Below are 62015 nucleotides of genomic sequence, written 5' to 3' on the forward strand. Positions count from 1 at the left end.
CTGGGGTCACTGATGCTGTCTACCAGATGTAAATCTTTAACTAGCGCCTTAGCTGAGTAAAAGATAATAGATATAATCCTGGAATGGTTTCAAATGTCTTTGTCAACAAGGTGTCCTAGGGTGGCCCAAGTGCTAACACACAATGTTTCACATCACGAAAAAACGAAAGGGTTAGTTTGCTTCATATAAATTGCGCTATTCATAAACTGTTAAACCACTTCGACCTTACAGGTGCCTCCTTTAAACAAGGAATTTTCACTTGTAAATATGTTTAGTTTTCAAAAAACGATACAAGATGACGCTGCTTTGCAATCAATATTTTTTTCAATTCCCAAATTACAAAATAACCACTTTAGGACTAACTAGGAATAAGGACTTAACTAGGTTTTGGCAAATTTAGATTTTACATGAATCCTTATACCAATATGATTATATATTATGATTTTTAACACGATGTCCATTCTTTAGTAAATGACTGGGCCAATAAATAAAATTCTAAAAACTTCTTGTAAAAATCAAATTGTTTCCTCTATGATCGCTGATCAAATACAGTTAAAAGTGCAGCCCGCACGTCACCCTACCTTTAAATATAATTAAATAAGTTTCGCCTGGTAAAATACTTGTACTTCAGCAACTCACAAACACTTAACGCAGTTTCAAACAGTGTTAAATAAAGATAAAACAAAAACTTCAAATTTTTATCTAATTTGTATTTCCTAACCAACGGCTTAAAAGGTAAGGAATTCTAATAAACACGATGTCAGCTTGGTTTCTTCTCTACTAATTAGATTTGGTCAAATATTTTTAATAACAATTTCAATTCGACGTATAATTCCTGCTTTCATTACATAAAAAAACAATTTATGACTAGTGGTTATATACACTATTCGGTTTATTTATGTATTTGATAAATATAAATATGGACTCATGACGCTGACATCATCTAAGATATTTATCATTTATATCAAATGTTAAACACTCACTTTGTTTTATAATGTACTAGAATAGATAAGCTTAATTTTAGATCCAGTAATTACTACATAGAAAATAAAATAACAACACTGTATTATAGAAAACTATTTATTAAAAATACACAGCAAAGACTTATACAATATACATGATAGTTTCTTAATTTCTCACGACTTTCAAACTTTTGGCAAAAAACAAATTGTGCTAATGATTGCAACAGTTAAGCGGAAGATCTTAAATTATGTAGTTTAAATAAATGTATGTAGAACGATAGGACAATGTAGTGGGCGCAGCCCTGCAGTCTTGTGGCTTATTGTATTTTGTACACTCTGGTGCAGGTGACATCCTTGGCAGTCATAACCTGAAGACAAATTCGATTTTTATTAAATATAGTATTAGCAAAATAAGCGGTGGCTGTAAACATGTTTAGATTAATCCCCATTTAGGTTATGATGTGAAATTTTGCTGTTATTTATTCAATTCATATATAGATTACTAAAAACACTATCGCGATTGTATTTTTTTAGCTACCTATGTCAAGTTTCTAGGAAAGCCCTTACAAACACTGTTTGATGGCGTTCGAAGAATACTGAACAATTTTAATAAACACATTCAGCACAGCAACCTTTCCAAGAAGGTCAACTAAAATCAATGGTCATACAGTTCTAAGCCAACTTACAGCTTTCATTTCTTCGGGCCCGAATTCCCTAAGGTAAGTGATCTCCACGCCATCTGCCGACTTCTGCACCTGTTTCAGGGTGTTGCCTTCGAAAGTACATGTTGTCTTAACCTGTAATAAAAGTTAAAAATAATGCGCCATCTTGTGGACCCGTAAAGAATTAGTTTAATTACAAAAACGAATTAAAAGATGACGCTGACGCGTTGAGAACATTCTCATTTTGAATTCAGATACAGGATTAGTAGTTGTAATACAACAATATAATATACAAAACCTGACGCACGTATTAATGTATGAATATGTAATAAGTTATCAAGAATTTTCCTTAGAAATCGAAACATAGGGTGTTTTCTCCGATTTGAATTTAATAATCCTACCTTTAGATCTAACTTAAGCGGCGTAACCAAGTATAAAGTATAGTTAGTTATAAGTCTAGATTATTTCCGAAAACTGATAACAATAGCGTATTTCGTAGTATTTACTTATACATGTTACGATTAGCTGTTACCAAGAATAGTTCGCGTCAACCTGTTACATTATATGACGAGAATTAGCGAAATTGTATGAACGACGGGCATATTGTGTACTAAATATTTTTCCTCACGAAATAAAAAAGATTTATGTTTTAACGACTGAATAAAACACGTCTACACATTGGTCTTGTCAATACGAGTAAGTCCATTCAAAGAGCATAACCAAACACCTAACAAAGCCATAAAGTTATGAAAACGCCTTTTAACATCGAACATTAAAAATCAATCGAATATGTCAATAAGTAAACATAAAAAGTAATTGACGACAAATAAAATATTAAGTTTAGTATAAAACGACGATAATAAGTACCTACATGAAGATAAACATATCTTTACAACGCGTCTATCATGAGGACAACAAATAAATGTCATTGAAGTGCAATATTAATTGAACGTCCAAAATTTTAAATGATATTAAAAGTAAATAAATCATTGTAGGTAATGCAATAAAAAGGTATATTATAAAAGTTTGTATGATGTAGCGTCGACTTACCAAATTTAAGAAGGTTCTACATTCTGAAGTTTATACATTGATTAAGTTCATATGGGAGATATGACGCATGCGTAGATGCGTCGCACCTAGGTGCCCCCAGACATCACCAGTTATTTAGTTTAATCTAAATACCTACCCACTTCAAATGACTTTGAAGTAATGCTTTCTAGCAACTATTACGGCGGTAAAAAAAGATTAATACAAGTTTTCTCATTGCAGTACTTTCATTACAAATATAACGAATTATATTGATAAGGGTTTCTGTACGGGTTGCATATTTTAATATAGCAATAGATATATTATGTGACTAACCCTTGTACTGTAAAAATGTTTTAATTGTATTTAAATAATATGAATAGAAAACGGATACCATGACTCACACGTCAATTACCTATTGTAACTTGCATTGTTAAAAAATGTGGTGTCCGTGAGAATTTAGCTTTAAGACACTGAATTTTATTTCAGCTTTACCGCTGTTATATACATTCCTGTAGTCTCGTTATTAAAAATCGCTCGACAAATAAATGATTTCCGCCGGACGCTGTAACTTACTATAATAGATGGAGATCTTTAATATTTGAAGGGTACAGGGAAAGAAGAAAGATAAATACACAGTCAGTATTTTTCCAAAACAGCGTTGACAATGCCATCTAGTAGTAAATTAAAAAGCTATCAAATGGTGAAATAAAAAAATAAATAAAAGAAATCACAGTCAAGGTGAGGCTGAAAGAAGTTTACTATGGATTTAGGAAGAAAAGACCACAACAACCACAGACACAATCACCTCTCTATTAAAAAATATCATTGTCGATGCAAATAAACAGAACGAAAAAGATGAGCTTTAAAAACTTAAGCTGCAATTAAAGCGACACCCGCATAAAGCAGATATGTTTTGTGAACAGAAGAGATCGGCTAGAATGAAAGCACAAAAATAACCCAACATTAATGAAAAAATAACAATGAAAAAATATGCAAATGAAGCCTATTATAAACGGCAGTTAGCTTTTTATTTATTCATTTTACACTAACTGTCCAAAATGTATGTCCATAATGAGACTAGAGAGAAAAAGATGTTGATGTTGCAGAACTTTATCAGACACTTTGTTTCTGATGAGGTAGAAGAAATAACATTTTTTATACAAATAACTCAATATTAAACCACGTTAAAATTCAAATACATAGTTCATTCCATACAGCATGAATAAAGTGGGGAAACTATGGCTGGTACACAAATATCACTTACAATAGTCTTTCAGAAATGTAAATGCTTTATTTCATCTGTCAATGTTTTAATCGCGAGAAATAAATTATTTAAGTACCTTAGCACCGTCAGCGCGCTCCTCATCGAATTCTTCCCCAGGTTTAAACTTCATCTCAGTGGTCTTAAATGTGGATGAGGTCACCAGGACAAAGTTGTCACCATCCTTCTTCAATTCCACTGTTGGGGTGACAGCGTTCGCCGCTTTACGGGTGATCAAACCAACACCTGTAACAAAATTTTGTAGTAAATTTACAATAACAGTATTATAACAATCACAACTGTGTAGAAAAATTTAAAGATATTTTGCTACTACATTCGTAGTTGCAACATTTTTGCAAAAGTCATACGATGAAAAATTTCTTAGATTTTCTCAACCTGATTAATTAAATAATAAATAATCCATTAGCGCTACAAGTCTAATGGATCTTAACAATAATATGTATTTACCTGTTTCTAAACTAGTCATGGATATAATACGTTTATTAGGTATGTTATTTTATGTGTAATACTTTGTTAACTTCTTTTTTCGAAGTAAGAAGATTTACGCACCAAGCCTTTTCATGAACTCGTCAAAGTTCTCAGATGAGGTAAGTTTATATTTCTTGCCCAAAGTTACTGTTAAACTTTTGTTTCCGTCTAACGAAACCATTTTAACGTGTCCAGGAAAGTAAATTAACATACAATACGCATAGGGATAATAATTTTAATTCTGGTTGTTAGGATTAGCTTTCCTGTCAAATAAGACAAGGTTATTGGCAGGAATTTTCGACAAGCTTAGACAGAATAAAGTACGAAACGAGTTTTTATACACATTTTACTTTCTAGGCAACGGACTTTAAAGTCAGTGGTTAGGTTGAATGAGATTTAACGTCCGTGACAAACCAAAAATAAATGTAATAATGTTGTAGGTTACATCATTGATCTGCAAATCCTTGTGTATTAAATAAAATATCGTCTATTTTACTTTTAAGTTGGAGCATAAGTTATAAAAATGTACAAGATAATTTTTTTTATTAATATCAAATTTACCATACAATTTAAAAATATGCCAAAATGGCTACAAGAATATGAATGTATTTATTCATTATAATGTCAAATGCAAATAATTTAAAGAATTTCCTGGATATCTCCAGGTTTCAACATCAGAGTGATATGATTGTTATGGTTCAATAACAAAAACCAAGTTGGTCCAGGTGTCTTCATTCAGAAAAGAAAAAAAAGTCAAATCATTTATTCCAATTAGACCAGCTAAAATGTTGCTTGTATTTTTGCACTTCTTGCCTATCGTATGTAATTTAATACTTTTTTTTCTTAACTCACCGTGGTTGCCTGGAAGAGATCGCTCGAAAGCGATAAGAACGCCAGTTGCCCTCCTATTGATTTAATTATGTTCATTTTTTATATATTGTCATGTAACGAAATGTTAATAAATAGCATAAATAAAATGGCACTTTAAGACTATTCTTGTTGCCCCATTCAAAAGGGTTTCGCGTAGAGAAGAATGGTTAAGAAACTTCACACTGAACTTAAATGTTCATAAATAAACCAATTCATCAATCATTTCACTATTATTAGTTCAAAGTAATATTCCTCCTACGTTCTACTAATATTGTAAAGTTCCGTTGGGACCAACTACCGCATTCCTTAGGATGCAGACCTTACTATGACGTCTCAAGAGATTAAATGAAGCATTTGTGGTGAATGTCTGAATGCGAATTGCTATACCGGTTCACAAACCGGTAGTCTCCCAAGTCCTGAGGGACCTAGTGATGTAGAAATAATATTGCGGTGGGCAATTAATTTTTTTTTTGTCAGTACTGGGTCTTGTTGGCGTCTTTATATTTCAGCTCAGTACAAATCTTGTTCATCGTTTATAGTTTAGTAGGTAACAACTCGTTATATTATTAATAGAATCTTTATTACTTTCATTAAATAAGACCATTTTGTTATACGAACTGTTTAATTATGTATTGCATTTTTTGTCGTAAAATCGAAAAATGTTACGGGTTATTTGCAAAAAAATATTTTATTACGTACAACGTTTGTAAAATTTATCGAAAATATCGTAATATGCTTTACTGAAATTTTGTATAAAAATATAATTAATTAGATTACATGTTTTGAACAAATTGCAACTGAAACTGGGATACTAAACATTCCGTGACGTAGTTTGTACAACCGCACTGATGTGTCCCATACCAGATGAATCAATATAAAAACGCGGCATCTGATTGGCTGAAATGTGGGCGCGGCGCGTTCCTATTGGTCAGACAGTCGTGGTGCCACTTCAAGGTCAATAACCTATGAATTGGTATAATTTTTCAATTGAAAGTCCATTACTATTGAAGTTTTGTTAGATAATAAATCTGTCTTTGAATATCTTGATATGACAGTTTCATAAAACACGCTTTTAATAAATTGAATAATGGCGGTTATTAGGGATTTTTATTACGATTGACTTGATGCGTATGCGGGATATGTGAATTGAACTTTATAAATGCATTGTGTATCAAGTGTATGCTTTATAAATATTTTTGTCGATATTCACAAGGCCGAAGAATATTCTATAATACGTGTATTGATCACAATCAGGTGCTTTAAATTATGGCGTGATAGTATTAAAAACTTAACATTTCAATCAGCGGTATTGGTCTATAGACTTATCCCTGAAGTCGTAGGTTCGAACCCCGTACACCAATAGTTTTTTTTCTAACTGCGCATTTAACACTGAAGCAAAATCGTGAATTTCAAGCGCCTTGAAAATAATTTGTCCTAAAATTACACGACGTTGCAGTTAGTGAAAACTATATTTTGGGTGATTTTATTAATAGATATTTAGTTATATTAACGGTTAAACTATAAACAAGTTGCAATTAGCAACAAAGTGTTATCTATAAATACATATTGGCCACGGTCGAGTGTGACACTGAATTGTGGACATTGATCGTCAATGAAATAAACATGAATACTGAATTTAATTTAATTATAGACACACATCATAAAGTTTTTGGTGAAAGTCCAGTGTTTCAATCGAACTTAAATAATAGCATTATTAAACTAAAACTAAACTACAAGATTTCTTTAAATAAAATATTCGTCGCTTTATAAACCGCCAATTAATATCAAAATTCGAATAAGAATCCCATTCATCTTCCAAACATAATTCTTGTTCGAATTTTGAATGACTCTCTTTGACATTTCGCCAAAAAAATAAACAAGATTTTTTTGAATTTGGAATTTACATGAAAACTTTGCATTCCTATATCGACCTTTGCACTTGCATAGTGAGTCAGAGTCGTAGGCAGACCGGACACACATACATCCTACATTCTCAACAAACCGTCTTATTGACTGAATTGATGCTGATTGGCGTCCATTTGCGGACAATTGTGAAGGGAACCAATGGGGCACCAGTGCGTTGGGATATTCTCATGCTATTCTAATTAAATGGTACCCGCTTCTTTGAGCTTTTGATTCTACCCGCTTGTCAAGTGATGACTGATGAATTGACCATTTAAAATGAAGAATATTGTATGGTACAATTGAAGATAAAATCTATAATTACGTGTTAAATTTGTGTTAAAAAGTCACTACCTTTTTTTAAGGAGTGCCTTTACAATCTTTGTTCAATTATACTTGTATTGAAATAACTTTCACACTGACACTTTCCAAAGAAAATGTTATTTATAGCACTAACCACCAACGATATCTAGGGCAAGTAATGATAATGACAATTTGTTAAAAATATTATTAATACTTATTTCAACCATGAGTTTTTGTTTGTCATCTAAAGATAAGCTTCAACGACTATGTTATAAATACGTCAACAGGTTCCAAAGATTTGATGCACTTAGACATGTGAGAATTCTTAAGTTATCAATCGTAAATCAACACGATATTGATTACGATTTGTTGATAACAAAATATTGACTGAACATTGCCTTTGGGACTGAAGTCCAAATTCTAAGTGTTCCAAATCAGATAGCAAAATCATATATATACAGATGCATTGGCAAACCGTGAATTTGTACATATAAAAATCGGAATTACGAGCTCTTATTTTTTGTCGCCTAAAAAGGCTATTTATATGCGCCGTTTTATCATTAAGCCGTCTAAGGATGTCCGTCCATCGTTTTTTAGGGTCCGTTTATCAAATCGGTTCTACGAAAATAATTTATGATTTGCATACCTGTCTAGAACTTTATTGGTTTTTGAATGTACGATAAAATCTAGATAAGCCCATCCGTTTTTTACAATCAGCTAATATATACTCCTCTTAATATATTAAGAGTAATAACTTTCTGTAAAAACAGATTTTCTAAAGGTACAACGTACGATAATGACGATATTAACGCATTTATCAGAAATAAATATAAACGAAAAGGTTACTACTTTTATTTTGCGTATATATTTAGCCATTCATAATAGAGTATGGTTGTGTTTCGATTTTTAATACTACTTTTGTTTTATTTTTTCAATCTAAGACTGTATCAGTCCCCTGTCCCCAATACATTACAACATGCAAACGAAGCCGGGTAAATATTGCAACTCCTTTGATTTTATTTCTCTGTAGTCTTAAATTTCTGACTTTAATTTACCATTAGGTAGTGATTTTTTTGCTATAGTGATTAAACGTCCTATAAAATAACAACTTCAAGGTTTATGTACTTATATAAAATGACGTAAGAAATATTTAAATTATTATTATTGAAATTGAGTCCGAAATATTCTATAGTCATTGCCAAATGGTCTAATATGTTTAAATTTCATTAAAGTAAATCGGTGGCAATCACTGCTCCTGTACGTTGTTTACTAAAGTACTCGCTCTCTTTTTATCGCAGTGTAAACATAATTCACAGAAACAGACAAAAGAGTACTTCAGACTGCTATACTTGTTATCAATATTAATAAAGCCCTTTTATATTATAGGAGTTGAAAGTATCTTCGTAGCATTATAAAGCATATTAGACCTACCCTAACGATTCGTCGAAGACGAAAGGTTTTTTTTTAATTCGACCTACATTCTACAAATTACAGTAAAAAACAATATCAATTTTACATTTAAAATGAAGAACTAATATAAATCGATATAGGTATCTTGCGGTATATTCAATGCAATCTTTTAGAACTACAACAGCATCGAATTTCCTAGACAGATCACATTTTGTTTCCATCAGAGTTGTTTTGCATCTACTGAGTCATCTCCTGAGGTATTTAACTCTTAGCAAGGTTAATGTAAGTCAAACGATTAATCTTATTATACATAATCAAAATTATAAGAATCAAGAGCGTAATAATTAATGTTCAGGGCGTATAACCAATAGTTCTGGAAAACCATCGATACAATATTTTAAATACATGCTGCACGCATAATATACATACAACATATATGTATGTTTATACTATGGCATAGCGCTAAAATTTAGGATTGGCACAAATTTATTATCTCAGTATTGAGAACATGTGAAAATATAATGTTTATTCGTTGATACGATTAGAAATAACTTTTAGGTGAGCAATATCAAAGCTGATAAGACTTGCAATTCTCAGAAATGCCATCAACATAAAGAAATAAAAGATTCTTTGATCTGCTATCTACATTAAAACAATGACGCAGTACAAGTTTTTATCGAGTTCTTATGAATGCACATTATTTACCATCATAAGTGCGTATGACTGTTATAAGATAACGATTTCATACTTTTTATAATCCTGTCCAGCCAAAGTCCAGGAACTGTTCAAAGGTAACATTTTATACAATCTAGGTTTATATACTTCTACCTGCGCCGTAGCTGCGTATTTTGTACCTGCGATGTAATCTAAAATCACCAACATATATAAAAAAGGGAAATGTACCGCGTTTCATGTCGTATTTTTAATTTATACCTACACTCATATTTTGCGAAATATTTTAAAAGTTACTTTTTGCTTTCGGAATTCAATTAATATCACCTATACGTAATGGCACCAGACGTCCCGTTTTCAGAAACCACGCGACAATTTGAGCAGAAGAATTTAAAAAAAACTAAATAAGAGCTTCATATTTGAAATCATCACTAGCTATATTAAAACAAATTTGTTCTTCTGATAAATATGAATACTACTAAAATGTTTGGATAGGACCTATATTTTGTCATAACTTTTAAGCCAACTAACTTTTTCTTTATAAATAACTTTCAAGTGTTTTTTTTTAAATTAACTACTTTTTATTGGCCCCTAAACCAATGTCCTGTTTTGAGTCAAAGAATAAATGGCCACTTTACCTATACATAACATATATTTATAACATAATTTCGAGTGAACATTAAAATTTCAGTACTTTTTTCTCCCTTACCTATATTTGTGTAGTTAAACTGAATTAAACAACAGAAAATCATTTTTATTATTGCACATTCTAGAACGTTTGTGCTTTGGATATACTGAGGTTGGAATTAAAAATGTAATAGGTCAGGCAAGTCCTACTTTTATTAAAAAAAAATATATGTACTATAAATATTGCAACTCCTTTGACTTTCAGTCAAGTAACTATCATTTTCCTTAACATTAATTGCCTGCTGACGTAATTATACCTACGAGGATATAATCTTGAAAAAAAAAAAACAATTTCGAAATGAGACTCATCAATTTTACAAAAAATTTATTCGATGTCTAATTTTGTAGATCAAATGATAAATTAGAATTTACCTCATATTCCAATTTATCAATTTTTCTATCTAATTTATAATATACCTATTTGAATTATTCCTGTTATATATTACCCATTAGAATAAACTACAATATAAATTACAGTTGCGTTCATTCAATTTAGTAATATCATTGTAGTATATATGAGCGAGCGGGTCAGAAATGAGAAAACTTTACGAATATAAAGACTATAGACTACCACCATAAAGTATACCCACTTAATTAAATCTTATTAGTAGACAAATTATATTACAATATTATAATAATGTTTTTAAGAAATTTAAAGTTAGTTTATTATTAAGGTAAAACAGGTAGGTACCTACACTTTCACTGCGAAAGCACGTTACCATTCCGTACCAGAAGTAACTCATATAACCATTTATATATATATAAGAAAAGACTTCTTATTTTACATTTGAGAATATTTTCTTACAAAATGAGCATAATATTGCTACTTTACATGAAAAGTTTACACTACTTCCGAAATAAAAACCAACAAAAAAACATCGCGTGTAATAACGGGTAAAAGCCGGCCGGCATCTATTTGAGATCAATTATTACAAAATAAACGTTAAAAAGGTGTCTAAATTACTCACCAATCGTCTTCAGGAAATCATCGAAGTTCTCTGAAGAGACCATTTTGTATTTCTTGTCTACAAACTCCATTTTAGATTTTAAGTTTAAAACTGTAGCTTTGATTATTTAGCAACCTACACCGACGCTCGTTGAAACGAGAATGAAGAATATCTGCGAGACGCGATGAAATAAATTGCTGGAGGCGGAGTTACGATTGATGGAATGAATTAGAATAAATCATGAACGAACGAATGAACTTTTCCTCTTGAACGAATCCGATTTCATTCAGTCAGTTCATAAAAATTCCCTAAATAATCTGAAAAATAATATGTTCATAATAATGCTATATAAAATAATGTTAGTTATAATTGGTTCTTAACGCCTTCGTCAGTCAGCTCATGGCTAAAATTAAACTATATTCACAAATAAAAGGAGGCCAACGTAATGATCAAATGACTCAAGCTGGTCAGTATTCATCTAAATAGCAAAATCTCGATTTTTATGTATTGCAGGCTAACCTCAGTTAAACACAATGGTTTCTAGTGTAGAAAAAAATAAGTTTTTAACTAATAAGTCAAGTATTATATCCTGTTTTGTTAGGGATTTGAGACAAAATCACTTTGCGACAGGCGTGACCCACTACCGCCAAACAAATATTATGTATGAAAATAGTCATGTGACATAGCGTCATCATCATTCTCATACAAGTTTGGTTAGCTTTTAAACTTCACAGCTTACTGCTTATGCCCTAAGCCTTAACACTACTGTTAGTAGAAGAATGACAGTGATAGATGCAAAGTAGAAATTGGCGGAAATTTGTAATTATTTATTTATTTTGTATTAGTGTTGCTTATAAAAGAAATATACTAACATTATGACAAAAACTTATTAATAGAAAATAAAGAAATATTGTATCCAATAATAACTTTGATATAATATTTAAAAATAAGAACCAATTATTATTTTTAAAATTACTTATGCTCGATTTTCTAAGTCAAGCCATTAAGAGACATGAGATTTATTGAATTTTTTCTAGGTAGGTCCGATGATGATTACACAACAAAATTTTCAGTGAAATACGTAATGCATGAAATGTATACAACTGTAAAAAGATGAATGACAGTGATATTGGTGAATATTTGCCATCGCTTCTAAACCCCCGTTCGATAAAGAAATCTTGTAATTTAAATCTTACTCAGGTTTGTATACATACATCTCGACACCTTCTTCTATAGTATTAATTATTTAAGAGTCTTGTAGACATTATATGGTAAGGTATAAATAGAACTTGCAAATTTGTTCAATAGTATAATGCTTATCATCACCAAGGCTTTAACCACTCCTTAAACAGTTTAGTTTGAAGTGATCTGACAAAATTTACTTGTCAAAACCTTCTACTTAATAATACTTTCATAATTTGGCTAAGTTTTGTAGGTACAGATACATAGTAACAACACAACCAACATTTTTTCTTTTCCATACTATTGGTATGTATAGCACTGTCTCTACACAAATATACATACACCTTCTTAAAAGGAATAAATGTGTTATCTAGAAACAATGTATTTCAGGATTCTTCGCTTAGTCGCTCTTCATTATCACTGAAAAGATGTAATGTTGTAACCAAACTTAAAGAAGACCGTAAGAAGGTATTATTATATATGTTTTATTTAGTGTTGTTGATTTGATTCCATCTATATTAAGCTTTCCTATTCAAGTTGTCTGATATTTTTTTTTCTTATATACCTTCTGTGACTTATAATAAAACAAAGCTGTCACATTACACAAATAATCTAGTCTATCCACTGAGCCTACTGTACAGTACTTTCTTAATAACATCTTTTTTACTTTATATTGTAGTTTGTTAAGATATAACAACACTTATTTCATCTTATGTTTTGCAGGACAAAGAAAATGTGATTTTTAAATGCAATAAAATAACTCAAAGTATAGCAAATAAAAAAAATCTTAGTTTTTCTATTATAGAAGATTTAAACTGTACTAAAGATTCAACTATATTATTATCTAACTTTTCAATAAGTATATCTGACAATAAATATTCGATTTTTTCACACTCTTCAGCAACAGAATTAAGTTGCGATGACACATTATATGATATAACAAATAATTTACACAAAATTGGTAAACGGAAGAATATCAATAATAATTATTCCAAAATGAGTACAAAAGACTTTGAAGTTTTTAAATGTGAAAAAGAGATGGCCACAGACAAATTAAAACAATTAAAAAGATCAGCAGTTTCTGTCAACATAGAAAAGAAAAAAGCAAAGTTGTCACCTCAAGCCATAGAAGAAAATAAAATTCTTTTTTTGAACACAAGTGATAGAAAAAAACTGTCAGATGTCATAGTTCAGCCAACAAATTATAAATTGATTAAAGAGAAAATTAAAGAGAGAAATAAACTTGTAGCTGCTACGAGGAACTCTCTTAAATCTTATGGACTGAGGAATGGGAATAATCTAAAACAACAGTGTATCAATTCATATTTTAGTTGTCGGTCAAAAGTCTCGGATGTGGCGTCAGATCAAAAGAATGGTGCAAATTTAACAAGGCAGAAAATTGCACATAATGCGCCGAATGACATGAGTAAGAATTTGTGTATCACTGCGACGAGACAAGATGTTGCCCAGCCGACTAAAAAGAAGAATGAAATTATCAAGACACCGAGGAAACTTTCACATAGGTCCATGTCTCCTCGAATGGAGACAAGAGAAGATCCTCAACCCCCTAAATTAAAGAATGAGAGAGTTGGGTCCTATTCACCGAGAAAAGTTGTTGAGTCCATACAGTTCAATTTACCAACAAAGTCAAGATCAAATAAAACATCAACTGTCTCCAAAGTTATACCACACTATAAAATTGTAGCAGGTGAAATATTTCAGTTTATACACATAAATCCATTTCCTTTATATTTAGGAACTTCTCTGCTTCCGTAGCTTAGTATTTAACGCATATAAATGAGTTCAATTCCATGTGAAACAATCATTTCGAATTGGTAGAAATGGTGGATTGTTACGGGTTTATGAAACTACCCTCTTAAACGCTTTTTAGCCTTGGCTCAGTCTTTGCCCTGTATTTGAAATCGTATCTAAAGACGATAGTCTAGTTGGGCAACAATATTTGAGATTGACGCCCTAGAATACCGATACTAGTTTAATTAGCACAAAGACTGAGAAAATAAAAAATACATACTAATAGAAATGCTATATTATATATTAAAACGGCATTAAAATGGCTATATTTTTATTTATGTAATTTGCAGGAACACATTTTGCAGTCGACGCATTTTGTTACGGCGAGATCGCGAATGTAAAACATTATTTTTTAACTCACTTTCATTCTGATCACTATTCGGGGCTAAAAAAAAGCTTTAACAAAATGCTATTTTGTTCGAAAATTACAGGTAAGTTTATTTGGTTTTAAATAATAATATCTTCGTAAAGTATCGAAAACATATTTTTTTTGGTATGGAAATCTTTAGGAGCGCTCCGTAGCCCAATCTGAATCGCAAAACTTGTTGCTAAGCGCAAAACTCGGACACAGCTGGACCAATTCGAATATTATTTTTGTTTATTCTTTTAACTCTTGAGGAAAGTTTTGTGGAGAGAAATTGTACGGGGAAACCTACAAAAACCAGTTTTCTTGTCGTAGGCTTTGTAAAAAAATAGGCTAAACTAAGTTCGTAGTAAATATAATTCGTAAATATAAAAAAAAACTATTTTGAATCAATTTAATAATGATTATAAGAAAACGTTTTTCCTTTGAATGTCTGTTATCTGTTATAACGACATCGCAAGAAGTACTTCGACGTCTCTCACCTCGTAACTCACGTCGACGTAAATGCTTTTGGCTGTATGTCCTTCAATATTGATTGTAAAAAAAATATTGTTGAATGTAATAAGTTTTCCGTCTGCGGTACTCGCCTGTCTCGCATTTAATATTACCATTAGTAGAAAATAAAATTACTCCCAAGTTGATTCGTCAGTCTCTAGTTGTAATTTATCATACTATGATTTTTAAAACAATTTATTTTTTTGAATTCAAGTACTGACTTGTGTAGAACAGATTTGATTATTGCGAATTTTAAAAAAGTTTAAATTAAATTTAATTTTTTAAACTACCCACTAAATTGTTTCGCGGGAAAAGTAGCCTATACTCGCCCATCTATAAGAAAATTCATCGTTATCAATTCAGCTACTTGGAACCCCCATTTTGAATTTATAAAAACTATATAATTTTATTCATAGATGTTTTTCCAGTATTCGACTTTAAGTCAAATTAATTAATAGAAGTAATGAAAATAATAATTAAATTCTAGCGGATTTATGCATATCACGATTAGGAGTTTCCGTGAAATGTATTCATATAATGAACCTTGATGAACCAATTAAAATTGATGGGGTCGAAATTACAGCCATTGATGCTAACCAGTGAGTTATTACTAAATACTTAAATAAGTTACTATTATATGTTCCTCGAATTAACCATAATTGACAATATTTCAAGATTTGTGAAAAGATTTTTTCATTCGTCATTTGGTATATTTGTCGGAAGAGTAATTATATTTCGTATAAAGAAAAATATACATAAACAATTATTTACCATTATTTATTGAGGCCTTAAAGGATTTAATGTTGTCAAATATGTTCTACTACTATTACTTCTGGACATAACTACTAACAAACTGTGTTATTCTTTACTCTAATTTAGATATCTATAGTAGAACTAGTACTGGCAAAATGTCAAAGTCGTTCGATTCGGAGTACAGATACCGGAAAACATTTTGAACAAATGTCCTTGTCTACGCAGAAGCGGTTTTTAGGTATCACTCGGCGGGAGAGTGACGTGTCGATCGCGTGATTGGTGAATCAGTTGACGTTTGTGTCCCGCGCTGTGTACGATCCGCAAACTTCCCCCCACTCCCTTGTTTAATGCTTAAGATGTTTGCCGGTATCTGTAGTCATTATTAGGTTTTTCCCTACTCGTCTCTGGTCATTTGTGTTCTTCACCGATATTTTTTTATAGCCTCCTTACCAGCTCAATAAAAATCCGAGGTAGTTGAATTCACCTTCTACTTATAGGGTTTCGAAATCGCTGAAACAAAGTCGTACATGATTAGTTGATAAAATACACGTGTCAGTGGCGAGTTACTGTTGCCTAGTCTACCTGCACCTATAGCAAATCATCCCGGTCTCCCCTACTAAGTTTGCTCCTCCAATGGATTTGTTATAATGCTCCTCCAATGGATTTGTTATAATGCTCCTGCCATTTTCCCAACCGTCTAGAGCTATACTCATTAATCACATATATCCAATAAAACTAGGTCAAGTCGGCATCAGATGGGATTAAATAGACCAGAATTAATAAAATCTGTTATCTATTTTTTTTTAAAATTCCATATAAAAGGTATCTCCTTGTGTCATAAAAAAACTATACATTGTTGGAAATGACATAAAAAGATGGCACATTTAGTCTGATTGTATAACGCATATCATTTTTTTTGACAGTAAACATTATTTTTATTCATTTGGAGTCTGGTGCTCTCCACTCTGCCAGTTACGATGACTTTTCTGGATCTTTGGGCGTTACATGTCCAAAAAAACTCAGGTTGCATTTTTTACTTGTAATGTCTTAGTATGGACACGTTTGTTTCCTTAGATGCCCAGGAAATTCTTAGCATCCGCCTCCAGCACCACATTTCCAGAGCATTTATTTTTCTACCTTTCACATGTCCGTATTGTCCAGGATTCAGCGCTGTAAAAGAAAATCGGAAATACCAGAGTACAGTCAAAACCTGATATAGCGACATTGAAGGGACCGTATACTTGCCGACGTTATATCCGATAGTTGTTATAAGCAATACATAAGTATATACAAGTACAGTAGTTATATTAGTTGTGTAGCTATATTATCATAGGTATCTATCTAGAATAGGATATGTATGTGAACTTGTTGTCAAATCAAATGTCAGAAAAGAAATAGAAATATTTATTAAGAAATAATTAGAATACAAAATGTACTTAGCTACTTACAGTACAGGTTATAAGACTACACTAGTTTTTAAAGTAATCAGTCATTTTAGTCTGTTTTTTTTTAGCCTAGTCTCAAATATTTTTTGCATTTTACGTTTCATACTCCTCAAGGTATGAGTATCATCAGTATTAAACTGGTCGTTAAAGGCAACAAATTTTTGCAAAACTGTTATAGCGTTAAGAGCCTCGAAAATTGTTGATGGCTGAAACTGTTCTTCTGGGTCTTGCTGGTCTTCGTTTTCGTCGTCAGTGTTATGATTGTTACGTTCAGCTTCTGCAAGAATTTCTTCCTCAGTAGCTAAGGCGCACACGGCGACACTGTCATCTATTCCAATAAATTCCTCTATCTGAATTCTTTTTTCTGTAGCAGTAGATCTTTGCAACTGAGCAACCAATTCAGCAAGTGCTACGTTGTCATCTTCATCTGTAGATTGTATCATTCTTGCTAGCGGAATATCATCGTCGTTCTCCGCTTGTGATGGAGAGAGATCTTTGAAACCTGCATGGCGAAAGCAGTTGGCTATAGTGGTCTGTGTGACCTTTTCTCAAGCTTCTGATATCATTAGAATTGCATCCAGAACACTAAGACTTTTAGTATCTTTGCTGTTTTCAATATTCTGTATCATTTGTAGCACTTGAAGTTTTCTGTATTGTGTTTTTAAAGCTTTTATCACTCCTTGGTCCATGGGCTGTAAAACAGAGGTGATATTGGGCGGTAAAAACACAAGCTTTATGCATTTCAGATTGGAGACTACAGAATGAGCGGGACAGTTGTCTACTAGGAGAAGTATTTTGTTTCCTCCAGACTTCAATTCTGCATCCCAGCTACGCAGCCATTTTTCAAAAATTTGCGATGCCATCCAGGACCTAGTGTTGTTTTCATAAGTTACAGGCAAAGATTGAATGTTCTTAAAGCAAAGCGGTTTTTTAGCTTTTCCTATCACCAAAAGTTTTCTTTTACATGAACCAGTCATGTTTGCCGCAACCAATACTGTAATTCTTGTTTTGGACAACTTTCCGCCCTTGCATTCCTCGCCTTTGAATTTAAGTGTTTTGTCAGGGGTTAAATTGTAAAACAATCCTGTTTCATCAGCATTAAAGATTTCCTCTGGTGTGTATCCTTCGCATAGTGCAGGCCGCTTATGAGAGAGCCACTCTTCAGACATTCCTTTAGGAACGCCAGCCGCTTCACCGCAAACTTTTCCTGCCACTATTGTGGCAGGAAAAGTTTGCTCGTCATAATATTTTATGACGAGCACAAAAAAGTTGTACCCAAGACGACGAACACTTAAAATTTTCCTTAGCCATAAGACGAGTAAAGTCAATGGCTTTTTGTTGCAGAATCGGACCACTTATTGGGACGTTGTTTGCCCTCTGATGTTTAAACCATGTTAATAAAGCATCTTCTATAACTTTATGTTTAGTTGTCCTTGCTCGTTTAAGTTTTAAAGAGTTGTTTTCGAAAAGAACTTTTATTTTATCTCTATTCTTCCAAATCGTTGATATCGTAGTGTGCAAAACTCCACATTCCGTTGCAATTTGACTCGCCATTTTCTAATCTCCATATGACATGAGATTTTTCTTCAATAGAAAACTCTTTCCTCTTTTATTGCGACATGATAACGCATAAATGCACGGTCTAATCAAAAGCAACACTTATAAATCAAGCTGTTACTCACGCAGTCATTTAGCGCACTAAACAATTGGTGTAAAATATGCAAGGTCAAATGGCCGGGAAGAGGTTCGGATGAGGTGGGAGAAAGTGCGTAGGTAATAATACGCCTAAATATTCTTTCAATGCTTATCAATAAGATTTAAAATCGTCCGTATTGTTTTGTTTTGCTGGGACAAGAAGCGGTTGGTCGTTATAGTCGATGAATATCGATAAAGTTTCGTCGTTGTAAGCGATATGTCGCTGTATCCGATGTTGTTATAGGCGGTATGTTTGCTGCTAGTTTACTAGAGATTCGGGCGGGACCTTACAATCTGGCTGTAATAACCGATCGGTCGTTGTAAACGATGTCGTTATAATCGATTTCGACTGTATCAACCAATTTCTTCTTTTTACACACCTAACAAAGCTCACATAAACCTTCACTGATGTGCTTCATTTTTTATTTTACATAATACCGAATCTGCAATTGCGACTTTGAATGTTTTGTTTAACTATATATAAATTATGTATACGTAGTAAATATTTATCATATTTCTATTATTGTTTAATCAATATCAATGGTTATACAGCCCCTTGTGGGCCTTAGCCTCCTCAAGTACACTTCGCCATCACAATCTTTCCAGTGCTTCCCGCGTCCAATTACAAACACCTATTGTTTCGAAGTCCTTAGCAACTCCATCCCACTAACGCATCCTTTTTTTATGTAAAAGCAGGCAAACGGGCAAGAGGCTCACCTGATGTGAAGCGATACCGCCGCCCATGGACACTCACATTGCCAGAAGGCTCGCAAGTGCGTTGCCGGCCTTTCAAGAATTGGTACGCTCTTTTCTTGAAGGACCCTAAGTCGAATTGGTTCGGAAATACTTCAGTGGGCAGCTGGTTCCACATAGTGGTGGTGCGCGGCAAAAACTGCCTTAGAAAACGCTCAGTTGTGGAACGACGGACGTCGAGGTGATACGGATGGTATTTTGTATTTTGCCTTGACGTCCGATAATGAAACTCAGCTGCGGGTATTAGACCGAACAACTCTTCTGAACACTCCCAATGGTATATGCGGTAGAAGATGCAGAGGGACCCAACATCTCTACGTAACGCCAAGGGATCAAGCCGCACGGAAAGTGATTGGTCGTCGACGATTCGAACCGCTCTTCGTTGAATACGGTCTAGTGGGAGGAGCTGGTACTGGGGAGCTCCCGCCCAGAGGTGAGAACAGTATTCCATGTGGGGCCGAATTTGCGCTTTATAGAGTTGCAAGCGGTGGCCCGGAGTGAAGTACCGTCTCGCCTTGCTGAGCACACCAAGCTTTTTGGAGGCTAATCTAGCCTTCCCTTCCAAATGACCGCGAAACTGGACGTTATTCGATATGTCAACGCCCAATATTCCGATGTTAGCTGAGGCTTTAAGGAGAGTGCCTTCAAAGAGGGGAGTAGCGACAAAGGGAGTTTTTTTAGCGGAAAACGCGCATACTTGTGTCTTCTTGGGGTTAAATTGGACTAGATTTAGTCTAACCTAGTCCGAGACTCCACGTAAAAGAGTTTCGACTTCAGACACAAGTTTGTTCCGGCACTCATCAACAACAGCCCGAGAAATACCTGCCCGGCCCGTGTAAAAAGTATCCCCAGTGCTGTCGTCCGCATAGCAATGAAGGTTGCTAAGTTGCAACATATCATTAATATGCAGAATAAACAGGGTCGGGGATAGGACACAGCCTTGTGGGACACCAGCATTGACGGGTTTAAGGTCGGAGCATGCTCCGTCGATGACGACCTTAATGCTCCGATCAGCGAGAAAGCTGGAAATCCAGTTGCATAATTTCTCGGGGAGCCCATAGGCTGGAAGCTTCGAGAGCAGTGCTCTATGCCACACCCGATCGAAGGCTTTCGCTATGTCCAAACTTACCGCCAGCGCCTCCCCCTTGGACTCAATTGCCTCTGCCCACCTATGTGTAAGGTATACAAGGAGGTCACCAGCTGAGCGACCACGACGAAAGCCGTACTGAGAATCGCTAATCAGCTGGCTGCCCTCTAGATACCTCTAGAGCTGGCCGTTAATAATGGTTTCCATTATTTTGGAGAACAAGGAGGTTATTGCGATTGGGCGATAGTTGGACGGATCAGAGCGATCGCCTTTTTTAGGGATCGGATGTATCAAAGCTGTCTTCCAGCACTTCGGAACAGTGTTGAGGGAGTACAGGTACCGGAAAAGGTGCGTTAGGACCGGAGCCAACTCAGGAGCACAAGTACGCAGCACAATTGGGGGGATGCCATCAGGCCCGCTCGACTTATGGATGTCCAGGGAAAATAAATGTTTACGGATAGCACGTTGCCGGAATGTAACTTCAGGCATCGTAGTATCACACCGCAATAATGTCGGTGGTTCCTTCCCCTGATCATCCAAAGTTGAGTTCGACGCAAAGAGACAGTCTAGAAGATCGGCCTTCTCTTTTGCAGTATGGGCCAGTGAGTCATCCTCCCTATGCAGTGGTGGAATAGAGGGCTGACAGAAATTCCCTTGGACAGCTTTGGCAAGAGACCAGAAGGCTCGAGTTCCCGAAGGAAGGTGGGCCAATTTCTCACCAAACCTGGCAATATGCTCTGACTTTGCCTTAGCGATTTCCCGTTTGAAGGACCTAGAGGCTGAATTGTATGCTTTTTTACGTTCGCCGATAGCCGCATCACAGGATGTCGCCGCTTCTGCCCAGGCTTTAAAGCATTCACGCTTACGGCGCAAAGCCTTTTTGCACGAACGCCTAAACCAAGGCTGGGACTTGCCACCGACCGGCACCGCAGAGAATGGAATAAAAAGTTTCATGCCCTGCAGGACCACATCAGCGACAGAGTCAGCGACGGCATCCGGAGTACTCAACGAAAAGCAAATGGGCCCCCAAGGGTAGGACGCAAAAAAAGACCGCATCCCGTCCCAATCTGCTGACTTATAGTGCCACACACGGCGACAGCCCGCAAAGCTAGGCCGTAAAGGGCGCGTGAGCGGCACAATGCTCCGTACCACACAATGATCTGATGAACCAAATGGTGGGTCAACAGAGACTTGGTAGGTCTCCGGATGTGAAGTCAGCAGAAGGTCCAACAAAGAAGGTTTATGACCATCCACATCTGGTATTCGCGTAATCGCAGGGACTATTTGCGTCAAGTCGTAGGCTAAAGCAAAGTCGTGAAAGGATCTTCCCGCGTGATCGGTGGTTTCAGAGCCGAGCCAATCGGCATGGTGGGCGTTAAAATCGCCAAGTATCACGATTTCATCGGTAGGAATCCTTTCAAGCAGGGAATCTGTAGCCATTTGGATGTGCTCAATGAGTCGGTCAGTTTCGGTATTTCCGCTATGGGACCTATACAGGCATGCGTAGAATCGCGGATGGTCATCGCAGTCTACGCGCAGCCAGAGGTTAGATAGGTCCCTTCCTTCAAGCGTCCCGAGGCGACGAGAACAGATATCCTCTCGGACGCCTCTGTCTACTGGATTTTCTCTTGCCACCACATTAATGCTTCTTTCAAATAATTGCCAATATACAAGTCTTAATAACTATTACGATAATAATATATTAATAATACGTTTTTGTTATAATATAATGCGCTATTGATGGGAATGCAGAAAGATCAGTCCTTGATGAATATATATAATTTAATATTTCTTAATTACTTTTCAGTTGCCCTGGTGCAGTGATGTTAATTTTCACACTACCTAATGGAAAAAGCATGCTCCACACTGGTGACTTTAGAGCTTCACCGACCATGGAGTCCTATCCCGTTTTCTGGAATAAGGATATCCATACTGTATATCTGGATACAACGTAAGTTTACCTATACTTATTAAATAGAAGAAAGATTTGTATGTTTGTGTCGAATAAACTTAAACACTACTAGACCGATTTAAAATTTTCTGTGATTATTAGAATGCCAGTGTCCAGCTACGCCAAGCCGGGACATTCCTTATAATAAAAATATGCCGTTTCTAACTCATGAGATACTTGCACTTTGAAAATTTTAGTGAGTTCATATTGAATGTAAAAAATGTTTACAAATTAAGAAAAATATAAGACAATAATTAATGGCGTTGGAAAAAAATACCGTCACATTATTCAGTTACGCGTCACATTATTCAGTTACGCGTCACATTATTCAGTTACGCGTCACATTCAGTTACGCGTCACATTATTCAGTTACGCGTCACATTTTTTCCGTTACGCGCCATGTTTTTCTTGTCTCTACCACGGTTGATTTGAAGAGATTCGAAGCCATTAATAACAAAAATATATAATAACGATAACAATGATAGTAATAATTCTATTTCAATAATGAAATTCTGTTATAGTCTTAGTAGTAATAAGGTAAAATGAAATAATCGTATTATTTGCATTTAGGTCTATGATAATAAATGCATTTTGTTAAACTTTACTTAACCAATTACAAAATTGGTCATTTTTCGAAAAATAAGGTCATAAAGAAGTTTCACTTCTTACGCATGTACACTAGTACACGCACACATTTTTTCCCCATAGAATATTAGGTTTCCAATGGGAATCATCTAAACATAATAAGTACCTGCATATTTTACTGCATGTAAATTCGTCAACATGAAAATATTAAAAAGTGTAAGCAGGAATTTATTATTGAGAACTTTTAACAAGTGGTATACAGGCAAAAATCATGCTCATGAAATCGAACAGCCAACGATAATACGCCCTCAATTATCAAGACTTAGCTATTTTTTGGTTAAATTTAAATATGATAATTGTTAGAAAAATACGAAAATATTTTTTTTATTCCGAAAAAATACATTTACTTCACAAAACTTTGCAATATCATCTTCACTTGTTTGACATCACGACCTTAAACATCAATAAATGGGTAATTGCAGATACTGTAACCCTAGATATGATTTCCCTACACAAGATGAAAGTTTGGAAATGGCGTTATACCACCTTCGACAGAAGAAGGCTGCCCTGGAAACAGCCAAGAAGAAGTTCTCGTCTGTACTTATCGTTTGCGGGACTTATACGATTGGTATGTTAGTTTTCTCTATAGATCTTTGGATTGCCAAATGTTCGACTAAATAATTACTCAAAATTTTATTGAAATTTAAAAATTATTTATCATTTGACTTGTACCATATCTGTAAAAGACCATAAAAGTTATCAGCGTGTTTACGGAATTTATATAGAATTGAAGGATTCTCAATCGATAAAAATTGTTTTTGACAAAGGAGCTTCATTCAGAACGCGAAAAAATTTGCGCTGATATGATTCAATAAGTATAACAGTTCTCTTTATAAAACCTCATAGTATAGTATATTAACCTTTACTGCGATCATTTTTATTTCATTAACAAGTACAATGGAAGAGAAGTGACAATAATAATGTGAATTTGACTAAAGCAATTTAATTTTAAAAAATAAATATTTTTAATCTTTTCTATTTCTGCCAAATAATGACTCGAAAGGCCTAAGCATTAACCAGCCAATTTATTAAATGTTGTAACAAACGATACGGCTGAATATTTCAGGCCGTTAAACGGCGCCGTGTAGACTAAAACTTCGTTTTTAAAAAGCGCCCAATTTAAACGTAAATATAATCTTTCAACATCTCTCAATTATTTTCATACTGCGCTTTAGACGAGATTGTGACTCGAATTACGAATTAGACTATGGACAAAGTCCTCGTTACTTGTGAAAAACGAAATCAAGAATTAAAGCAAACGCTTTCTTTTAATTTAAGCACTCTTTCGTCTTTTTCTGTTATAGTGTCTATACGCTGTGACAAAAAGAGACGGACGGTGCGAAGATTTTTTTATGTAAGTCTGCTTGTGTAGGTAAGGAGAAATTCTTTCTGGGAATGGCGCGTCGTGTGGGTTGTACTGTCTGGGCTTGTCCAGAGAAGGACCGTGTCCTCCAAGCAGTCGAGGGGCGTAGCTTTAGCCACGCTCCACCGCAATCGTGCCAACTTCATGTCGTGCCTATGAGGGATCTTACGCACGAGGTATATTTATTTATTATGTCCATAATGTCATAATCTGTGGTCTCAAAAGACCTCCTATTTTTTTCAGCTTTTTCATTTTTAGCATAGGACGCAAAAGGGCAGGAGGCTCACCCGATGTTATGTGATACCGCCGCATATGGACACACATTGCCAGAAGGCTCGAGAGTGCGTTGCCGGTCTTTAATTTTATTTCATTTTACATGTACACAATTAGGACTTTGTTACATAATAAACAATATTTTATTATGACTTACATATTAGGTATATTAATTTTTATTGCTTTGTCTTAAACGCAAAGTCGCTTATAAAGATAAGCATCTATCAAAGAGATACCCTTTTGAATTTTGTTTAATATTTCTTTACGAAATCTGAACTCGAAAATTTAAATATATTTTGAACATGGTGATAATGTATATGTCGCAGTAAAGTAGTTAAATCAGAGAGTGATTTGAATCTCTAGGCAGTAGAATTTTGATTTAAATAAAGCAGCGTCGAAAACGTTTAACTATCTCTCTGACCAAAAGCCAGCGCGTTGATTAACAATGTTAAACAAGATGGTAAAACAAGGCTCCGCCATGATTATTTCATTTGTTATTGTTATTACGGCGTGAGCGTGAAGGACTGAGAGCTTGGAAATTCCGTGTTTTGCTTTATTTCAAATGGTTAGGTTAGGTTAGTCTCTAGGAACGTTTAGGAAACACGTTAAACTATTCGTTCACTCACTCGTCTGACGCAACTTTAGCGACTTGATTGAATATCGATTTTAATTAACTGTCTAGAGATTCAATTAACTCTCTGATTTAACTACTTTACTGCGACATTACGAAACACGCGAGACGAAACATTGCGTTCAACTGCGATTGCCCAAATGTTTCATGTCACATGTCCAAATCCAATAGAGCAAATCTGATATCGTCACCATATTTAAATAGTATTTTTTATATAATCTACCCATTTAAAGGCAAACAGATCAATCCCAGATACATTTTCAGAAGCTTCGAAGCTATTTGGACAGCTTGCAAGGGGCGTTTACAGAAATAGTCGCGTTTAAGCCAAGCGGTTGGGAGAATGGAAGGAACTCGTGCGTCGAAAAGGACTCTGTTACGATACATGGTAATGAATATGTAATAATTCTAGGATTTTTAACAAACTTAAAAATAAAAATGTGTGCGTGTACTAGTGTACACACGTAAGAAGTGAAACTTCTTTATGACCGTATTAATCGAAAAATTATCTACTATATGCAACTTTACAGAAATTGGTTAAATAAAGTTTAACAAAAGGCTCTTACTATCGTAGACCTAAATGCAAATAATACAATTATTTCATTTTACCTTATTACTACTAAGATTTTTACCGAATTTCTTTAATTGTTCATCATGTTGTTTGTTCATCAGCATTTTGCAATTATTAGTTCTGACCTTGCGTTTCTTGTACACAGCTAGGTTCAACTCCGTTAATGTCACAATTACATAAAACATATAGGCTTTCTATTAAGCTTAGTATAAATGTATGAAGGAGGAGATATTTAAAAAATGTCTAACTTCAATAAATTTGTATAAGTCGCCAATATACTTTTCAGGTATACCATACAGTGAACATTCTAGTTTTTCCGAAATGATTCGCTTTGTTAAGTTTTTGAAACCGAAGCAAGTGATTCCAACCGTCGACATTACTGGCGGCATCAAGGCTGTGCAGGTAATTAAATAATTGTGGCGTAGTAGTAGTAATTTTTGGAGTATGTTGAACCTCCGCCCCCCCCCCCCCCCATGAAACGCGCCGTAACGTTTCTGTATCCAATAGTAAAACGTTTCGTGACCAACCCCAGTGAGTCTTTATACGCCCCGCATCGTAACGTTTTACAAGGAAACACCCCCCCCCCCAATTCGTTACGTAAGGGAGCGGCCAAGTATTACGTAACAAATTTGGGGGGGTCCTTTTGAAACATGTTACGATGCGGGGCGGGGACTGAATTACGCGTTATTGTTAATATTATTTTCAACTTTCCAGTACTGAACTCCACATAATGGTAAGTTTTAGGGATATAGAGTCATTGGGGGTGGTAACGATACTTTACGGCGTGTTTTATGAGAGAGGCGTGGGGGGGGGGGGGTGTTCAAGAATCTCCAAAAATCGCGTGACGTAATACTTGAACGCTCCCTTAGACGGTGGCCGAAAAAATTGTTTATGTTTAATAATTTTTATCTTAATCAAATACCAAATTTAGTTTTATATATATATTTCAATAACCAGACAATACGATGACGTAATTTCAGAAATACTTTCCGTGTCCCCTGATATACAAGGAAGATTTGCAAAATCAGAGCAAACTGACGGATTACATTAGCATACAGTGTCGACACCAGCCCGCCGTAACCTGAATGTTTATTTAACAGGTAACTAAAATACAATTTTAACCGTTAATCGCAATACGTAAAATTGTAAGCAGTTCGTTGCTGTTAACAATCTTTCGATAGTTCACAATTTCGCGAGATAAATTACAAACGAACGGTATTCACAATTTTACGGTCACATATATATCGTGTGGTAGAATTATTTTGACAAAATATGTAAATATAATTAAATAATAGACCGCCATCTAGCGAGTGACTTTAAAAAAAAAGAATAGTTATTTAATATCTAAACAATGCAAGTGTAAAGTTCAATGAATCTGCAAATAAATTTATATCGTATTTTTGTTTCAGATTCAAAATTTAAATGTGGAATGCAAACTGTCGTGACATGGACTGTAACATTTTTTAAATATTGTTTAGCGTTTTAATATTTATGAAAATGTTGTATTTGTGAATATTTTTGAAATAAACTTGTACATTTCGTAATATTTGTTTTTTTCCTAAATACATTGAATCTAAATGCTAATTAAGAATGTGTAAGTGGTGTGATACTATTACATGGCTACATTGGAGTTTGATTTCCGACAAACAATTTTCACAAGATTAAATATATTTATAGTCGTAGTTATAACAACCGACCTTTAGAGTATCTTTTCTAATAATATCAGAGGTAAATAAAAAACTAGCAATTTCTATCTTGTTTTATTTCTACAACTAAAGTCTACCCGAGTACGACAAAGGTGAGACAAAATTCATTTTACAGATTGAATATAAGTAGCAATGTTTTATTTGTAATAATTTTATAACATGTTACAAATAGTGTAGCAGTGTGGTTGTGTATTGTCGTAAGTGGTGACACAAAAATAAAAAATAAGAATATATTAGATTATTTCGAGGAGGTCTGTGGACTTCTGAACAAGTCGTTCCAAGAAGTCGATTTTATACTGAGTTAAAATAGTGAGAAAAGTTTGGGATTTTCTAGAGGATTATCGCAATTATCTGCGCCTTTACATGTAAGCATCTGTGAAAGGGTTAGTTTGTACCAATGGCGGATAGAGGGCAGCACATCGTCGATGATGTTTATAAGTTCATAGGGATCCGTATTTAGGTTATACATTTCTTTGAAATTCTGGAAATAAAATCATTACAATAATAAATATTATAAAGATTTAAATTTTTATGTAAATTGTCATGTAATTAATAAATCGGTTAATGAAATTTTATTTTATTTGCAGGTGAAATTATTGTATAATGACGCACTTTAAGTGTAAAATATATAAATAATTTTGTTAACTTTGCTCTATGGAAATGCAGTAAAGGTTCACACAAATTTGTACGTCCAAGAAATCAATATTTTATCTACCTAACCGGTTAGCTTTGATAATTTTGGCGCCATTATCATGTTAAATTGACTTTATAGCCAAGTTACCTAGGTACCTAGTTATCCGTGAGACAAGATCTTTCTTACATAGTCGTGGTAAATTAAAAAAAAATATTATGTACCTGCTCATCAGCAAATGCACAGTACTTCATATTGACTCGCTTTGAGATATGTCGCAGACATGCGTACGTGTTGTTTCTTGAGTCTTGACACTTGCAATCATACAGAGGGTAACATTGCTGAAATAACATTTATGTTATATGTTGTCAGACATATTGAAAACGAGCTGATTAGTTTCCTGTATTAACCATGTTGAAAATGAAACATATTTTCTGCATTATAGATCATATACAATTATTTTATTTAGACAAACAGTCAAATAAACGTTTACAAAAATCACCTCAACTTAACGGGCGAATCTTTCCACTTTATCAACTTTCAAGCAGTTTTAAAGCATGTATAAACCTTTAATTGGAAACATGTTCAAACACTTACAGCCAAATGATCTCTATCATACGCCCACGGGCATTCTGGATCAACAGTTCCATCCCTCCCTTCTCCATAATACTCCACAAGCATGTTTCTTTCTCTATCTTTTGGCGTATTAAACTGTATTGGTTTCCCATCCATATATTTAGGAGGCTTGAGTCCCGCCAACTCTATAATCGTTGGGGCCAAATCTATGTTTAGTATGGGTTGATTGGCTGTGAAATTTTTAGCTATTGACGGGCCACGTATTATGAGAGGCACTTTAATGTCAGATTCGTATGGCTGACGTTTGTCGTATACTTGTGAGAATTGTCCTGTAAAAGATAATTAAATATTAAACAAACCTTTTGTATAATTAAAATGCTAATTTAAATCCGTTAAAAAGTGTTTTCTTAAATTTAAATCATTTAATATTAGAATGTAGCTAATGTAGGATGTAAGATTGATATGGTGCCACAGATAAGGACACGTAAATATATAACTTCTCAGTAACATCAAACAGCATACATACCACCTTATCCATTAACTTGTCTAGTCTAATAATGAGTCTTACCAATATGATATCCATTATCCGACGTATAAATAAGATATGTGTTATCCAACAAATTCTGGCTGTCCAGTGTTTCCACAATATCAGCGACCATCTCGTCCACAGACAATAAACTCTCCCAACGGGAACGATATACTCGGTCCAATTCTGGGAATATTGTCTCTGGTAGAGGAGATGGTGGCATTGATAACAGCCAGTGTTTATCCTAAAACAACACAATTTATGTATGTTAAGCTTATGTTGTCAACACATTAATGATCAATGTTATGAAGGTGGGATTTTCTTTAGATCATAAGTAAGAGAGAACATATTTTATGTTTCAATTTGACGTTTAGCTTATATGTTGTAGTATAAATTGTGATAACTAATGTATAGTTAACCCAATTTAACTATTATAATAATTTATTTTGAAATTATAAAAGTGGTTTGATTTAGGACCGTCAATGTGAAAATTAAACACAGTTTAACACAATAACTTAGTTTCTTTTAATATATAATTTAACCAGTCAGTTATTAGTTTATGACAGACAGATATGATTTAAAAATTCATAGACAGATTTAAGAATACGCACCTCAACCCGGATATTAAAGTTAGGATGTCTAACAGCAGTGACATTGTTATAAATATCTTTGTGTCGAGGCGCAGGTGTAAATGGTTGGTGTGGTGCCGGCGGGGCTAGCACCATCAGGAATGGTTGCGATTCAGTTTGGTTCTCTATGTAACTGACGCCTAAATCACGCTAATAAGGATAAACAATTTGTTAATACTGAACTAAGGTAATATATAAAATATATAGTAAAATAGTATACTATTGTTAAGGAGGGAAAATATATTGTTGACTTAAGTTCTCCACATTCTTTCACTTACATTTTTCAAAAAACAACTCTGATTTCCTCATGACAAAGACAAAAAATTGTGGCACCCCATAATTAGAGTATTCTACTTTAGAATGGTTTAAATGGTTGAAGTTGCCATCAAGAAATAAAAATATAATTAATTAAATTTTAAACTCCCAGAATAGGTCAAGTTGTTTTATATTTATAAATTTTTTTTTTTTCATTAAAAATATACTTACAATAACATCAGTAAGGTACAGGTTGGTAGAATATGTGGGCACACCATTATTAGAGATTGTATAGTTATAGTAGACAGAGTTACCAACTAGTCCATGCCAGTCACTCCAGCCCGAAGGTACATTTTCAATTCCACCTGCTTCTTTGGTACCATACTAAAATATTTTTATTTTACACATTAAAAGTAATTTGGATCATAACTTATAAATTTGTTGAGTTTTTATTTTAAACAAAACTTTAATTTGAATTTTATATGTAAGTAGATGGAACCAATTACAATAGTCAATGTTTATCATATATCCTCCCAGTTTGAGGCTAATATTTTTATCAGTGAAGAATTAAGTATGTATTTCATAAGTCTCAATAATATATATTGACTCTAAAATCAAATCAAAATTTCTACTTTTGTAAGTAAAGCCTTATAGGATAGGAATTAAAAGATACTTACAGCATTTAAATACTTCCCAGCATAAAAAGTATTATAGCCAGCACCTTTTAAAGTAGCTGCAAATGTTTTTGCTTCTAACCTTCTCCAATATCTTCCATTGCAGCCACCATGAAGGCTGTTGTTCCAAGTCAGATGGTTGTGGACATGTAGACCAGAGAGTAAACTAGCACGACTTGGACAACAAATTGGTGATGTTACATACTGTAATTTGATGATTGATTATTCGTTAGTACTTGCACCTGTCAACACTTATTTAACATTTTAATGTTTTTTTGACAATAGTAAAAACAAAATCAAATCAGTATTTCAGATAAAATTTCATATTAATTTGCATATTGTATAATATAAATAATATATACACTAAATATATCAAGATCATTCTTATCTCCTCAGCTCTGTAATTTGTTATTTTTTTTATTACTTAAGTTACATTTTATTGTATATTTAAAAAATATCTTATGTACTTACAGAGTTTGCAAAAGAAGTGCCTTCATTTGCTATGAATCTCTGCACATTCTGCATTGGTGTCTGTAAATTAAATAAAACAACAATTCAATTTGCTAATTCATTTATTCAAATTAAGAAAGTACACTTAATTTACTAACCATTCCTCCTAATGTGACATCTTGATCATCTGTAAGAACTATAACAAAGTTTGGTTTTCTATCCTCACACAGTGAGGTGTGGAGGAGTAATAAGAAAATAAAACTTAACATTTTACTATAATTTGTGTGGTGTTATTTATTGAGGCACTGCTGGCATTACTTCTAGGCCCGTGCACTCTTTAGCTATTACTATGCCGATTGCGAAAAACCCAACACTTTTTACAACTGACCTGAAAGATAAGGAAAAAATTGCGGTAATGATAAAGGGAGGTGATTGTACGCAGGAATTGGTTAAAAGATAAGTTTGAACTGGAAACCTTATACTTTGAGGTTATGAAAAATGAACTAACCATTTGAAGGGATCATAATAAAAGTCCTGGACAAACCCAATAACACCTTTGCTTCCCATTATACTTCAGCAACAAAATTTTAACTTTCTTTTTTGCAAAAAGTAATAAACGTTTAATTTTAAGTCAATTATGAGACTCGGAAGAAGCTTTATGGAACGATTTCTGAATTCTGATTTCTGATATCTATTATCTGGAGTTAAAAAGAAATATGAATTAAGACTTATGAAGTATCAGTGTATTTGACAGTTGACCTCATGACCTGCATATAATATTAGTGTAGTATCTAGTTTTATTTAAGATTTAATGAAAATGAATATACTTTAGTTGATACCTAATGGGTTTTTTGAAAATTTTATATGCTACTTAAGATTGAAAACCTCTAAAAAAAACTTGCCAGATTCACCATTTTGTGTAACGAGTTTAGTCTGAAAGAGTAGGAAATAATTGTTTTCTTTTTGATCATTGAGGAAAAAAGATCAGGGGCTGTTGGCGAAGAAAATACAAAAGCAACGACTAGAGTTAATAATTTATTAATAAAATGAACAATTTGACCACAGTCTGACTCCTCATAACATCATTTGTTTTTATTTATAATCACTTGTGTCGTCTTATAGCATTTACAATCCAATCAACATAATAAGATACTTTGGTGTACACTCCAGGGTAAAACCGATTACCGCATGTATATCCAAAGGACACCAAGCCTGCAACTACACCTTTATAAAATATTGGTCCACCAGAATCTCCGAAGCAACCATCTATTCCATCGATATCGATATGACCCGCACATATCATAGAATCTGATATAACAGAGCCAATACTTTTATAACGAAGACTGCATTCCATTTGATCCACTGTGAACAGTGTTGCTAGTTGAAGTTGATCTGCTTGTTGGCCTCCAACCTAAAATACATATAAAGTGCTTATAAGCGAGGATCGTACTTATTATATTCAAAGTTAGTAATCTATATGTAAAAGTAATTTAGACGGTTTTAATTTACTATACCTAGAAAAGACTAACAAATACGCTATTTTATGAGGGTAAGCAACAATGTTTCACAATTCATGAAGTGACAACCGTTTTCTATACAACAATAGACAGTGGTCACCATTGCAATCTACAACTCAAGTGTGTTGCGAACCGTTTCTTCCTAATAATGGTTTATTAAAAATCAGCTAACTTTCACATTTTTATGGGTTCAATAAACGCGATGCTGAACAGGATAAAGATAAATGACGAGCTAGTAACAAGAGATATATCTATCATACTTTTATATCTTTCACACATACCTGTGTGACTCCCCATCCTACCAAGGTACATAAGGAATTTTGCATAAGCTCTGTTCCTTTGTTGGCAATCGTGGCCTGCTTGATCGTGTCGCCAAAATAAAACTTTTTAGCGATGACCAGGACCGCTATATCGTTGGTAAAATAATATCTATCAAATTCTTGATGCGTGACCACAGTCTTCACTTTATGGAGAAAGCCACCTCGGCTGCGAAAAGAGGACCCTACACGTACTCGCCAGAATTGAGGATCACTGTAGCTGTAACATATTTTTTTTATTAAGAAAAACCCAAAGCTCATTATACTGTGTTGCTATTCGTAAATAATTTTCAACTACATACGATGCTAGGAAAGAGCTGGGAAACCTGACACAAGTTCCCCAAAGAAATAAATAAATTCATGTATGTACTTATAAATAATAACAATTTATTTATACGAATTTATGATTGATCTATAAAAATATAGTTTAAGATTTTATTAAACCGAGTTATTGATCGAGAAAAGCCGATATTAGAAAAACAGTGTATGTTTTATGATACCGATTACCGATACCCCTATTTGTATAATAATAATATATAAAGCTTAATATCCTAATGATAAAACTGTTGATTATAAGGAGCGTTAGTTGTGATTATGCTTGCTTTATGAATTGTGCCTGTCTCATTAAATTTTGTTTTAATTTTTTTTATTTGGTACCAATGCATCAGATGTAATATATAATAATAATAATTTTTGTCTTATAAAATTTCAAACAGTAGGAACAGTTGCATTTGGCATATTTCATGAGTTTGTTTTTCCTTGCGACCTAAAATAATTGTACCTACCTAATTACCTAAAATAGAATGGTCTAAGGTCTATTAAGTCAAAGGTAGAACTTGTTAAAAATAACTTACTTATATCCAGTTTCACTGCTGTATTGAAAACAATGAGCTGTGGATAAAACGTGTCGAGAGGTGATTATGACTCCTGCGCAATGCTGGGAATACTGTCCTTTATCCCAGGGGTCTAATAACAATTGAGCAACTACAGGAAATTGTTGTATCGTAGTCGTTGACCCTCCCAATACTCGAATGCTTTGGGCGTTGGCTGCAGACCAAACGCGTAATTTAATATAAAGAAACTTGTATTAAAGTGAATTCGTAGGTAATTTCATATAAAAATATAATTTAATAACAGATTTATTATACCACGTTTTTTACAGATCAGAGGCAGTACGAGGGAATAGCCATGGAAAAGCAAACTGCTTTGAACATTGGATCATCGTTATATCTCGTACTAATATCAATTAAAAAGACATTTAGAGAATCCTGTTTTTTTTTGTTTGGTGTTTAGAAAGTAGTATTCTTTGTAAATGAAACAAAAAAAATTCAATTAAAGTTTTTCAAACTACCACAATTGACTATGTTCCGAATAATTTTAAAAATTACGAAGTAAATACGAATTCATTAAAATATTGTTTTGGAAGGTGCTTACTTACCGGTATATTTGTAAATGAAACAAAAAAAATTCAATTAAAGTTTTTCAAACTACCACAATTGACTATGTTCCGAATAATTTTAAAAATTACGAAGTAAATACGAATTCATTAAAATATTGTTTTGGAAGGTGCTTACTTACCGGTATATTTAATAAACCACGTTAAAACAAGTAGCTGTATGAATTGACAGTCCAAAATCATTTTTAGTGTTGCAGTAGGTATTGAGTCTGAGAATTTATGGTACTTTTCCTAAGAAAGCTTTCTTTAAACTGATGAGTCGCAACTCATACGGTACTTTCTTAAAGATTTATTGCGGTGGTGTAATAATAGGTATATAATTTTTAAGTAGCTTTGTACACATTGATGAAGAGATTATGATGCTTTAAATCTGAATGCTGAATTAAATCTCAGGGTGTTAATTTAGTATCATTCTGATTAGTAAGCGCTAGTTGACTAATCCACTAATGGATGATGTACGTTAATTTTCTTATACCTAAATTTAATTGACAATCAAATTAGCGAACTAGGTATACTGTAAAGTACTCTGACCTATTGAGTTGTTGTTGTTGAAACGATTTCTAAATCAAGTATCAAAATGGTTTCATATACTATATACTATTGTTATTCACATACAACTTCCTGTTTGTTTGTTTGCGAGATTTTTATGAAAGTTATTAAACTAATTTGTCAATATGAGATCTCAAGACGATATATATTTTTCAGGATTCTAATTAATGTGGGGTAGATTAATTAATAAGCTATTAAACTGATCGACTCCGCGACCCGCGTCTAGGTTCTTGTTATACCTATATTATCGTGCTCAGATAGCAGAAATGATGATTTCATGGTCACTTCATGATATAGGATTTATTAGTCAATGCATGTGACAAGAGATTATATATAAAGAAAAAATGGTCATTATAATATTTTTTACCTTGGCGATTTAAAAGAGTGACGGAGAATGATTACTAGTTCCTCTCGTCCGTTCTACGCTCTTAATTGAATAACTATAATAACTATCTTAGATTTAGAAGCATTATCGTTTTTACTGGCGGTCAAAAGTGTACATTAAGTAACCCGCACGATAAAATGATATGTTGATTGATTTAAGACGCATGTGATACCGAGTGCCATAGCTTGTTTAGGATAAAGCATAAAATAGGTACTTAGCGTGTTGAAGGAAATTACCGACATCAATCATGTTGGTAGGAGGCTGTGCGTAATTTAGAAATTTGACCAAGTATCTTAAAATTCTCGTTTTGAAGATATAATATGTTTATAATTGATAGGTAGTACCGTTTCAAATTGTTACTTTCTTAAGTGCACCAACGAAATTTTAAGAACAATACCATTTGCTAGACAGCCTTAAACCAAAAATTACATTTACAAACACATATCACGCACAGTACTGCGACGCGAAATTTTCAGCAGTGGCTATGGCTATTGCTAATCGGCTGATGGTTGGCGACTCTTTTCCCAAATATAAACTTTCCCCTGTTCATCATGCTACAAGATTATTTTTGGTTTGGCTGCCAGAAAAGAATATTCAAAGTGACGCATCCATTAGGTAATAAAGGAAAATCCGATATATGGACTAATTTTATTATAGAACATACATTTTATGTCTAAAAACCACTATCTAGAAACTGTTTAGAACTGTTACAACTAGCTGGGTAATGACTAATGCCGCACCATCAGACTGGTGTTATAATGACAAATCAGGATTGTATTGGCAAGCTGCAAAGTTTACTTGGCCTACAAAAATCTTGGTTCAATATTTATGCGAGTGACTCTTTAATATTGACACAAAGCTTCATTTTTTATCACAACAAAAACAAACATCACAGGGTTTTAATATTTTTGATTGTCTTTATCTGTAAAAAGTGTAATACAATTTAGAAGAAATAAAAAAATTAACATTCATATGTGTAATTAACAAAGCTATAAGTACTCTATTTACAATAATATTGTTTTTTTTGCATAATGCAAAAACATAAAATTTATCTTATAATTCCTTTATTCCGTATGGAGTTTTGAATTTGATTGTATATGCTTGAATAATATTTCATCTGTCCCAATAATTTCTTAACTTTTTCCATGTCACCACCAAAAAATGCAGTTGACAACTTCTTTTGAAGATCTTGAATGATCAATTTTATTTCTTTATTAAGTTTTATAATTTCAGCTTCTGTTTTTGCATTTTCAACTTCTTCATTTTTTTCCATTATTTGCATTAAGAAGGCAGGATCTGTCACCGTATTTTCTTCAATTTGTTTTCCTCTAAGCTTTAACATATATATACCTTAAAAAATATGATATTTTTAAATCTTTTTTTTAAATATAAGTATGTATATTTAAACTTATGGTGTTGCTTTATGATAATCTTAAAAATTTCATTTAAATGAGTGGTCAATAGTTATTTACCTCTTGGTAAGGGTTCCAATAGAGTTTTGTAGGCCTCATTGACTAAAGAGGAATATTTTGCTGATATTTCTTGCTCCATTTTATTTCTACAAACAAAAAATTACAATTTATTTCACAATATATTGATCTAGCAAACAGAATAATGATTATTTTTATAATATAATTTCTTCTGTTTTGTTGTTCTTAACTCGGACTCGGGACTTTATGAAGATGTTGTAAGGTATGAAGGTATGAGGTTAAGAAATTTAACATGGATAATTTAATTTAGTTTTGCTGTAATTGCAAATAAAAGCAATTGAAAAAATGATACCTGTTTGCATATTTGTCTGGATGCAAATATCTTTGAAGTTGCTTATATCTCTTTGATAGGTCCTCCTCATCTAGGTCATAGGTTTCATCAACCCCCATTAGCTTAAAGTAATTTTCCACATTGTCTGGCTTTTGAAGGGTTTTGCAATTTGAACAAAATAAGTTCGAAACTAAAGTTGTATCTTTGCCACATGACCAACAGTTTATGTTCCGAGCTTGTAATAAAACTAAATTTCTTGTTGATAAACTTGTAAATATTTTTTTGAAATACATTTCTAAATTTTTTCAAGTTCTGAGATAATATAAATATATTACGAAATTATTTGCGATGGTTATGAATTATATCATGAACCTATATTATTTCCTTTGACATTATTTTTATATCAAGGTATATATTTGGTACTGATTATCAGTAATCACATTGCTACAAGTACACTAGACAGCACATTTCAATTATCTTTAACAAAATACTACAATGTATAATGTATTTACATTATTTGTCCTAGCTAAAGTAGATTGAGATTTGAGATTCAGAATTCAGATTGCGCAAATATAAAGTTGTAACGATCAGCTGATTGCACAGACAAACGTTAGTGATAGTCACAGATTAAGTAGTAATGAAATAAATTTAAAGTTACTTGATTAATCAATTAGATATCTATCTATTCTGTCTATTTAGATAATTTTACATAGTTTGCGTTTGCGTTAAGGCTCTGTGGTTAGCTTTAAGATTAAGCTTGTATAGTGTATACTACTGTTATCTTATCTGTGGACTCATGAACTTTGAAGTTAGAAACTGACTTAAAGGGCGAGGTTACCCAGGTCATACAATTAAAAAAAAAAAGATGTTAAAAACAAGAACTAAGCTACTAACTGAAATAAACAAGTGGTAAAATCTTAAGTTTCTAAAATACTTTTTTTGTATGTACAAAATCGAGTTTCTAAGATGGTGTCTTACTTCACTTTAGATGCCACTGGTGAAGTGACAAATTTTCAGAAGGAAATTTCAAATATGATGCATGGTTGTGGTGACAATCCAAATCCAAATGCTGCTACAGTTGTTCTTGTAGAGAGTATTGTTTTACAACAATTGCGTTCCATGCTACAAGAAGCATTAAATCATTCCATTATGCGAGGAGCTAAATCTATATCAAACTTTGATATAATATACTTAATGAGGAAGAATCCTGTGAAGTTAAAGAGATTGCATGATTATCAAATTAAGTTAGAATATATAGAGAAAAATAGTCAAACCCAAGCTACCGTTAGCTTATCCACAGCACCTATTTTAGCAAGTGTAGAAGATGATAAAGATATAACTGCTAAAAAGAAACGCACACATATTGAATTTATCAAGGAACTTGATGAAGCAGATGAAGTAAGTCAAATAAAGTTTGATGTTATAGATTATTTGCGTAAAGTAAGAGCATCAAAACTTACAGAAGCCATGTCGTTTGAAAAATATGAGGCTTACCATAAAGCACGGTGTAGTTCCTTCCGCGGTGGTTATGGTACAAATAAAGGTTTTATAAAACTTGAAAAATGGGTTAACCCCAATAAAGAATTAAAAATAACCCTTCAAGCATTGGAAATACTTTGCTTCTTAGCTTATGAGACAGTAGCTGAAATAGTTGATGCTGTTTTTCTTATTAGGCAAGATAGCAAAAAGAAATCAGGGGATCCATTTAGTAAGTTTGAAGGTGGTTATTTCTGTAATCCTCTTAGTCTTAATAATTCAGTATACATTAAGTCAGGCTATGAGGGAGTCCAAGCAATTACAGTTGCAGAAGTTAGAGAAGTTTTAAGGAGGTACTTCACACCAAAAATTGGAATGAATGGATTGTTTTATAGAAACATGAGTAATGATTTGCCAATAAGATATATTGCTATTTAAGTTTTTATTGGTAAAGATGAGCCTACAGATTTTAAGTTCCCCAAGACTGCATGAATGAATGGACTGAATGGTTAATGGGTGGTTTAGCATAATGACATATTGTTTTCATTTATAAACATAACATTAAAGTTTATAATTAAATAAACGCTTTTGTTTTACTGTTTCTTTATATACACAAACATGACACCGAAATTTTCTGATCAAGCTAGATGGCTGTGTTTCAAATGAAGTTGTTAAGTTACTGACACTTTTTAAATTGTAATATTATATATTATAATTGTTATTGTAATGGAAAACAATATCAATGACAATTTTTAAGCATGCACCAAACTTCACTTGGTTACTGCTGAAAGTGAGAGGCCACACTATTTTCATTCTGAGTAAACTTAATTATTATTTTGTGGTTAATTTTTATTATGAGTATGAGGTAATGGTGTGCATTTGCTCTTCGGTGGTTTTACTTGCAGGTTCGTTAGCATAGACTCAGTGTGAATTAAAATAGTTTTTTTTATATCATTATTATATTGTAATAAATTTTCATACAGTTGAATATGTGAATTCTCTTTAAAAGATGCAAAGGTGCTACATATTATAACAATGTTCTAGATCTAGTTCGTGGTGGACCTTAACTATTAATGTTGTTAACAAAGTTTGCAACTTAGAGTGCTTCATAGAAGTTGCTCCAACTCAGGCAAAGCATGGCAATGGTAGAAAATACAAGCGGGTCAGAGCAGTTTAAAAAAAATTTCACTAATCAGATGGAAGTTATAAAAAGATAAAAACGCTGTTGGACTTCTTTTGTGAAAATATTTGTAATTTATAAGTATTAAGTAGTAAGTCCTTATGACTACGCTATAGGAATATGGATATGTAAGTCATTTACCTAACCAGTTACGTAGTCGAATTGTTTATAATTCGTGGTAAGAATATTAAAAAAAAATAGTATTGCAAAATTTACACCACTATTCCATTATATCTGGAATGCACTCCCGCACAAAATAATGACCCGTAACCTAAAAATATATAAATTATATAGAAATAAAAATCCACGTACGAAATGTACGTACGTACGTGATGTGAGTACACAGACTACATCTACGTATTTTCCTTCGTGACTACCTTTTAAATACAATATCTAATGTACGGTAGCTACAAGTGGGTTGACTCAAGAGCACAAGTGTACTTGAAGTACCCTCTAGATCCTACCATTTGGGCTCAACTCGATCTATACGATTAATTGAGAGGGCAGAAAGAGAACGTAAATTGGCCATCGACTAGAGACTTGCAACACACACTTGTGTAATATTAAACGAGTAACCGTTTACATTATTAAATAATAGACAGTTTTTTTTAAATTTAGTTGTTCTAGGGTATTCTTTTTTTAAAATGGAAAATGAACAAATATTTTGATTTCAGGATTGTCAATGGTGAAAACATATTTAAAAAAATTGTTGGAGAAATATTTAGCTCAGGAATAGAATCCGAAACAAGCGTTACTTTAATGCCTCTTTGTATAGGCGTAGAAATACAGTGGTTTTCGCGTATAACGACGATGAAGGGACCACTCTAATTTCGTCGTTATATCCGGTTAGTCGTTACAGGCAGTGGTTGAGATAAAGACGCATACATGTGTTTAATTTATATTAATTTGTTATTGAAGACATTTGCACACATAGATATTTATTGGTACATTAAAAAATATCTTAGAATATCACTTTGAAACTGACCCATAAATATAATTCACTAACGTAAACCTACCTACTTAGCTGATAAACAAAGGTCTCCATATTTACTGACCATCTGTGTTAATGTAAACAAAACATCTTTGTGTCTTCGTGGCTGACTCCGGTCGCAATATCTGCATGGGATTTCTAGGAATTTGTTACAAATGATTCATTAAAACATTCGCTACGCCCGAACACGGCGTAACATCCAAAGTCCCTATAGTCACATGAATATTTTACTAAAATGTGCATTAAATTCAAGGGACTTAGATTTAACGTCGTTATAGCCAAATAGTCACTACAACGAAGGTCGTAATAAATGAAATCCACTATATACTAAGAAGTCCTATTCATTAAAAAAAAGATATAACCTTTGTTTAAACCAACTAACGATAACTAGACTATCATTTACAAGCGCGTGCTTCTTACTGCCAGCAAAAAACTGGATAGTCTTGACAAAATAGTAATTCTTGGGGTGAGTTGTCGTCGATCAGGAGAAACAGGAGAAGTTGTGGTCGATCGCCTGCCAATTATGCGTCTCAACATGGTTAATGCTCTGAGACCAGCTTAGCAAGAGTGGTTTGTAAGCAGCAAGATGACGTATCAGTTAAGATTTTTCAATACAGGCACAACCTTCAGTAATGAACACTACTAGAATAACTTGTGTTATTTAAACAGATAAAAACATATTTTTATTTTGAAACGCATTAATCCAGTTACCACCGAGTTTCGTTTTCATTACTATTTTAATCATATTTTTCAAACCGTTATATTTTATTGAAAGTAATACAATATTAGAAGCTAACTTAAAGTAATTGTAATGACCACAACTTTCAGAATATCAAATGATTTACGTTTAAATCGATATTTCGGGCGTTATAAAGGGTCCTATTTAACCTCTATTTTCATGGAAAAGGTTGAACACACCGTTCTGCAAGTCATAATTCGTTCTTTAATATATTTATAGGGTATGCCCGTGCCGCAATCTGTTTCCGAAATTGGAATATTTTTTATTTTATTCTAATATTTTTAGCTAAAGGTAAGCGTTTGAAATATTGAAGCGTTTACGGAACTATGTAGAAAATAAAAGGTATGTTTATACGTCAAAAATGTGTTGTTATTTGATTTTTAAAACTGCGCGATGACCAGACCTAAATAGATATTAAAGATCACACGGGACTTGGTCACATTAACCTAAAAATATTTAAAATAGACTTTTATCGTATTTTGTTTTGTATATTTCAGATAAGAAAAAAATCTTTTTTAAGCCTTTCATTTATAAAAGCCCTAGATAAAGTGATAAGTATACAAAGTCGTGCTCAACGGCGTTTAAAAAGGCCACCAGCTAAAAATCTGATCTTAAGATAGATTTATTTTCATTTCCGTTTGAAATATCGACACGCTCTGATATCAAAAGATTTAGGGCTGACGTTTGAAGATTAAATCGGCTTTCCTATAGCACTCGTAGCCGCCAAGTGTTGATTGACATCTGAGAACGCTAAGGAAAAATCATACATTTAGGGATCTAAGACCCGTCAATTGCGAGGAAAATACGTTTAATGTAGTAATTTATTAAGGGAAATATGAGTATACCTTAATTTAAGGAGACTGGAATTTTTATTCTGTGGTAGGTAAGAATTCTACGAGTATATACTCATTAGATGCATTTATTTGTGATATATATATATATATATATATATGACTCTACAACCCTTTGGCATTCTATAACTCAGATTTCTGTATTTATTTCATTCATTAGTAATGGATAACAGCCAAGCTATTTTTAATTATAAAAGATCGTATACCGTTATCGTTTATACGTATAAAGAAAAATTAGACGTAGTTTCAACGCATTACCTCTTTAGCATGCCGACTAAGGGGATATTACTTGCGATCGATACAATTTAATATAATTTAATAATTATAAATTAGTGGTTTCCTAATGCAACATTTCATGATTTATTATAAAACCAGGCGTATAATAAAATGGCCAAAAAAAATCAAAATTCTAAATCAAAATTCTTTATTTGTTTAGCTATATGTACAATAGAATTCAGATTGAGGCCTCCCTAGTAAGTCAGAGACCTTTGACAGGGAAGCTTCGCTCTTCTTTAAATTTACAAAGTTTCATCAAGGGTAACCAACACAATTGGTTTTAAAAACGAGGGTACTGTAAAAATAATAAATATATGAATATATTGTGATATATTATGACTATGTAATTGTGTGAGTTTGTGGAAGACGAAACGTTTGTGTGCGCGTGTTGCATCATAAGATGGCTTAAGGAAAAAATATATTAGAGGATTTAACAATGCTTCTGTTTTGTTGTAGTTGAGTGTACTGAGCCAATGGTTTAAAGTTGTTTTACATTTGTAGTATGTAAGATTATGCAAGCTAAGGGTTTTATTTAAACTATTATAGAGATAAGCTGAGCGCTGTTTTATTGTTGTTACAACAATCTATAATATTTAAGGTAACGCGTAACTTATACTTCCAAACAATAAATATGTTATATTAATAATTATTTTAATAATTGTAATTCTTTGTAGATACTACTTTAAAAATGACTTCTAGTATTAAATATCCGTGTGAGTAAAATATACCATTTTATCAAATACACCTGTTACTATTCAGAACGAAGATTAATCTATTCTTTGTACTAAAGCTTAGCATTTTGAGCACGCACCAGACATTCTTCATGCGTGTTCTCGCTTCCATTAAAATATAATACAGTACACATTCACGTACATTAGCAGTGTACTAATACCCAACGCAATATTCTTGAACGCATTTCACTGTGGTAATCGTCTTTTAAATATTATTGTTAGTAATTTAGCATACGAAGATATGAGTGAGACGGCTTCAACTCTCGGAAAGCTTCGTTTTCGTACAGCCTTCAGTTTACCCTTCGTTGTAGGGCGATGCGAACGTGTGTTTCAGGAGTATTGGTTTCAGCTCGCTGTGACGTGCTTGGTTTGTGTAATAACTTGAAAATTAGTGAAGTGTACGTTTAAGTGTATCGGATGTTATTAGAATTAACTACACTTTAAGTGTTGAGTGACTGGAAGGAGGTTTTTGGACCGTTTTGGCAGAATAAGTACGTTTTTTATATTTATCAGGATTAATTAAATAAAAAATTGCGTAAGTCTTATTTATGCCTTATTCATGTATTCTCATTGTTAAAAAGTAATTAATAGTAAGCATACAATATATTATATTTTATAATAGAAGCCGTAATAAGGTAAGAGCTTTACAGTAGATACGGCTACGGTGCTACGAGCTACGAAGCTCTTAATCAGCTACGTAGTAATCTAGTTAATCTACAATACGACAATAAAAAGCGCCTGAATCTTAACCTTGGATAAAATGGTAATGGATAAACAAACATTTTCATTTTTATACAAATTTTTATGCATAAAAAAATGTGGTATAATCTCCAATTACAAATATTTAATATAAAATATCAATCTTTCAAATATAAAACTTACTTCTTAAGCGTTGTATAAACGAAAAAGTGTACTTAAAAAGAAATGGTTGAAGGAAAAACGTTGAAATTGTTTTTTACGAATGTTTTGTAGACAATATTTAATCGGCGGCTTAAAAAACGGTTTAATTATCTCAATTAAATTTAAAAAGTTTGTATTTACAAAGTACTAATTTTTTTCTGTTTTTTTTATATATTAATATTTAACATATTGTCCCATACAAATTTGGATAATTCGGAAGTAAAATCTTACATCAATGAATTATTATATTATTTAATACAGTGTGCGTAAATCAAAAGTTAGACCAGTAGATGAAACAGTATTTTTAAAATGATACGTGTTAACTTTAGTTTGCAATGCAGATATTGCAGCATTGATAAATTTTGTTTTAGACTATGTTACAAAAAACATGTTATCTAAGGTAAGATGTAGGAAAAATGATAGAAGCAAATTTAATAAGAGCAAAATAAGGGTGAGAGCATGAAATAATAAGACGAAGTTTCTCGCATTACTGCCTAATGTTACCGACCGACCGCGCCCGGTATAGCCAAGTTTAACTTAGTTACTTCAGGCAGCTTTTATTCTTGTTAATGTACTTGCTAACTTGCATTATAATATAGAACTTATTTTTTTCTTAGATTATATTTTGTACAGTTGCAGTAGTAATTTTTACTTCTTGCGATAAAATCATTTCATGGTTGTCATCGTCACGATAGATTCCAAAATGAGGATTTTAAATATACTACATGTATAGATAAAATTTATATAACTATTCATATTTTATTTATTGATAAAGTTACATCGCATGATAAATTTACACAGATAATCTAGTGATAAAACATCCAAAGTGTACAGAAATAAAAAAAGAAGGAAAATAAATATCTATAAATTATTATAAACTACGACGTGACAAACAATTAAAATGGATTTTTCGAAGCACCGAAAAAACTAGGTAGATTATAGTCAATTATATGTAAATATTTATGGGGATTTCAAGATAAATTGTATTGTATCCGTTAGACGTCTCATAATTCATTAGTCTGCTATCTAACAAACTTTGGTAAGCGATGTGCGACAAATTTCCACTGCTTGTTGACTTTGGCAGTTGGCGAAGCCTATTGTGTTTATTCGCTGGCTAAGTGGAAACTTATACGTGCTCCAATTGTAACGGATTTCATCTATTGATACACTAAGGCTTTTCGTAGGCGTCTCGACACTTTTGTGACACGTAATGTGCCTATTACTATTATCAAGACATAGATATATATATATATATATATATAAATATTTTTCCTACATACAATACAACACAACAATATAATATACCAAGAAGCCAGCTTCTCATAATTCGTCGACTTTTCAAGGCAAGCCGGTTTCCTCACGATATTTTCCTTCACCGTTCGAGCTAATGTTTAATGCGCACATAGAAATAAAATCCATTGGCGCACACCCGGAGATCAAACCTCAGGGATGAGAGTCGCACGCTGAAGCCACTAGGCCAACACTGCTCTATATAGTAAACTGCAAATCAATATAGAAAAACTTATTATAATTTTTAAATTGTTTAGTTTACAAGAGCCCCTCCGCAGGTATCTCTGTCATGAGATAATTTCATCTAGCTCAAAGTTGCTACATGCCTTGCCCATCTAAATCTAACATTTATAGCATAGTTTATGATTTCAGTAGCTTAAGTATTGCTTCTTAACTTCGTGTATCTTATTTTATATGTACTTGTATTTTGCATGCTCCGTTCTAGGCCCCATTGACAAGTTCTGATTTGTCATTATCCTTGTCTGACCTTATTATACACAAGTGACTAATTGCATTTGTCAAAAGATTTAACATAAATAAAGTTTTATCAACGCTTAACAGATAACCAATAGTGCTAATTAACGTCGAAGCTAGTTTAAATTTACACAGTTACCCGGTCATGTCAAGGTCCCTTTACCGAACGTGCTTCATTTATAACATGGAATGAAATGTCATCGCCGTTCTGAAGTAAATATATGAGATGGGAATTCTAATCTGTGTTAACCAAAATAAATCTTAAGAGAAATGTCATAGTAATACGTGAGTATACGTAATCCATAAAAGGATTTTGAAGCTCCTAAACCACCGTTTATGCTAAAGCAGGTTAAGAATAAAGTGTGTGTATATATTTGGGTGACTTTGTATGGCATGGCTTAGCAGCCATGATTGATTTAGTTCTTTTTTGTTTTTCTATATTTTTTAAATACAAAGTAACTTAAACTATTTTTATAACTCTAAGAAAATGTTAATTTATTTTAAATAATTCATTTAAGAGTAAAACCTAATGTTTTTAAGTTGTTCACTCGTACTCTAGAAGACGGAAGATAGTAAAAATCATATTAAGGGGTGAAATATATGATAAAGAGACTGTAAAGAGTGCCAAGTACTTAAGACATAAAAGAATTTTCTGATATCTTCGTAGTATAAAGCTTGATAAAAATATGTGATACTTTTGTATAAAATTCAATGGAGCAGTGACAAAATGCTCATTTTATAGGCATTCAAAAATGTATGTAATTAACTTTGTGGCTACCCAAACCACAACTGTCTATATGAGTCCCGGCAATCAATAAATTATTGAATAGTAAGCAATATTAAAAGTTACCATATGAGTTATGTTTATTTATTTAACACAAGGTATCATGATTTTGCCACCAATAATTTTATGTGATGTTACTATTAAGACAAGTATGATTCCCGGTGTGTCAAAAACGTATTGGATTTGACTGCTGCTGTTAAGTCTCGACTATGAGTATTACCCACAAACATCAGATGACGTTTTATTTAATATATTTATCAGCTACAAAACAATGGCATTAGGAAAAATATAATGTAATGTTTTTATACAAACACATAAATAATATTCCATAGCAGAAGAAACTAAAAATTGAAAAATAATTAAAGGTATTGTTTTGGTATGATTAAACAAATTTCTTTAGTCTGACCAGATGTCTTGAACACATTTAGGTCAAGTGGGGACGAAATATCTTGTCTGTGATACCAAAAAGCGTGAAAATAATAGAATAATAATTGAAAAGACAATTTCACGAAAATTCTTTTGAAATAAAGTTCGTTTTAAAATTCTATAACGATTTAGGTTGGAGATTAAAAAATAATATCTTACCGTCACCGGAAGAGGGGAACAAAAGAAATCATTCATATTCAATAGACTTATACCACGGCTTATTTCTGAACGAACCATCGTCGAAAGATAGTCATTTATATGACCTAGGGCTGTCGCTTCTCGAGGTAGAAATAACACGAATATAAACAGAAAACGAGTGTTCATGAAAAGAACTTTATATAAAGTAATATATTTATTTATTATTTTATATAAAGTTGTTTATTTACGTTAGATAAGAACAGTATACCTTATTCATATTATGATTTTAAGACGAGTAAGTATACTTTCGCTATCTTATCCTTTAATACGGGAGCCACACTTCTGTTTTCTTTTACATTTTCTATATTTTTAAGGTTTGGCATAATTAAATGGATTTTTGTTAATCAAGTAAGTAAGATTAAAAACTCATAAAACAATAAAATTAAGTTTATCATTACTTTTCTCATGAAATTCCCAAGTGTAAACACGATTGAAAAATAGACCCACATATATAGTCCTATCGGATTTCTATGACGAAATGTACAACACGAAACATAATGAATTAGGTTAGTAGCAAAGTTATTTTCGTATTTATTTGAACAAATAATTTAATTGCAATTCTAACAACAAACAATTAGCGTTCAACTATTGGAGGTAAACATTTTGATTATGCCTCTAGTTTTCAGAAAACGCAGTTAATTAAAATCATTGGCAGCCCTATTTATAGTCTACACAGGTGTGTTTGCCAGAACTGTTGTCCTGAGATAGGATTTTTCAAAACGTGATTGAGGCGTGAATACTGGAAACTATCTACTTCTTTGTTCCCCTGCTCTATTTTGCGGGGCTGTTTTCCTTTTGGGTAGAAATTGGCTTTTCGTTTTGTTAGAAAATGACAAGCTATCTCTTTGATAGATAGAGGTGGGAATGAGGTTGTGGTTTTTTCACCCTCATTGACAGTGTCGGCGAGTATTTTAGTAGTTAAAACGTTAGAATATCAGTTTTTGATCATCTTTCCTATGAGGTTGAATACGAATGTAATTTTTCTGTTTACAATATCATAGCGAAGCTACAGAAATAGATTCGTAGAATAGGGAAGTATATTTATATGTAATGTATGCGTATATGTACCGTAATTATTTTTTAATAATTGAGTATCACCAACTGAAAGCACTGTGTGAATAAAAGCGGAAAGAACAACCAGCAAGAGCAAATAAGTAAGACAAGAAATATAACAAATGGGACATAGTTTTTACAATGTAACACAAAAAAAAGCCTTGATGAGAAATAAAAACAAACATCTAAATATTAATTGGAGCCATTATACAATATAAGAGTATTTCCTCCAACTTTCATTTTGTTCCCTTTGGAGGAGAACTCTTAGGCCGTGGGGTTCAAGTGCACAGGCGCTAATTCAATATTTAAGTTGGCTAGGAAATTAGAGTACCGGTGACGTCAGAGCTGCTGCTTTCCTCGCTTAACATAAAGGTATCGAAATACGAGAAATTTCTGGCAGCATTAAAGGTACACCGCCACAGGAAGCAAATCTTTTAAATATGTGTTAGTTTCCTATTTATCAATTTTTTATTAATATTATTTTTATTTAGGTTAAAAATATAGTAAATACTCTATTATACTAATAAACACTAAGTACTTGTACTCATTCTCGACATATTTAACGATATCTTTACCAAAATTCGAAACTAGAAACCCACCCACATTTTTTTTCAACATAAACTAAGCAATATTTTTAAATTTTCCTATGTAATATTTTCCTGAAGCGATTTTAAAATCGTTTTCAAATCCAACTCTCCGTTTCATGATTGATGAAAAATTCTTCAATTCATTTCAAGAACAATAGTACTTATATAAATTAAGTGAAGCATTGTTGGATATAACAATAAGCGAAAGAAGACATTAAAGTAAGAACGGATGGCTGAATCCTAATGTTGTAAATATGAAAATAGTTTATTTAGACTTTAAAATAATAAAAACTTAACAGTAAAAAAACCGTAAACAGGAAAAAAATTATTCAAACTGCGGTCGTTTCTTTGATATGTATTTATTTATTCTTTTATTTCTATTCACCTTATACTCATATACATACTTTTTTTTATTAAGTATACTTAAATGGTTATATTAATGTATTATTAATCTGTGGAATATATTTGTACAAATTAAAACAAAGAATTGCGCTTTTTTAAACGCATTTAACGTCCTGGAACAATAGAAGTATCGCATATACGATTATGTAGGTTACATGTCAAGAAAGTTGGATATTTGACAACATTTTAAAAATGATTTCAGATGATTTTTTAGTGGTTATACCTATATAAAATATTATTTTGTATTCTATTAGGTATTAGCTTTAAAAATTAAAATGAAAGTCAAAATTTTAAGAACCTGCTTTCTTGGAAAGATGACGTCTCTATCACGTACCGTGTCTACACATAAACAATTTTACGTAATAATAACGATTATTAAAATAATGAATTACAACATGTATAATATTTTGATTCAAACCTGTCTCCAACGGAAATAAACTACATGACAGTATTAGGATTACACAGGCGAAAACATATTGCAAGCACGTCATCGTCGATTCCACTAATGTGTGACCGTTTTGTGTCCTGTGACTGACGTATGAAAATCTATATTTATAATATGGATGTTTGCCAATTGATGATTAGATGTTATATTACTGTATAACGCTTACTAAACCCATATTTTATACAGATTACTCTCAAGAACACGTTATTTTCTGTACTGTCAAAAACACTAACCTATTATTTTCTTCCCTCTAAGTCTCTCGTTGTCGACTGCATAACAAACATACACCTATCAACAGCGATTACTTTGGCCGCTGTGCTGGTACTATTGCTTTTATATAAACTCGTGACGCATAAATATTAAATAAAATGGACTATAAATCAACGTAGAATCATGTTACTTTGTGATTAAAACTTCCTCGAACTTTGTTATCGGTATAAACTAGTCTTCTTGCATTCATCGTATTATGTCATTGAATGCAGATGGTGCAAAGTTTATGCCCGAACAGGCGGTATTTAAAACCTCAAACCTTATGTTGCTTATCGGTGCACTTTTACAAGAACTAATCCCTATATTTGTGCAAAAATATAGAACGCTTTCATTCTTAAACCCTCGGACCAATTTGGTAAAATGTATATCACATTTAGATTTATTATTACATAATACTGCGTTCTTTTTCTAATTTTTAGAGCTGTAATCACTAAAAAGTATACTTTAATAATAGTACGTATGTAGGTGTGACTTGGGCAATAGTAATATGTTTGTTTTGGGTTAACTTTTGTATTTTTAGTTACGCTTCTGGCAAAATCGAGTACTTAATGATTTTGTTTACGTCTAGCGTCATGGTGTGATACAAATATAAGTTATAGGTGAAGACAATTCATGAAAAGTACCCTTTATAAGTCATATTATTATTTTAATAATTTGTGATTAAAGTGGATAAAAAAACAGTTTCTTGTATCTTTCATTCAATATATGATTATATCCCCTAATTATTATTTAGTTTACAGCGTAATGTTGACATTTTCCAGTTTTAATGTGAACTTCATAAATATGTATTTTTATATAACGGACAGGAGGCTCATCTGATGTAAAGTGATACCGCCGCCAATAGACACTTACATTGTCCGAGTAGGTTGCTGGCATTTTAAGGATTGGTAGTAGGCAGCTGGGTCCGGCAGGCAGGCCCCCGAAGCTGAAACTCTTTATTTATAATGTTATGGAAAAGTTTAAATTTTTACGAAGTCGTCTATTTTGTCGTTTTAGTTAATTGCAACTTTGAAGTTAACTAGATATGTTACGTTTTAAAACATTAAACCAGATTACGTATTGGTTTTACGTCAAAAAAGGCTAAGTTACGCTACACTGGTAAGGATTAGTGGAATCAGAAAGTCCTGATTTGGTGTTGGGCCCGAGAAAAGCGGCTTACCGCCCCACGAAGTTATAATACTGTAAACGACGTACCTTTTAACGTATCAATTAGGAAAGGTGTTTTTGAAACTAACTTTTACCGATCTGTCGATACAAATACCTCTAGGCAGAACATATTCGTTATGTGAAGATGTTCTTCTCCTCGCTTAGTAGTAGTGTAAGTAGTAGACATATTAAAACATTGCCTTGTTCTTTCTTCAAAGAGGTAAAATCCGACCCTTTTTGCTTCAGTGATACTTTTTCTTTCTAGTGAAAAACAACTCAAATTCATTCATGGAAGAATTGAGTTAGTACATCTCAATACCATCGGTTAATTCAATAATATAATGCTTAGACAAGACTAAAGACAAGTTTTTGGTTTACGTCTAAGAAAATAACAATATATATATAAAATGTTTAACATAAGCGTAGTAATGACAACAGGAATAAAGTGAGGAGTTGTACTAAGGAGCTCACCATTCCCCAGCATCGGACGGCTTCATTTCGTGGGAGTTTTAAATATAGCGCGACAAAATGTTGGAATAATATCCCGTTGAAAAATCTTCAACGATAATCAAATTTTCGTCGCAATTATAAAAAACTCTACTTACTCAACAAAAATCTCACGTAATATAGTTTTTAATAAAATATTATTAAAATATTATTCTTATTTTTAATTTTTATTTTATTTACATTTTTTACACTGCTAACTTTTACTATTATTATAATTTTTTCTACTGAGTATTAGATCCTTATTCGTTTTTTTTTTCGGCACAAACTAGCTGCTGTGGTCTCTGGCAGAATGACCAGCGCTGTGGAACAACTCTGCTCCTCAGCATAATGCTGAGCCAGGGCCAATTACAACCACAGCACACACGCATTACACAATTAAGCCTTTTTCTTAAAAAAAATTGTTATCTCTCTATTATTATTTTTTTGTATTTCTTTTTCTTTTTGATTATCGTTATTTTCTGTGTTTCTGTGTGTGTGTTTTGATGGAAATAAATTAAATGAAAATGAATATAACTCGGCAGTAATATCGTCTCATTACTCTTTGCCAAACCAACACAGAGCACGTGGAAATTCTCCGAGGCAACAGAAATAGTCAACTTTTCTTTTGCCATACATGAAAAACAACTGGGTACTTAGTCATTACTCTAATGGCACGTCACACGTAGGGAATGAGGTAAAAGGACGCACTCAGCCTTAGAGGTTGTGAGGTAAAAAGGACTTGGTTCGTGAGGATAAGCCCCTGGGTGCGATAGGATCGCCGTCTAAGATAAGGACAATAAATTACTATGGCCCACCCGCAATTACTATTTGTACCAGAACAGAATAAGAAATAGTGTCTTTGATTGAATTCAACTAAGTGACAAGTTAACTTGTGTAGATTGAATTTAGATTACTTATACGTTTTTTTATTATTTATTATAAATATTTGTACGTACAAGTTTAGAATCAAAAATTAAGTTATAATGTTCCATAACCACTTTTTCGCAAAATTATAAACGTCCAAGATTTTCAATTTAAACGCTTTGTGGGTTGACGCTGTTGAAACTTTACCACTAAGTTTCGAACTCTGTCATAAAAATGTTCAACATTTCGTTTTGAACAGCCAGAAATTATGTACTCTCTAGTGGTTTCATATTACCCTCATTAGTGAGAACTTTTTGTTTAACGGACGAAAGGAAACTGACATGATTTAACCCATATGATTTAGTTTGAAATAGCCGTAACCGTCAACACGAATTAACTCGAAAATAATATAACTTCTCCCATTATTCACAGGCAGTTTGTTTTTGGGGAAATGTAATTTTGATCCCTTTAACGCCTTCTAAAATAAAACAGTAACAGTTCTAAAGTAAAACATTAAACTTCCGTGTAATGCTGGCCTTAAAACAATGTCGAAATTGTAATATATTGTATGTTCTGACAAAAGACGTGAAATCATTGTCAGTTGTCAACGTGGCAGTGACACATGCCAACACAATTCTGTATCCGTTTAAATGATACTCGCACAACTAAATAAGAAGAGTAATTATTACTAGAAATTTGTTAAAATATTAATTATAATGGTATTTGTTGTCAATGTCTACATTTTCCTTTAATCAAGCTTCTATTTATATTTGGATACCTTGATTAAAGATTACGCTAAGTCAAAGTTTGTTGTCAAAATTGTAAGATAATATCGATGGACAAAATATTTCTTCTTTCAGTAGGAAAAGTAAAAATTTGCAAAATATCTTTCTTTCTATGTATAATAAATATCCGCTTCTTTAGAAGTAGCTGTTTTATTGGTCTAAAAATCTCTAGTAAAACATGATACAAACTGGAAATGTATTCACACATTTGTTTGGACAAAAACAACGCTAGAGAATTTGTACTGATCTTTATAAAACGACGAACGTCCTTCGGTGTTTTTTGAAGTCGGTTAAAAGAACGTCTAAAACAAATCACTAAACCTACTGTAAGTATGTCGGGATGATTCGGAATGCGTGACGAGATGGTTTTTTTACGGAAAACAAAGAGTGAGCGATGAATGAGTCCCTTTGTACGCGAAGTAATAACTGGTCTCTAGAGTAAGTGTATTTTTCTTGTTATTATGAACCCTTTGTTGGAATTCATGTTCTAATAATTTCTATCAGAATGTTATTTTGTGAAATTTATTGTAATTATCATTGAACAAGAGCTTTCGTATAGAGTAGGATTATTAGAGATTGTGCTTGCCTGGTCCAGTCCAATGGGAATCCGAAGGTCAGGCAGCGGGCAATGAGGGAGCAAGTTTTATAAAGAATCCCGTGTTTGTTGTAAGTCAATATGAATTTATACGTTTTTGAACTGTTTTTTATTATCCAGTGAATTTTGATGATTTAAATAATTGGGTTGTTTTGTTAATTGATTGATTATAAATTAAGTTTAAATGTAATAATGTATCATAATATTACAATGAATATAATGCAACTGAACTCACGTGCGTTCGTTTATACTCATATAAAAAAAATGTAGGACATAAAAATAACAATAATCTATAATAACAGACGATTCCATAGACTACATAATTTCATGAACCTTATCCTACCAATTTTCCTAAATAAGTGAATGGTTTTATAGAAAATCTATTTTCACAGTCAATAGACACATCTACAAAAACCTCAAATATGTTAAAATAATTTGTCGCATACCAACAGAGGTTTGTAATAATATGTTTGTAGAGCAAGAAAGCTGGAGAATGGTGAATATAGATTTTCGCACAAGGTGTTTTATGAAATATTATCAATAAAACGCCCTTAAACCGATTTAGTCAAAGTTAAAAGGAAGCATAGCCGTTAACAAGATAAGAGGGACCCGATAATGGGCTTTTTGTCGCCAACCATACTCAAGATTAAATTGGCGAAACACAAATTCGATTATAACTCGCATTTTGCGGGGCACTTACTAAAACCAGTGTGTAACCTCACTCCAAAATAGAGCCTACGCCTCGCCGTTTAGCCCGAAAATTGCATGCATCTTTTATTCAACGGCATATCTCTATGGTCAAATATCATGTTGGACATCGCTGCCACAAAATAACGGGCCTCACGGGTGTCTGATATGTGAAATGAGACTCGTAACTGCCTCATTACGTTAGGGTAAGTATATTTGGGATTTTTCAAATACGTCGAAATGTACGAGGAAAAATAGCGTGCTTTTATCGAATTTTCGAAGCCTTTGTGGGGTGCGTGCAGTCAGTTATCGGTTTAGAACGAGCCTTCCATCATTTTTGTGGATGTATGTAGATTGTACCTTTTTATCTTTGAATTTTTAAATAAAAGGAATTTCTGGCTGAATGTCGCGGTTATTAAATAAAGCTCATGGTTTGGACAGGAAGCATTTAAAATGCTTTTATTAATGGCTCGTGGGCGGAATTCAGAGTGTGGTTTGTAATTACGAAAAGATAAAAGTTATGCCACTTTAATAATTAGTAATACTAATAACAAAACCTACCTACATTTAATGAGGTTAGATAGAATGATTCCTACTCTATGTATTGATTGATTACACTTTTTTTGGAATACATAGTGTTAAAAAGTCATGCCGCTTCGGAGTTTTCACCGACGCTTCTGAGATTCTTTTTTGAGAATTAGCAAAACAATTCATGCAAACGACTACACAAGACAAAACCGCAAGGCATAATAATAAGCCCTATTACAAAGCATATATTTTTAACTATGATTTTAATTAGGAATAGTAAACTGGGTACCAAATCGTTAACGCATATTATATTAGAAATCTTTGAATATTGTTACACACGACACAGTTTATTTTGTTTATGAATACGAATAAAAATGAAAAAAATACACCAAAAGTTAAGCATATCTATACTTATAAGTTTCATAAAGAGTGTTAAACAATGATATAATTTATTTCAGTATAGCATAAAACAAATAGTTTATACCAAACTACATATATGAACGACAATAAATTAAAGTTATATTAAAATCAGTAGCAACGCATGTAACATCATTTTGCCGAATTAATAGCAAAAATAAATGAATTTATCGAGAATTTCGGTAATGAATTGAAACGGACTCATAATACACAAATTGAAAACATCATAAGTTCCATTATACGTTATGGATTACGTGAAGCAATAATATTATACTTTACTATTATAGCTGTTATTAAGGTTTCTGTGTTCAGTAAAATGTTAATAATTTTACATAAAATGTAAATGTCACAGGTAAAGAGTATTTGAATGTAAATAATTATTAAAATCTTTAAAATGATAAATTAATTAAAAGGTACACTGCCACAGGGACTGCTTTTTAAATTTATCCTAGTTTTATTTTTATTCGTTATTATTAATTGTTGTTATTACTATGTAGGTAAATAAATGTAAATACTCTAAATAAAGGAATTTGAAGCGTTAAAAATGTATAATACAAATAAACTTATACAAATATTGTTTTAGTATTATCGTACAACATGGATTTTAAAGTCTAAATTCACATCTATAGATAATTTTGCGATAAAATGTACACCTTATAATCTAAAGATTTCTTTCTTTCTTCATACTAAAAGACACATGGTCTTTATTCACTAACTATTATTTACAAAGTTAGTTTAAAAAAAAATTGAAACAGAATATTACTTTTTCCAATTTTATAGTCAGCTCTATTATTGTCCAGTATTTATCTCTTCTTCAGACTGATCGGTCTCGTTTTCCTTTTGCATTCTCTACTGTGTATAATTCATTGATAAACTATTGTTTTTCATCGTTGTGGGCGAAGTTTAACACCAATAATTTAGATGAATAGATAGTCTTGGTTTTGAAGTGATCAGAAAGGTTAACAAGCATTACTTCTTCATTTATCAACTTCTTTTGTTTCCTTAATAGATATGATTTGCCCTAAATTTCTCTGCATATTCAATACAGTCCTACCAAATATATTAGATTTTTGTATAATATTTTCACTATATTAAATAATTACAGTGGATGATTAATCCCTGTATTTAAACGAATAATCGGACTAAGCTAATTAAATTTCATGTAAATGATTCAACTGATCGTAAAATAATTTCATGTGTATAACCTAATTGTGCTTTCTCTATTGACTAAATAAATTAAAAATACATTAAACGCGTAAGCGAAATTTCATAAGGCACTTGTAATCAAAATTGTTAAGCCTTTTGGAAAATTACATTATATTGCAATACTTTCTTATTACATTAGTCTTTGAATATATTTTTTTCTTTTAAACCGACTTCAAAAACCCAAAAGAAAATCCACAACCACTTCCAAAAGTTAACGTTAAACTTATTCTAATATAGTATTTTGTTTTCCACACGATTAAAAAAAAACATCAAAGCCGTATTACGTATATAATATCGGAATAGTGTGTAGTGATCCTAAACTCTTCCAAACCTAATGATGGCCATAAAATATGTAGTGTACAGGGGACAATATCTACCGGTAGTCGAAGGCTGTATAGCTGATAGTATCAGAATCAGTGTGTTGGCGTGGAAAATGAGCTTGTTTAATAATCTGAACTAGCTCCAAGCAAAATAGGTTAGCTGGAAAATTGCACTAAAATGATGTAGAGATACGAACTATCTAGGTTTTATGTACTACTTTCTGAAGTGGCGGCTCTTGTGTAAATATTAAATTGTTTATTTTTATCTTTACAGCTTTGATTTATTACAATAAATCTGATGTGCATCATTTTTAATTGCGAATCTGACTGAGGAAACGGTTAAAACAATTCAAATTTGAAAAGTCAATTATGAGCAGGACGTCTCATGATCTCTAGAGAAAAAGTACTTCTAAATGTAAAGCTTTTGTCGAAAACTATCACCATTTGAAAAATTCAAGAACAAATGTATCGAGGAAACATTCTTCCTGAAGTCACGTGTCTTCAATAGACTGCTACCTTCAATGTCGCATTGTCGGGGGACGTGAATAGACTTCCTACCCTCCGGTAGATAGGCCATAAATTTCGATCCCTCAGGATACTTGACATTACGAGCGTTGGCATTGATTTTACACTAACGAGCTATTATTGCTTCCGAGTACATCCTAGATGTCTCCCACTGATTGACTAATCACCGAATGCATAGAATTTATTAATTAACAAAACTAATGGCGTTACAACTTCTGGTCTTGTCCTTAGATTTGTGTGTATTTATTGGCATAGATGATTAGTCTTCCAAGTTTGATATACGCCGTTGAAATTTGGGTCTTACATGGCTTGACATGGGCTCCTTACGAGGTTTTCTTTCTCAGTATAAACGCCAATTTGTCGACAACCAGGGTATGAACGTACATTATATCATTGCTCTTGAGTGGATAAATATTTGCTAGAAATGCAGAGTTATAATTTTTACTGTGTTGATAACAACACTTATGCAGATTAAGCTAAAGTTATGTATAAAATACAATGCATATAGGAAGCTTCAGTTTATCCAGCTTCACAATAAACTTTTAATTTGTTAGCGAACTCCTAGTCGCAATAAAATATGCGTTTATGAGGACATAGCGGCAAATGTCGTTTCTCTGATTTTAGAGTCACCCTATGTTTTGTCCACAATTTGTGTGGAAGTTAGGTCAAACTACCGTGTTATTCTGTCAGCAGTTTTCAACATCAATCTTTTGATAAAAACTATTTGCGAAATGTGGGTTAACATTTTTGGATAATAAATACAAATGAAAATGTGGTTCTATTGTCGCTATCTCTGTTAAGATTATCTCAAGAATAAGAAATTTTATTTTTATAGCATTGAAGGGAGGAGGCCCAAATGAAAATGGATTTCCATTATTATAAGACGTATTAATAACCCACGACGAGATTTAATTTCCTTAGATGTAATCTTGACTTATTGAACTAGATGGATGATGCTTTTTTAATGACAGTTTTCAGGACGGCTTTTGACTCATATGTCTGAAATTGCTTTATCGTGCATACGCTTTCATTTCCGCTTTATATATAGAAGACTTAACGACAGAGTTTTATGTCTTATCAACGTACATTTAATCAAATTCACAACAGAATATTTTATAAAATGTTTGTATGAATTGATAGTACTGAAGATATCGCTATTCTCGTATACGTGTTACTAAATTGCTAAATAAAATGCTAAGAAAAACAATGTAAACAAAGAAAATATATTAGTGTCTTATTTAATCTAACCGGACCTGTCCTATTTCCGTAACAAGGTATATTAACTTATTGAAATATTCTAACTTGCAAACGTCAATATTGTGCGTTAATCGTTGTTAATAGACGCACATTTTATGTTTGCTTAGGTTCTGAGTACTTTTTGAAAAGGCTTTGACATTATTTCTTCACTAAGCCCTCAGCCCTCGGCTTATACGGGTCACGCTTATAACAAGCCGCGGTCACGCGAACAAAATACATAATGTTCGTGTATTTTTTATTATCGGCTCTCATTTGTGTTTTTCTTCCATTGCTAGGTTAGCCTTCACGCTTGGCTTGTTAAGCATACCTTCCGCTGAAGAGACAACAAATGAAAACTGTCAGAACTTAATTTGTAAATTGTGTTTAACTCAAATAAAAGTTCATTAACGATGTAAACGCTCAATGTGTATTTGGTTAATATTAGTGATTAAGCATTTTAAAATGCCGTAATAATATTAATTATTATTATTATTCATTGGGAAGATGGTATTGGTTATTATCCGATAGAACTTCGCGGCTATTATATGTCTTATTTCTAATTATATAGCATTTTATATATCAAACAAAAAAAAAATAGAATACCAAGCTCATATCAACCCGATACACACTCTCTGACCATTTGTACCCTTAATGTGTTCTATCGAAGGCTCCAGATATCATTTTCATATATTCTCCGATATATATTATATAAGAAGAGAAATAATGTCTGGCCTTCTTGTTTAGATTTCGAAAATCCTAAAATCTGACAGATTAGGTATTATTTATTTTATACAGACAACGTTGCTATTAAAAACTTGTGAGAAATGTAATCACAACATTAAAATTTTTAAGCGAGCGGCGGCTGTCCTCATTTGCAAAGCATACTTTCCACGAAAGGTGGTTAAAATACAAAATCCACACATTAAACAGACCTGACTTCTAGGAAGGATTGAATAAATTATAGCCCCATCAGCTTTTCCACGCAATTTTTTTCGCAATTTCTAACGATCATATTTGCAATTTCATTAAAAGTCAATCCAAGTCCTGTACACGACTATATCGAAGTTTATGTGTTTATGATAGTAGTCTAGCTATAAATATTGTTACATAAATACTTTTATATTTTTCAACTTTTTAATAATTTTGAATTTCGAACACGTTTATTATTTAAAATCTTTTTTCGATTTTGCGCCGTTTCAAATGTTTTCGTGTTCATTATAAAATTTTAATAAAATGGGGGGTTAAAGAAAATAGGATTGTAGTGTTCCTTGCTCAGTGGGTATGGTGCCGTCGGTCATATTCCAGACTTCTAAAGCTCGATATCAGCCGTATGTTCGTATATCGTACTTTCCACAAATACAACAACACTTCGTCTGTCGAAGACCAGAAAATATGTAGAAATACAACGTGGTCATAAAGACAGAACGTGGTCATCAACTGCGTCAGTGGTGGTTTGGTGGGGCGTGTTTTATCAGGAAGTCAGAAAAATACATTTCTGTGAAAAACAAGTGAAATCTTCAGTCAAAGTATATCAAGACACAGTCTTGGATCATATTGTGAAACCTCTCAGCAATAAACTTTTTAAAAATATACCGTGGACTTTCCAGAAGGATTCTTCACCTTGTCACAAGGTACGAACTACCCAAGCCTTGTTTGAAACCAACGTTTCAGACTTTATAAGAGAGATATTGGGCCTCATCTAGCCCAGACCTTAACCTTTGAAATCTCAACAAACTATGTTTAGTTTTAGAAGGTCCTTTTTTAAACGACACGGTGACATTGAGTGTCTTAAAAAATCTTTGGAGCAAGCAGCGAAATTTCCCTTGGAATTCGTGGCCAAACAGATTAAAGGCATGAATAGAAGCCATAGGTTGGCCACCTTTCGAATTTCGAATAAATTACATTACTTCATTTAAAAAAATGCATTTTCTTTTGTAGCAGAACTTATGGCTGGACTAAGTATATATCTGCCGTTTCGTATCCAAGGGCTAAACAACTATTTTCTAAAAACCAAGGGTCTAGAAAACTACTACTACTATTACTACTATCTACTATGGTCGAAACCATTTGTAGTTAATCTGACGGAAATAATTACATCGACTAAACGCAAAATTAAGTAGAGTGCAGTTGGATGTTTTAGACTGACTTTAGTTGTTGTTTCTGTTTCTGCCATTATACTAGGAGTCAATTTACGTAATTAATTATAAATTATATTCTAAGTAATGTTTTTATTCACGAATCCTTATCAAATCTCAGTTGTCTATCATGAAAACCTCATAATAAAATTTTGTTTGGAAATTTAAAAACAATTATTTATTTAGGATAAAAGCCAACGATTTGGCTGCCACAATAGAAAGTTTGTATGGTTTAACAACGTCTTAATTAAATAAGTTCGAATAGCAATTTTCGAAGTAAAAACTTTTAAACGTAAACTTGTCGATTGCGCAAACAATGCTTAACGTAGATTCAATTCCCAACGTCCGCCTTAAAGGTGCATATCAATT

General features: G+C 32.7%; 6 protein-coding genes across 7 annotated transcripts; 2 read left to right on the plus strand and 4 right to left on the minus strand.

Annotated features, from left to right (window-relative positions):
* Positions 1–1064: 1064 nt before the first annotated feature.
* Positions 1065–11374, minus strand: LOC123713131 (sodium/calcium exchanger regulatory protein 1-like). The gene is made up of 4 exons (XM_045666648.1): positions 11216–11374; positions 3994–4160; positions 1649–1759; positions 1065–1330 (listed from the first exon to the last, which is right to left on the minus strand). Exons 1-4 carry the CDS (start codon positions 11283–11285, stop codon positions 1280–1282), a joined length of 399 nt encoding a protein of 132 aa, XP_045522604.1. The 5' UTR covers positions 11286–11374; the 3' UTR covers positions 1065–1279.
* A 568-nt stretch (positions 11375–11942) lies between these two features.
* On the plus strand, positions 11943–27755 carry LOC123712892 (DNA cross-link repair 1A protein-like). Of its 2 annotated transcripts, XM_045666253.1 has the most exons (13): positions 11943–12013; positions 12232–12394; positions 12767–12844; positions 13100–14084; positions 14479–14619; positions 15535–15646; positions 22588–22731; positions 23799–23944; positions 24749–24915; positions 25908–26028; positions 26498–26613; positions 27192–27311; positions 27621–27755. In XM_045666253.1, exons 2-12 carry the CDS (start codon positions 12308–12310, stop codon positions 27294–27296), a joined length of 2202 nt encoding a protein of 733 aa, XP_045522209.1. In that variant the 5' UTR covers positions 11943–12013; positions 12232–12307; the 3' UTR covers positions 27297–27311; positions 27621–27755. The 2 variants fall into 2 exon arrangements, with proteins under 2 accessions (XP_045522209.1, XP_045522208.1); XM_045666252.1 differs by lacking the exon at positions 11943–12013 and having other exon boundaries at positions 12143–12394.
* A 201-nt stretch (positions 27756–27956) lies between these two features.
* Positions 27957–32401, minus strand: LOC123712893 (N-acetylglucosamine-6-sulfatase-like). The gene is made up of 10 exons (XM_045666254.1): positions 32167–32401; positions 31817–32046; positions 31680–31739; positions 31212–31412; positions 30766–30918; positions 30262–30429; positions 29693–29894; positions 29146–29453; positions 28773–28889; positions 27957–28398 (listed from the first exon to the last, which is right to left on the minus strand). The coding sequence occupies exons 2-10, from the start codon at positions 31925–31927 to the stop codon at positions 28219–28221; spliced, it is 1500 nt and encodes a 499-aa protein (XP_045522210.1). The 5' UTR covers positions 31928–32046; positions 32167–32401; the 3' UTR covers positions 27957–28218.
* A 279-nt stretch (positions 32402–32680) lies between these two features.
* On the minus strand, positions 32681–33753 carry LOC123713321 (trypsin, alkaline C-like). Its single transcript, XM_045666924.1, has 2 exons — positions 33457–33753; positions 32681–33069 (listed from the first exon to the last, which is right to left on the minus strand). Exons 1-2 carry the CDS (start codon positions 33751–33753, stop codon positions 32761–32763), a joined length of 606 nt encoding a protein of 201 aa, XP_045522880.1. The 3' UTR covers positions 32681–32760.
* Positions 33754–36518: 2765 nt separating this feature from the next.
* LOC123713077 (iron-sulfur cluster co-chaperone protein HscB) lies at positions 36519–38245 on the minus strand. Its single transcript, XM_045666569.1, has 3 exons — positions 37665–38245; positions 37355–37440; positions 36519–37232 (listed from the first exon to the last, which is right to left on the minus strand). The coding sequence occupies exons 1-3, from the start codon at positions 37934–37936 to the stop codon at positions 36931–36933; spliced, it is 660 nt and encodes a 219-aa protein (XP_045522525.1). The 5' UTR covers positions 37937–38245; the 3' UTR covers positions 36519–36930.
* Positions 38246–38465: 220 nt separating this feature from the next.
* LOC123713791 (transcription initiation protein SPT3 homolog) lies at positions 38466–39696 on the plus strand. Its single transcript, XM_045667645.1, has one exon. The coding sequence runs from the start codon at positions 38610–38612 to the stop codon at positions 39555–39557; it is 948 nt and encodes a 315-aa protein (XP_045523601.1). The 5' UTR covers positions 38466–38609; the 3' UTR covers positions 39558–39696.
* The last annotated feature ends 22319 nt before the right edge of the window (positions 39697–62015 follow it).

The sequence above is a fragment of the Pieris brassicae genome, chromosome 8 (genome assembly GCF_905147105.1).
Source record: "Pieris brassicae chromosome 8, ilPieBrab1.1, whole genome shotgun sequence".
Taxonomy (NCBI): domain Eukaryota; kingdom Metazoa; phylum Arthropoda; class Insecta; order Lepidoptera; family Pieridae; genus Pieris; species Pieris brassicae.

Excerpts from the sequence above, each read along its gene's own strand:
- LOC123713077 (XM_045666569.1), bottom strand. The coding sequence starts at position 37,936 with ATGTATTTCAAAAAAATATTTACAAGTTTATCAACAAGAAATTTAGTT. Across the intron at positions 37,441-37,664 it reads CCAGACAAATATGCAAACAG|AAATAAAATGGAGCAAGAAA; the intron begins GTATCATTTTTT and ends TTTTGTTTGTAG. Across the intron at positions 37,233-37,354 it reads ATTGGAACCCTTACCAAGAG|GTATATATATGTTAAAGCTT; the intron begins GTAAATAACTAT and ends ATATTTTTTAAG.
- LOC123712893 (XM_045666254.1), bottom strand. The coding sequence starts at position 31,927 with ATGTTAAGTTTTATTTTCTTATTACTCCTCCACACCTCACTGTGTGAG. Across the intron at positions 30,430-30,765 it reads TGTACCTTACTGATGTTATT|CGTGATTTAGGCGTCAGTTA; the intron begins GTAAGTATATTT and ends TATCCTTATTAG. Across the intron at positions 28,399-28,772 it reads GTGCATTTGCTGATGAGCAG|AATTTCAAAGAAATGTATAA; the intron begins GTACATAATATT and ends TTTTATTTCCAG.
- LOC123713791 (XM_045667645.1), top strand. The coding sequence starts at position 38,610 with ATGGTGTCTTACTTCACTTTAGATGCCACTGGTGAAGTGACAAATTTT.
- LOC123713321 (XM_045666924.1), bottom strand. The coding sequence starts at position 33,753 with ATGAGCTTTGGGTTTTTCTTAATAAAAAAAATATGTTACAGCTACAGT. Across the intron at positions 33,070-33,456 it reads TAGGATGGGGAGTCACACAG|GTTGGAGGCCAACAAGCAGA; the intron begins GTATGTGTGAAA and ends TATGTATTTTAG.
- LOC123712892 (XM_045666253.1), top strand. The coding sequence starts at position 12,308 with ATGAATGACAGTGATATTGGTGAATATTTGCCATCGCTTCTAAACCCC. Across the intron at positions 12,845-13,099 it reads TTAAAGAAGACCGTAAGAAG|GACAAAGAAAATGTGATTTT; the intron begins GTATTATTATAT and ends TATGTTTTGCAG. Across the intron at positions 14,085-14,478 it reads ACACTATAAAATTGTAGCAG|GAACACATTTTGCAGTCGAC; the intron begins GTGAAATATTTC and ends TGTAATTTGCAG.
- LOC123713131 (XM_045666648.1), bottom strand. The coding sequence starts at position 11,285 with ATGGAGTTTGTAGACAAGAAATACAAAATGGTCTCTTCAGAGAACTTC. Across the intron at positions 4,161-11,215 it reads TGATTTCCTGAAGACGATTG|GTGTTGGTTTGATCACCCGT; the intron begins GTGAGTAATTTA and ends ATTTTGTTACAG. Across the intron at positions 1,760-3,993 it reads AGCGCGCTGACGGTGCTAAG|GTTAAGACAACATGTACTTT; the intron begins GTACTTAAATAA and ends CTTTTATTACAG.